Raw genomic sequence first — 71872 nt, forward strand, 5'->3', positions numbered from 1 at the left:
TTGACATGGTGGCACAGTGGTGGGATTAACCTGAAATCATTTTGAGATCCAGTTGAGATTTTTTGAACTAGAAATACAGATTTTAAAAAGGAATTTTTAGGAAGTCCAGAAAGCAGCTTTGAAACTGAAAGCAGCTTGTTTTCTCTCTGCTTTGTGGCCAAGCAGAGACAAAAGGGGATTATCTTGTGAATTGCAGGTTTTCTTGCCTGGAGGCAGGGTACTTAACTCCTGCAGGGAAATTCACAGTCTTCCAACCCAGAGGTTTTTTTTTTTTTTCTTTTCTTCCTAAAAGTAAATAGGGGGTGTGTGCTCTACCCATTTGCCTGGAGACAAAAGTGGCAGGGTTTTTTTTTTTAGGATTTTGATTTTTTTTTTTTTGTTTTGTTTTACAAGGAGCACAGGTTTGAAAAGAAATTTTTTTCTTCTTTGGGCTGGGTAAGCAGGTTTCCAAGTAGTTGGAGGTTTTTTGCTTTAATTTGGGCCCAGAGCAGAGACAAGGGAATTGTCTTTTTCTGTAGGCTGACAATCACTATCAGAGAATAGGTATTCTATTCCAGCACAGCAAAATTTTACAGCCAAGTTTTGTTTGTTTATTTCTAAACCTCGGGTGTAAAGTTAGTTAAAAACAGAGAGGTTAGAATGGCCAAATCCTCAGCTCGACTACAGCTGGAATTAGCCAAATTTCAGGCTGAGGAAAAACAAAGGGAACATGAAAGACAGATAGAACTCATGCAGCTGAAGAAGGAACAAGAAAGGGAGGCAGAACAACACCAAGAGGCTGCCCACAAGAGGGAAATGGAGGCAAGGAAGCATGTGGAGGAGGAGAGGGAAAAAGAGAGGAAGCATGTGGAGGAGGAGAAGGAAAAAGAGAGGAAGCATGTGGAGGAGGAGAGGGAAAAAGAGAGGAAGCATGTGGAGGAGATGGAGAGGATAAAGGCCCAGCAGAATATACCAACAAACCCTAGCAATCCTTCTCCAGGTACCACTTCCCATCCCAGAAAGTTCCCCACCTACAAGGCAGGTGATGATACTGAGGCCTTCTTAGAAAACTTCGAAAGGGCCTGCCTTGGGTACAACATCTCTACTGACCAATACATGGTAGAGCTGAGGCCGCAGCTCAGTGGACCCTTAGCTGAGGTGGCAGCTGAAATGCCTAAAGAACACATGAACAAGTATGAACTGTTTAAATCCAAGGCGAGAGTCAGAATGGGGATAACACCCGAGCAGTCTCGTCGGAGGTTCAGAGCCCTAAGGTGGAAACCAGACATGTCATTTACCCGACATGCCTACCACATTGTAAAACATTGGGATGCCTGGATATCCGGAGCAAGTGTTGAATCTCCAGTAAATTTGCCCTTCCTAATGCAAATGGAACAATTCTTAGAGGGTGTTCCTGAGGAAATAGAAAGATACATCCTAGATGGGAAACCCAAAACTGTAATTGAGGCAGGAGAGATTGGAGCCAGATGGGTGGAGGTGGCAGAGAAGAAGAAAACTGGTCGCAGTTGGAGCGGAGACCAGAAGGGACCACCCCAGACCACACCCTATTACCGGGGGCCGCCCAAAGCCCCACCTACCTCCCAAAGAACCCTCCAGACCCCTTATCGTCCCACCACCCCGTTCTCCAGCAACCCTCCTCGCCCCGGTGACCCGTCAGCTGGACGATGTTTTAAATGTAACGAGCTGGGGCATGTAAAGGCCAACTGCCCCAAGAACCCCAACAGATTACAGTTCATTGCACCGGAATCACACCAGAGGTCCACAGGCCCAGATACCTCCCAGATACCCTTGGAGCGGAGGGAAACTGTGAGTGTGGGTGGGAAGAAGGTCGCCGCGTGGAGGGACACCGGAGCACAAGTGTCAGCTATCCATGCTTCCTTAGTGGACCCCAATTTAATCAACCCAGAGATCCAAGTGACGATTCAACCCTTCAAGTCCAACTCTTTCAATTTGCCTACAGCCAAGTTGCCTGTCCAGTACAAGGGCTGGTCAGGAATGTGGACTTTTGCAGTCTATGATGATTATCCCATCCCCATGCTGTTGGGGGAAGACTTGGCCAATCATGTGAAGCAGGCCAAGAGGGTGGGAATGGTCACCCGCAACCAGGCTAAACAAGCCGTGAGGCCTAGCTCTGTTCCGGAAACTTCTATCAGGACCCAGTCAGAGGTGATGGACCTGGACCCCAGGCCAATGTCTGCAACAGCAGTAGTGGATCCAGTCCCAGAGACCCAGACGGAACCAGTCCCAGAACCGGAACCAGCCAAACAACCAACACCAGACCCCGTGTCAGCACTGAATCCAGTACTTGCAACCTCAACACCAGAGGGCCCCACCGAACCTGAACTGGCAGCAGCCGATAACCCTACACAAGAGGCTCAGCCGGAGCCTGAATCCCAACATAGTGCACCAGCGGAGAGCGGTTCACAGTCAACAGAAACAGCTCCATCCCCTATATCGCTTCCAGAGGGACCAAGCCTAGGTCCACAATCCCATGAGGAACTGATGTCTCCAGCATCAAGGGAACAGTTCCAGACCGAACAGGAAGCAGATGAAAGCCTCCAGAGAGCTTGGACGGCGGCACGGAGCAACCCACCGCCTCTCAGCTCTTCTAATCGATCCAGAGAATTAAAGGTTTGTCAGTTTACAGCCCAGGGAGGAGACGACGCTGAGTGGCCTGAAGGTGTCTACTACGAAGGGAAATGTGCTGGTGGTGTGGAAGAGGTGAACCTCTCCAGGACCCTTGGGCGTATGCAGCGACAGCAGATCCAGGAGCTGTGCACTAGCTACGCGCCAACGTTCTCAGCCACCCCAGGACTGACTGAACGGGCATACCACTCCATTGACACAGGTAATGCTCACCCAATTAGGGTCCAACCTTACCGGGTGTCTCCTCAAGCTAAAACTGCTATAGAACGGGAGATCCAGGATATGTTACAGATGGGTGTAATCCGCCCCTCTGAAAGTGCATGGGCATCTCCAGTGGTTCTAGTTCCCAAACCAGATGGGGAAATACGTTTTTGCGTGGACTACCGTAAGCTAAATGCTGTAACTCGCCCAGACAACTATCCAATGCCACGCACTGATGAACTATTAGAGAAACTGGGACGGGCCCAGTTCATCTCTACCTTGGACTTAACCAAGGGGTACTGGCAGGTACCGCTAGATGAATCTGCCAAGGAAAGGTCAGCCTTCATCACACATCTCGGGCTGTATGAATTTAATGTACTCCCTTTCGGGCTGCGAAATGCACCCGCCACTTTCCAAAGACTTGTAGATGGTCTCCTAGCGGGATTAGGAGAATATGCAGTCGCCTACCTTGACGATGTGGCCATATTTTCGGATTCCTGGGCAGACCACCTGGAACATCTACAAAAAGTCCTTGAGCGCATAAGGGAGGCAGGACTAACTGTTAAGGCTAAGAAGTGTCAAATAGGCCTAAACAGAGTGACTTACCTTGGACACCAGGTGGGTCAAGGAACTATCAGCCCCCTACAGGCCAAAGTGGATGCTATCCAAAAGTGGCCTGTCCCAAAGTCAAAGAAACAGGTTCAATCCTTCTTAGGCTTGGCCGGTTATTACAGACGATTTGTACCGCACTACAGCCAAATCGCTGCCCCACTGACAGACCTAACCAAAAAGAAACAGCCAAATGCTGTTCAGTGGACCGGAAAGTGTCAGAAGGCCTTTAACAAGCTTAAAGCGACACTCATGTCTGACCCTGTACTAAGGGCCCCAGACTTTGACAAACCGTTCCTAGTAACCACAGATGCATCCGAGCGTGGTGTGGGAGCAGTTTTAATGCAGAAAGGACCTGATCAAGAATTCCACCCTGTAGTGTTTCTCAGCGAAAAACTGTCTGAGAGGGAAAGCAACTGGTCAGTCACTGAAAAAGAATGTTATGCCATTGTCTACGCTCTGGAAAAGCTACGCCCATATGTTTGGGGACGGCGTTTCCACCTGCAAACCAACCATGCTGCACTAAAGTGGCTTCACACCGTCAAAGAAACTAACAAAAAACTTCTTCGGTGGAGTTTAGCTCTCCAAGATTTTGATTTCGACATCGAACACATCTCAGGAGCTTCTAACAAAGTGGCTGATGCACTCTCCCGTGAAGGTTTCCCAGAATCAACTGGTTAAAATCGTCCTTGAGATGTGGAAAATATTGTTAGTCTTTATGTACTTGGTAATATATTTAGAGATGCATGTGCCTTATTAACTCTGTTTTCCTAGAGCTCCAGGAAGAAATCCCAGCCAGTGTTTCACCCTAGCTGAGATTTGGGGGGCGTGTCATAAATATAAAGGGAAGGGTAAACCCCTTTGAAATCCCTCCTGGCCAGGGGAAAGCTCCTCTCACCTGTAAAGGGTTAAGAAGCTAAAGGTAACCTCGCTGGCACCTGACCAAAATGACCAATGAGGAGACAAGATACTTTCAAAAGCTGGGAGGAGGGAGAGAAACAAAGGGTTTCTGTGTCTGTCTGTAGTAGTCTTGGCCAGGGACAGAACAGGAATGGAGTCTTAGAACTTTTAGTAAGTAATCTAGCTAGGTATGTGTTAGATTATGATTTCTTTAAATGGCTGAGAAAAGAATTGTGCTGAATAGAATAACTATTTCTGTCTGTGTATCTTTTTTGTAACTTAAGGTTTTGCCTAGAGGGGTTCTCTATGTTTTTGAATCTAATTACCCTGTAAGATATCTACCATCCTGATTTTACAGGGGGGATTTCTTTATTTCTATTTACTTCTATTTTTTATTAAAAGTCTTCTTGTAAAACACTGAATGCTTTTTCATTGTTCTCAGATCCAAGGGTTTGGGTCTGTGGTCACCTATGCAAATTGGTGAGGCTTTTTATCCAACATTTCCCAGGAAAGGGGGAGTGCAAGTGTTGGGAGGATTGTTCATTGTTCTTAAGATCCAAGGGTCTGGGTCTGTAGTCACCTAGGCAAATTGGTGAGGCTTTTTACCAAACCTTGTCCAGGAAGTGGGGTGCAAGGTTTTGGGAAGTATTTTGGGGGGAAGGACGCGTCCAAACAGCTCTTCCCCAGTAACCAGTATTAGTTTGGTGGTGGTAGCGGACATTCCAAGGATAACGGGGGTAATATTTTGTACCTTGGGGAAGTTTTGACCTAAGCTGGTAAAGATAAGCTTAGGAGGTTTTTCATGCAGGTCCCCACATCTGTACCCTAGAGTTCAGAGTGGGGGGAGGAACCTTGACAGGGCTTCTCCCTGAAATCCTCTCCTTTTTCTCCTTAAGCAACTTAACCTCCCAGCTGGCATGCACAATCCCTGTTAATGCTGAGCCAGCCAGCCTGCATCATGGTTCCTCAGTCAGCCCCCATACTCCCTGAGATTTTCAGTCCAAAGAATCCAGCTTCTTGTTTGCACAGCTCATCTGGGCTGACACCAGCCTCCTTTGAGGCAGGAAATGTGCTAGCTGTGAGAGGTGTGTATCAATCCTAACTAGCTGCATGCCTCTCTGGTGTCACCGAGATTCAAGTGTGAGCTGGATTTCACTGTGCAAAGCTCCATTGTCCTTCTGTAAGGAGGAATGGGAGTCCAAAGGGAGAAGGACTTACCAGGGAAACAAACCTACTGACACTGTTCTAAAATAAATGGGGGGGGGGGCATTATAACCCAGATTGCAGCCAGTTCTTGTGCACAGGAAGCAAAGAGCCCTCCCCTCCTGTATGCCAATTGCATTTGTTATGTCTGTTGACAGCTTCGCCGCCTGCCCCTTTGGGAGAGGCTGTGTCCCCAGCCTGTGACAGCACCATATGCTGAGAAGAGATGGCCCAGAGGCTGTGCCACCCAAGAACTCAGGGAAGCCTCTTGCCTTCTCCTTCCCACTCAGGACTGTGCCTTACTAGCCCGATCTGGCCCTATGCCTCTTTTTTTTTAACATTGTGTGTAGGATTTGTTGTTGTCATTTACTTTTTTTAAAATGCTCCCGATTAAATATACAGCAGCACCCTGCAGGAAGGGCCTGGATGCAACAGTCGCATTATTGCCTATCTGCGGTGCTTTGATCTTCCCTGAATAAAGCGATTGTCTGTTTTTTCCAACATCTGCCCGAGCTGCATGAAACTAGCCCCTTTTCACCGTGTCTCCTGGGGGCGGGGATGCAGCTGTAGTTTGTTGCAGGGGCGAGGAAGCAGCTAAGTGGGGTAGCAACGAGGCCTCTGTAGCCCAAGAAGGGGGACGAGGAGGCATTTTTCCTAACAGACTTTAAATCTAACATTCAAACCATCCTGAAAGAATGAGTTCTCTTCCAGCCTTTGTAAACCAAATATCAGGGGGGCGTTTTTGAAGCCCCACCATGATCCAAAGAATCCTACGTGGTTTCAGTCCTGCCCTTTTGCATTTCCCTTGTTTCAAGTCTACCTCCCCTCTAGCTGGGAGCTTCTATGTCTTAATAAGTTCACTCTCCTGGGTTTTCCTTCAGTATTCCCCATGAGAGACCACTCATTGCAATGGGGCTGCCCGCAAAAATAGAAATAAAATAGACATCATCGCCCGTGTTTTCGTTTGATAAATTTCTCCCTCTCCCCGTTGTCCTCAGATACAGCTTGGCAAAGCTGCCGTGGGTATTTACCAGCCCAGACTGCCCGTTTACACCCCTTTGGGGGATGACTGTTGATAATGACATAAACAGAAGATATTTTTACTTTATTTTAGATGCTTTCTCTGCAGGCCAGTGGAGGCTGGTTGCAACCCGCAGGCAGGCTCACACTTGAATCAAACAGGCAAAACTGATACCCAAGGTGAACCAAGTTACAGCAGCTATAAGTATTGTACCGTATCTGACTCAAAAGAGAGTAGACAAAGCTTAGCCAGAGGAGGTCTGGGCATGAGACAGTACAGGCTGTACCAATGTGTACATTTTCATTCCACAGTGGAACAAAACCAAAACCTTTTGAATGTTTTCCCAGAACGGAATTGTGTGAAATGTTCATTTTCTGCTTGGGAAGATCAGAGTTCTGGTTCTGATTTCTCTCTCTTTCTCTGGACAGAAGTGACGAGAGGGCCCTGAACCTAAAAGACCTCTTGACAAAAGCTTTGTTGAACTTGACACATCTCAGTGAAATGTTCCGGCTTTGAAACGTGTATTTTGACTTCATGGAATTTCACTGACAATAGATTCAGAGACTTTAAAGTCAGAAGGGACCATCATGATCATTTACTCTGACTTCCTGCACTTTGCAGGCCACAGATTCTCACCTACCTACTCCTGTAATTGACCCATAACCTCTGGAGATCCATAATGTTCTGACCAGCTCAAATAATAACATTATTATTAATTATTATTTTATTTTATTTATTAATAATAGTTTGCATTATATAGAGATTTCTGTTCAAGTACATCAAGGTGATTTTCACACATTAATAATTTCACACAACACTCGAGCGAGATAGGATAAATACTACGACCTCATTTAATAGTGACAGGTTCAGGCTGCAAAACTTGGATCTGCTTTTCAGAGACCTCAGAATTCAGGGGTATTTGGCTCCAGGGATCTGTTTCGAGCCCATCTCTATTTGTAGACTTTCTATTCTTGTCTTTTTTCTTTCCGAAGAATTTGGGGACTTTTTAGTTGTAAAAGTTTCTTCTTCCTGCCAAGTTCAAATCCTAATTGTGAGAAGAGTGGGAGTTTGTGCTGTGTATTTTTCTTTTGTTAACCTGCAATTGAGTGAATGTTTCTATGCTCATATATTTGTCTGTAAAGGTAAGCCACAAAAGCTACCCTGCATATCCGGTCACCCTCAGCTCCCACTGAATTCATTGTTCTAGGAAGGCAGATAAAAATATAAGAACGGCAATACTGGGTCAGACCAAAGGTCCATCTAGCCCAGTGTCCTGTTTTCCAACAGTGGCCAATGCCAGGTGCCCTAGAGGGAACAAACAAAACAGGTAATCAGCAAGTGATCCATCCCCCTGTCATCCATTCCCAGCTTCTGGCAAACAGAGGCTAAGGACACCATCCCTGCCCATCCTGGCTAATAGCCATTGATGGACCTATCCTCCATAAACTTATGTACTTTTTTGAACCCTATTATAGTCTTGGCCTTCACAACACAAGGAGTTCCACAGGTTGACTGTGCATTATATGAAAAAATACTTCCTTTTGTTAGTTTTAAACCTGCTGCCTATTAATTTCATTTGGTGACCCCTAGTTCTTGTATTATGAGAAGGAGTAAATAACCCTTCCTTATTTACTTTCTCCACACCAGTCATGATTTTATAGGCCTCTATCATATCCCCCCTTAGTTGTCTCTTTTCCAAGCTGAAAAGTCCCAGGCTTATTAATCTCTCCTCATTCAGAAGCCATTCCATACCTCTAATCATTTTTGCGGCCCTTTTCTGAATCTTTTCCAATTCCAGTACATGTATATCTTTTTTGAGATGGGGCGACCACATCTGCACGCAGTGCTCAAGATGTGGGCTGTACCATGGATTTATATGGGGGCAATATGATATTTTCTGTCGTATTATCTATCCCTTTCTTAGTGATGCCCAACATTCTGTTTGCTTTTTTGACTGCCGCTGCACACTGAGTGGATGACTCCGAGAACTATCCACAATGTCTCCAAGATCTCTTTCTTGAGTGGTAACAGCTAATTTAGATCCTATTGGTTTATATGTATAGTTGGGATTATGTCTTCCAATGTGTATTACTTTGCATTTATCAACATTGAATTTCATCTACCATTTTGTTGCCCACTCACGTACTTTTGTGAGATCCCTTTGTAGCTCTTCGCAGCCTGCTTGGCACTTAACTATCCTTAATTATCTCAAGCAAATGCCATTCAAACCAGAATCAATTCCATTATCTCTAATATTATCTCCAGACTGTCCTTTCCATTTATGTATAGAATGCCTTGTCATTCCTTTTTCGAAAGTTTATGATGAGATTTCTTATTCCTCCCTTTTTTCCATGTCATTTGTCAAAATATCACCTGCTGAAAGAGCAAAGACGCAATTACATCATCTGTAACTTTTTCCTGTTGAATGAATATAGGCTTTTTAACTTCTGGAGGTGTGGGAGTGAGGTGATTGTGTTCGACACAGTAAGGGGAGGACATGATGACTTAAATGTTTTGCTTTCCAACAGCATAGTAACCAAAAGCAACTAGATACACTTTCACTGTTTGCCCCATAGCATGAAAGATAAGGGCATGTTAATTAGAGAGTTCCATGATATCTTTTATATTTGCCTGTCCTCCCTCAGCAATAGATTACAGCTGTAATATAAGACCCTGGGCCTTGCAAACTCTTATGCACATACTTAACTTCGCTCGTGTGCACAGAACGACTCACATGCACAAGAGTTAGCTGGATCTTGGTCTAAAATTGCAACAGAACTGTACTGAATACAGGGGCAAAGGAGAAAGAGAGAAAGGTACTGCGCTGACAGATGCTGGCAGCAGCTCTGTGTTCAGCTTGGAATTTCCTTCATGTACTTTGGAACTGCCTGGAATTGTCTCGATATAGGTCGCTCATTCTGCATCACAGCAAAAACCGAGTCACTAGATTATCAGTACTGTGTTCTCTGGAATATTGCACTGTAGATTATTTGAGTTCGGAGGAATGCGACTGAGATAACTGAGTGTTCATTCAACGTTGGCTGCGGGCTGCTTGATCACAGCCTATTTCTGCCACTCTTGCTGACATTGGGTAGCACCAGAGGGCCTGATCCAAAGCCCAATGAATCTTGCCCAAGGATAGAAACCATCATGCCTGAGGACAGAAAAATCCTGGCTCTGCTGCATTCACAGAATGAGTTCAACACAGGCCGGGAATCTTGAGGTTCTAGACCAAGCCACCATTAAACAGCAATGGCACATGGATGCTGTTTGCATTCTTAAAGTGAAAAGAAAATGGCTGAGCATTTGCAGTGACTTTATATTGTAAAAGCAAATACTTTGCTACCGGCTAGTCCCAACCGCCACTAGCAGCTCCTGGTAGTTTTTTGCATATTTCACTTGTAAGCAGATTATTTTGAAGAGATGTCACGTCCAGTCCGCCAGCATGATATGATTCTTTGGGGTTTTCTGGTGATACACTTTAATTTTACAAGACTCAGTTATTGCATTAGCTCCGACCTGTGCAGCAGGGAGCCCAGCCCTCTCTAATCACAGGCTTAGAATGAATTTCTTCATGCAAGTTTCATGGGGCTCTACCTGTGTGTTTTGATGATTCCCAAGCTGGGCATTTCTCCCCATGTGTAAGCTTTGGTTTTATACATACTGCAGATAATAATCATCAATGTTTCATTCATCATAAATGTTTAATATTTATAAATGATTGATGTCCAGGTTTCCAAGCAAATAGGTAGGACAGTGCTAATGAAGAATACATTTGCATGCATGTCTAACCTGCATTTGGAATATATGGGTTCAGTTTTGCTGTAGAGATGCACACCAATCATGCCATCATTAACGGGAGTTACACATGTTGTGACCTATAGCATGCATTACTTGAATTACAGGTCAAAATGTGGTTGTGGGTATAGGAATCCCAGACATGATGTGTTTCATTCCTTTGAAGGGGACGAGCTTATTCTGGATTCCTTTTAAGGTTACTTTTCTAGTGCTTTTATGATGCAGCATGTTGCTGGATTGCTTGTTGCTTCAGTGACCACTGAAATCTCACTCATCTATATTAATGCTCATTCTTTAAAATTGTCCTGGTTGGATAGTCTTGGGACTCAAAAGCAAAGTAGGACGCTTAATGCTTCATGTATTTAATCAAGACTCTTCTAGCTCAGAGGGATTTCATTAACAATGCTGCTGTCGGATCCCTGGATGCATGACTTGTGCTGAGCCCGCTTGTCTTGTGTATGGCTCTGCAATACTATGGTATGTTCACATAGATTAGCCAATATGCACTTTACCAATAGATGTCACTGTTGCTCTACACAGATGGGACTAAAACAAATGTATCAGTCACTCAGTTGGCTCAGATTTCAGAGTAGCAGCCGTGTTAGTCTGTATCCGTAAAAAGAAAAGGAGTACTTGTGGCACCTTGGAGACTACAAATTTATTAGAGCATAAGCTTTCGTGAGCAAGTGAGCCGTAGCTCACGAAAGCTCATGCTCTAATAAATTTGTTAGTCTCTAAGGTGCCACAAGTACTCCTTTTCTTTTTTCAGTTGTCTCAGAAATTGTTCTGAGTTTGAAATCACATGCAACCTGAAAAAACAAAACTCTACATTATAATGGGTAAAATTCAGCCCTTTGTAGAGGCCCAGCCCAGATCTCAGCACCACTCCTGTTGTCCAAAGGCCTTGACCCTGCAAAGACTTGGGCACGTGCTTAACTTTAAGCACATGGATCCTTTCTTGAGCCCTTGGGCTTCACATTTTCAAGCTTTTTGCCAGAAACATGAAGGCTAGAAACTTCATATTTTTTCAGATAAAAGCTCAGACTCTCATGAGGTCACATGACTCCAGGAGCTGGGGCTTTAAGGAAAAATACCAAATATCATAAGAATCACAATAAAATTGCAAGAATTGGTTATACGGTGTTTCATGGGACTTCTCCTGCATCTTGGAAGGGGGTTAGACTAGATGACCCCTGTGGTCTCTTCTAGCCCTATGATTGTATGATTCTACTCATGTGATTAAAGTTAAGCACATATATGTCTGCAGGATCGGGCCTTATTGTGATACAGAAGATTAAAATACGTTTTAAAGTAAGTAGAATTTGTTGCAAGTTATCTGCTTTTTCAGGCACACAGAGTCAAGAGCAGTAGCCAGGACTCCTGGGTTCCCACCCTGACTGATTGTGTATACTTGGGCAAGTTACTTGTGGCTTAGTGTTCCTGCCTGCAAAATTCTAACTTGTGTGACATGGTTTTGTGCAAAATTATGAATGTTTGTAAAGTGCCATGAGCCCCTTGCCTGAAAATTAATTATCGGTATTGGTACCCATAATGAGAATCCGAGTCTCTTCATCAGCTCATGGTAAGTGAAGCAAGATAGAGACAATCCTCTCATGTCGGGCTATCAGTTCAAACCTCAAAGGGAAGTTATGAGGCACACACACATATATTTTAAATAAAACAAAGCAGATGGTGGTGCGGACAGGTGCTATTCTCCTTAACCTTGTCACACAGCTGTATCTGCCCTGTGTTTGTCTTACATACCCTGCTAAGACTGATGGCTCCATGTGCATCACACGGAGGGAGGTTTTAGCAGTGCTAACCACAAGAGGCATGATCCAATCACCCCTGAGGTCTATGGAAAGACCCAGGGGAAGCAGTACATTCTACGCCACCAGGCCAGGTTAATAGAGAAAACGGTTGAAATCCGTTCAGTCATTTTTAGTTACTACTACTGCCTGTAAAGTATGTTAATGCACAGTAAACCTCCCCAGTGGGCTATCTGACTTTTACAATGTGTGATAGCGATGGCAAAAAAAACCCACTGCGATAAATGAGATCCTCCAGGGAAAGGATACTCTAGCATGGAAGGATGGGTAAATAATTGATTGGCAACCCTAATGTGCGGGTATTTGGCATTATTTCAAAGCTTATTCTAGCATTTCACTCTGCGAATGCATTGGTGGGTCCTGGCTAGATAGCAGCTTGTGTCTGAACTGAACCACAGTATGGGCTAAGTTCTGTCCTCAGGGGCAAGGGTGAGTTCAATGCACCTCTGTGGAATGACAGCGTCTGGATTGTATCATTAGTCTGTCAGCAGCTCATTCGCAGACTTACCGACAACTGAAAACAGTAGCAAGGTGCCATGTAAAGGCCGCTTCCTGGGATGTCTTCTAGGTTTACGGTGTTTGGTAACGTAAGGCCAGGCAGCATGACTTACTCTGCAAATGTCATGAGACATTTAGTAAGCTACAGCCAAGGGCACATGAAGGTTTGCTTGCATATTGTATTGAGAGCCACCTTGGTTCACCTTGCATCCAGTCGTCTCACAGGTTTATACATATTTGCAGGTTGAGGGGTTGAGAAAAAACAGATTTCTTGCCAGTTTCTCGGAAGCGAGACAAATAGAATTTTGAGAAAAAGAAAAGGCAAGCCGGGAGAGAGACACCTCCTTCCAGGGTAACACCCATGCTGCACAGTGCATTTCTACTGCGGCCACACCAGTGACTGCTCTGGAGACCATGGCACAGTGTTTATATGCTCCACGTGCTTTCTTGGTGGGAGCTTAGGTAATGGGTCTACGCCAGACCCAGGATCTGAACACCTCTGAACTTTGGGGGACTTCAGATGTGGTGGCTTGGGCCCATCTCTTGTAGTATCCTGCTGGAATCCTCCCTTTCTGGGCACCACTTGTGCTCACGGAAGAAATGGTAATAGGAGAGCTTGGGTCTTTTCACTCATCTCCTTGTGCCCTTCCAAAACCAATAACTATTACTTAACCATGTCACCCTCCCCACTCCAGAAATGTAAACCTCCAAAACCCCAAATTTGATCATCCCTAAACAAAGGGAGAAGGAGTTGGATTCCAATCCTAGACCCTGATACTAATGTTGCAGCTGACCTTCCTTTTCTATGAGGGGCTGATCCGATATCCCTGAATTTTGAGGTTTCAAAATCTGGAGTAGGATTTTGCTGTATGGGCCTATCTCTAAGGAAAGGTAAAAATTAAATGCAGAAAAACATGCATGTGTGCGCGCACGCAAACACACAGACCCGCTTAAAAAAATTAGGTCAGTAAAATGAAACAGCCTTGTATTTGCTTGTTGATTGATTTAATAGTTATATCGCAATCTGTAACAGCCTGTCCCCTAATCTGAAATGAGCAGTAGTGAGAAATGGACACACTATATAAAACCATTACCATTGTGAAACCTGTCCTAAATAGAGATGCCTCACTTTATAACGACACCTGTCATGACCATGAAGTTGTTGATAGTGAAATTGCCATATATCTAATGACAAAAACCTGTTTAAATCAACAGCTTTTAAAGAGGTCTCCCCCTCCCGCTCTGGTTTTCTCCTTATTGTTAAGTTTGTTTTTGTAGGGTTGCCCATGAAAACTGAACTGGAGGCATTGATTTATTTCTGCTTTTAAAAAGTGACTGAATTTGTTTTTAAACAAACAAATGAAAAAACCCCACATGCACACAATTATATGAACTTTGTAAATCAATTTAGGGAAACAAACTTAGTTTGTGTATTCTGCCCAGTTTGAAGGCTCATCTAAACAGATACAGTTTTACTGCCACAAGTTTCTCCCTTTAGAAGTTATTATTGTACTTGAGTGCAAAATGCAAGTGAAGACTGAGACACAGATTCTGCACCCTTTATTCAAAATAACACCTTACTCGGCAATGGGTTGATTGGCATGACTTCCTGGTAGGGTTAGATTGTTCCAGCCTTACTCACACTGGCAAGCACTTACAGAAGTAGTTCCGTAGCTGTGAGTTCGGATGGGACAATCTGGCTTTGAGGGATCAGGTTGAATTCACAGTGTACAAAATGTAATCAAAACAGGCCTGACTAAGAGTTAGTCAAATCCCATTTATCCTGAAAGACTAAATGTTATTCACCCAAATCTTTTAACGCAACCACTAAGCACTTAGAATTTTTGGTAGGCATGAGTCAAACTCATTACAAATTGCAAACTAATTAAATCCCAGTCAAATACCCCAACTTCTTCCTAGCCTGAACAGAACTGTGTTGATTTCTTTGTTTTGATCTTTTTGCACTTACGTAATAGTACCTTCCAGGCTGATGATCTCAGAGCACTTCATAAACATTATTCACCCACCCCCACACGCACAGCCATGAAGTAGGCCAAGATCCTACGCCATTTTACAAATGCTCAGGTAAAACAAAAATATGCAAAACAGGCAGATGCCATGGAAGCAGCATATGGTTTACCTATTGCGCTCATGAACGAGCCTGTATTCACTCTAATATAAAAGTGGTCCCTGGCATAGATGACAGTCCTCATGTGTAACGTGTGTAAATATATAGGGTACTCTCCCTGTATATGGAATATATACCTTACTGCTTCTTTCCACAAGGGAGAGGCACAGAAGGGCCACACCCACCCCTAAATTGAATAAGGTCACTCACTTAGTAGAGGCAGTGAGTGATGGTGACTTTTGTCAGTACATAGGCAAAGCTGATGCACAAAGGTGAACTCAGAGCCATTCACAGCAGCACAGAAAGATCATGCAGATGTCTGATTCGAGCAAGGGAAACAAAGTCCACCCTGTGGAGTTGCCACAGGTCAAAGGCAGAGCTGGGAATGTAATCCAGTCACCCTACATTCCAGTGTTCTGCTCCAACCAGTAGACACCACTCCCTCTATACAGCCTAATTCCTATTTCTGCCAATAGCGCATGGACCAGAATCGTCTTAGTGTTTGGGCAACATGCTGTATTTAAATAGCAGTTATAGTATGGCAAGAAGCACGGTACAGTGTGGCGCCAATGGCTGCCGTGTCTCTGACCGGCTGCTCAGGAGCTTGCAGGCATTTTGGTGAGCCATTACATTCCAGACTTGCACGGAGGTTGTGGGGAAGACGCTACCCATCGCGGAGTGGACCGGTGGCCATTTGTGACCGGACGTCGGCGAACGGCAAAAGCAGAAACAGGTGGCATCTCATAAGAAACAGTGTAGACACTGTTCATCACTCCTGCCTCTTGGTGGGTCCATTTTTTCATTAGTTGCTCAAAAAGGCCATAGTTGGTGGGTGGTTCTGGAAAAAACAATGATGAAATGTCACAGTAATAGAAACAAATTCATGGCCACTAGGGTTTCCATAACTCAGGGCACATGGGGCTAATTCAGAACTTCATGACAACAGCGAGGACAGAATTCAGACCTTCTTCTTCCACAACCAGAAACCTTTACTCCTTGAGTGGAAGGAGAAGCACTGCTAGCTGTTGACAGTGAAGGAGCTATGACACACAGACGAGCAGTTCCGAGTCCATCCAGTCGAGCGCAATGGTATATAGGTACACCCTCTGGTGCATAGAAAAATTACTGGAATTACATTTAACATTTAAATCCATAGTTCACAATATTTCTGGGTAACTGAACCAATTTACTAGAATATGGGTAAAATTTTATAAAGCACCTGAATGACTTAGGAGCCAAAGTGACTTAGACACTTAACGATACTTAGGCTTCTAAGGCCCAAATCCTTAAAGGTATTTAGCCACCTAATTCCCATTCCTACATCAAAATGGGACTCACGTTCCCAAGTCATTTAGGGACTTTTGAAAATTTTGCCCTGAAACCACAAGTGTATTAGGCAGGTGCCCATTCAACCATAAGCACTTAAACTCAGAATGAAGCTTGGGGTACTTCAACCCACAAATTCAGATGTTCCTAACCGGCTCTAACCACTAGACAGGACATTAATGACTTTGTGCTTACGCAATGGGAAATGAACAGAGAGTCTTCCCTGTCTGTTCATAACACTTAGCACTCAGTCTGAGGCACTTTTAATCTTTAAAGAATTTTACAAACATAGGCCAAATTCTTCTAGCAGTTACACCAGTGTTATTTTCACTGGGAGTTGCACTGTTTTACATGGGAGAAAAGTTTGGTCCATTAACTAAACTTCACTACTCTCCTCTGTGGTGGATAAGTATTAATTATTATTATTTTATTTATATTTTACAGATGGGCAAGCTAAGGCACAGAGTGGGTAAGTGATTGGCCTAAGGGATACAGCAAGCCATTTGGAGATGAAAGGTTAGAATTTAGTGAGGCCTCTGACTCCTAAGGCTTGAATGCTGACCACTAGACCAGACTGCACCTCTGCCTGTGAGTGACTACCAGGATAACACTAAAAAGTACCGAAAATGGGGAAATCTGATTTCTCCGGGAGCCAGGCTAGCTTTTGTCCATTCCATCTACGGAGCGGAGGCAACACAGGATTATAGCCATGTCTGTTGTAATGATCATCGTATTGAGTTACTAAATTTCGGTTGTTCGGTTCTTCATGATGCATAAACAGATGCTGCTTTGGCAGGCCCTGTAAAGAGAGGTCCACGAAACCATATTGCTTGTATGGGCAGAGCATTTAAAAGGTGCTGGAGACTGTTAGGTCAGATTGCGCCCCAGGTGATCTGGCAAATATGGGTCAGAACCCAATCCCAACAGACCCCTGCTTTTGCACTTGCAAAACAGGTACATACATAGTTAGCAGCTTTGCACACACACACACATTCAGGCATTTGCAGGTGCAGTGGGGTATGCAATTGAAAAACTGATCCTCACGTGTTACCAAAGTATTTTGGGGCATGAACACACACATACATGTATCTGGAGGAAATAATCAAGGTGTCTGGGGATGGGGGCATTTTGAAGGAAGAGACATTGTAGGGGGTGGGGAGAACCCTAACATTCTGGAGGATCTGGGCCTCATTTAGTGCAACATCCTTTCCTGTTACATGGGGGTGCACTGGTGAGAAGAGGGCATAAGGAGCCTCTTCCATGTGCACATCTGTGATCCAGCAGTGCAGGATCCGCTCCAGGCACTCTGCTGGGGGATGCCCTCCCACAGGAAACGCGTCCTATTCCCCCTGCACACATGTTGGGGTTAACAACAGGAACTGCGGGGAGCTGCAAGAAGCATTGTGGGATTTGTATTCTCCCTCTTCTGCAAGCCGTCCTGCCCTGAAGCAGCATGCAGGATGGCTCTGGGGGCCCTAACTTGGCCACTATCACTCTGTACCTTCCCCTGGACACGCACACACACACACTTGGGCAGGATTTTAATCGTAAATTTAATACATGCCTGTTTTGAATGCTGACATTTACAATCTTAAATCTGAGGTCTTGTCTACATGGCCACTTAGTGCACAGCAAGCCAGCGTGTAAATCTACAGTCCTCTAGCCTGTGGTTTCAAACAGCAGCAGATCAAAGCATACTACCGAACTTTTAGCACATGGTAGCAGGGGCCATGTGACCATTCAGCTCACAGTAGGCTGGTGCACTGTAGATTCACACTCCAGCTTGTCGAGTACTAAACCTCTGTATAGTCAAGTCCTGAGGCCCCCTTTTTTTTTTTTTTAACTTACATCAAGTTTCTTCATAATTGTTCTCCTCACTGTTCGATCTGTTCTGTGGTCAGGGAAGCAAATAAAGTCAGTCCCATAGATGCTGTTGCTGGGTTTCCCAATGTCTTTTATAAACTAAAAGAGATCCAAAAGGAGACACTCGCTATGTAGCAATTATTCACACTGAAACAACTGCTCGTTGGGAGAGATTTTCAAAGGCCCAAAGTGCAGTTAGGTGTCTTTTCTACAGGGACCACTCACTGTCAGCCAACTCACTTTACTTACAGTACTATAGGTAAAAACCGGTTGTCACGAAGTGTGGGGAAGTCCGGGCCCTGCACCCCTCTTCTTGGGATTCACCGTGACTCTCAGCCAGCCAGTAAAACGGAAGGTTTATTGGACAATAGCAACACAGTCTAAAACAGAGCTTATGGGTACAACCAGGACCCCTCAGTCAAGTCCTTCTGGGGGGCAGGGAGCTTAGAACCCAGCCTTGGGGTTCCCTGTGTTCGACCACCCAGCCCAAAACTGAAACTCTCTCCAGCCCCTCCTCCTTTGGGCTTTGTCCCTTTCCCGGCCCAGGAGGTCACCTGATTCCTTTCTTCTCCAACCCTTTAGCTCTCACCTTGCAGGGGGGGAAGGGCCAGGCCATCAGTTGCCAGGAAACAGGGTGTCGGCCATTCTCTGTGTCAAGACCCCTGCACACACCTGCCCTCTAGGGCTCTGCAACGATCATACACCCTTATCCCACCACCTAGATACTTAAGAACTGCCTAGGGGAAACTGAGACACCCCCACAATATTCAGAGAAAACATTAAGAACAGTCCCGCTTCGTCACAACTGTGCTGCTTTATTCAACTATCTACAAACAGAGTGGGAGGAAACACACACTAGCTAAACAGGAAGGGAGGGATAGAACATGGCTCCGACCTGTAGTACTCTGGTAACCCATTTAATCCCTTAATGACCACTTTACTAGAGCGTCAAACTCCCACTGAGTTGTGTGACTCGCATGTGGCTTTGAAAATGTCTCCCTTTGCCCTTCTGAAGATCAATGGAACAACTGAATTAAAATGAACAGGTCTGGCAGATTTACCCAGGGGCTCTCATGACAAAGGATCCTAAAGCCCCGATGCTAATGACTTCCTGTCCACACTTGGGAGGCACTTCTTGCTTGCAGGGTCTTCTACCCTGAAGACCTTGGCTCAGATGTTGCAATCAACCAGTAAAAACAGTCATTGTAAAAATCCTGGGATGGTTCTTATGTGTGGACATTACAAGCTCACCAATGCCTTGGTGCCACACCTTTTCACCTAGTGCAGGCTTAGCTACTGGAAGGAAATGATCAACTTTCATTTTGATCCTCAGTACATCTACCACCCAGTGCAGGATTGTTCCCTACAGTATATCTTCTGGGATTTTGTCCAGTCTAGTTTTAAAAATCCCAAGTAGTGAGACCTCTTCCACTTCCCTGAGGAGATTATTTCATGGTTTAAAACATCTCACTTTCAGGAAGTGTTTCCTGATCTGCAACCTACATTTTCCCTTTTTCATTTCCTCCTATTTTATACCGCCAGGCAACACCCTAAATAATTCCTCTCCCTGTATAATGTCTATACCCATCAAAGATCTCTTCCCATTGTGATCCTGTCAGATCTCATAAGATAAGTGGTGTCCGGCTGAGTGAGACTTTGGCTGCAATTCCAGGAAATAGTGGGGGGCTGCCGGAAGGAGTTTGAGTGATTTTAAAAGGAGACAGTTCTCTCTGAATCAATACTGAGCCAGTATTAAGATCAGTGTGGTGTAATGGGTCGCTGTGCTGCTGGTCTTGTTGTTCTTTGCCTGACATGTAAAACCAACATCCAGAACAACTGTGGTCATTCCAGTCCCCCTGGCACTTTTTATAAAGAGATCAGGGTGCTACTTGGAGCAGTTTGTGGAGGGAGAAGAGTAATCAGGTCTTTGTTGAACAGTGTTGGTGTGTGCTATTAAACAGCTGCTGTGTTCCCACACTGAGGTGGCTGCAGTTTAGTGGTGGGTATATATTATTTTTATGTATGACAGTGGTGTGTAGGGACCCCAGCCAAGATTAGGATCCCATTTTTCTGTGCCCTCTACAAACAGGGTAAAGACAGTCCTTGTCTCACAGAGCTTACAATGTAGGCTATATCTCTATATACAATTTGTTCCATTTGTAAATTACTTTGAGATACTTTGATATAAAAAGTGTCACTTAAATATAAGATAATTTCTACAGACCATATGTGTGGAAAGAGGCTGACTAGGAAGAACATAAACAATTGCTAGTATCCCAAAGTAAAAGGATCTAAAGTTTAAAAAAAAAAAAAGGTCTTTGGCACTCAGTAAAACTTAAACATGTTTATTTAAAATAGGGCATTGCTTCACCCCCCAGGAAGAACACGTCTGATGTGTCATTATGAACTAAGCTGGTTTCCTGATCAAAGAAGAGAGATTGCAGGGGTTGGCTGCCTCGCTGTGAGAACAAAGCTGTGCTAAAGCAGAATTCAATAAAAATAACGAATGACCATTACAATGACCGCATTGCACTTGACAGATTTTAGTAGCTGGTTACAAAGTATACATGCTAGTACAGGGTTGTCTGCACCCACCACTGAAATACAGCTGCCCCTGACTGGGATGCCTTTCTACAGCACCCAATAACAGTGCAGGAGAAAGAGAGAAAGAATCTCCTATCCACCTGAAAGCACTGGGGAATCGGAGGTAGACAGAACTTAATTACACAACTGGAAGTGAACCGGAAAACTGGAGTGAACGTACCTGGTCTTGGGAGAAGTGCCATGGAATCTTTAATGGCCCAAAGTTGTCAAGACCATTGCTCTATGTGTTGTCTGTAAGAACCTCTCCATCTACACCACATCCCTGGGCATCCGTCATGCTTGGGCATTGCTTTAGTAGTGGCTCAGTGGGAAAAACTACCTCCTGACTAGAATGAATGGAAGCAGGCCAGTGAACTTTGTGGTCAAGGCACCCAGTGTTCTGCCTTTGTTCCTCTTTTGAAACGGGCCTGGATCCAAACTTCCCTAAAGTTTGGTGGTTGCTCATCTCCAGAGCATCAGGGCTGACCCTCTCCATTCCCATTCTCCTTTTTCTTTTATCCCTTCTTACCTTTTTCCTCTCTTCCAACCAGTTTCCAATGAGCACTTTCGCGGAGTACTTTGGTTTGATGTTCCAGCTGGGAGATTCCTTCACATCCCTCTGAGATGTAAGCATGCTTCTTAGACTCAGCAGCACCCTTTCCCATCCACTCCTGCAGAATCAATGGTTCCTCTGCCCTTCCCCTTCTGGGATGTGAATGGTGGTTCTGTGTTCATGCAGCAGAGATCAGGCAGAACAGAATCTATGCTTCCCTCTGCCTGTGTGCAGGGCGAGATGGTTAATGTGTGGAACTCCCCTGCCTTGGAATTGCCATTGTTTGCTGCCTCCATGGTGATCGTCAATGGATGCAAACACTCTCTAGGCAACAGCAGATCCTACTGCTAAGAGAGAGAGGCTCCTGCCGCATTGAAGATAAATGGATTTTTGTTTCTGACTTCAATTGGAGCAGGACTGGATCTTTACACTCCGCATAAGGTAATTTAAAAAAAAAGTAGTCCAACAGTGCTGTACATTACAAAGACGGAGTAGGAAGGACATATTTACTGGACATAATTACTGGAATTGAAATTTGGACAGAGCAATGGGACTAGCTTTAAGGAACACTTGTAGAATTTAGTAGGGATACAGCCAATAGGATTACAACAGAAATTAATCAGGTGTTTGTAGAAATTACTCTAGAAACCCCCCCTCCCCAAAAAATCAAAAATATTATCCTTTCTACAGAGTTTTTGTAACCATCTTATAAAATTCAATAGCAGGGATATAATTAACTAGATTTGATAGGATGGTTCCTAAAAAGGTTGTGATTTCCTACTAGATTCTATAGAACTTTTCCATAAGGAGGAACATCTTTTACTCATGGAAGTGAAAGAGAAAACAGTGCAGGCAAAGCATCAAGTATGTTTCACTATAAGAGAAGATTTTAGTTCCCTAATAGAACATGAGATTAAACTGATACAACACTGTATCTTATTGAAAAGTGGTGGAGTATTGTTAAATGGAAGAGCAGAAACATCTCTGATGTTTCTGTAGAGGGATGTAGCAAGGATGTTTACTTCATGGCACCATGACTTTGGTGGGCTCATTAGACGGACAACAATGATCTTTTTTCAGGTTTCATTCTATTTACAGGTGTGGCATACTAGGCAAAATAAAAAGAGGTATTCACAAAATGTTTGGCTAATCTTTGTGTAATGCAATATAAGTAATATTCTGGACTGAGATGAAAAATATTCCATGATCCATAATGAACCCTTAAATTTGCAGAAGACGAAAGACCAAGGGTTTCACTACTGCAACTGGATGTAAGTTGGATGCTGGTACCGCTCTCCAAAAGTACTGCAGTGCACGGACTTTACATCATAATGTTGTGATGTAGGTGGTGTGTACTTTTACTTACACACACGCAGACACACACACACCATCTCTCTCCATGGAAGGATTAACAGTCAGGCCTTCATTGAATCAAATGTGCCAAACCAGAAAATCAATTACAAATAGTATTCTTTAATCTTTACTGATATTTATAAAGACAATAGCTTGCAGCATGATGCAAAGAAATCATTTCAAATATGTAGGTGTGTAATCAACATTCCAACCAGTAACAGAAGGGACTTCACACAAGCTCGTGAACTTCATCACCAATGGAAACCATGTCATGGCAGCCCATCATGTGATAGAAGATACTGTTCCTATAGGTCTCTTCTCAGATGTTGGGGCATATATGAAGACCAGAGGAAATATACGACCCAATCTTTGAGAAGATTGTTTTTTATAAGCTTCTGAGAAAGTTTACAATGTTGTCCAGTCCCTTTTTTCCAGCTGGAAATGACAACCTGCCATTATCAAACAGGCTTATGATTCCATGGAATCCATTGTCAATGTGGTACCAGGTCACTGGCACACCACTGTCCTCTAATCGCTTCTTGTATAACAGGGCATCATCCCTAAGCACGTCATACTCACAGGTCAAGATGAATGACTCAGGGAGCTGGCGAACAACAGCATCTTCAGCGAGAAGTGGGGAAAAAGCTGGCTCACAAAATTTTTTAAGTGCCTCATAAACTTCATTTGAGCATTCGATGGGCACCCTTGGTTTGTATCCTCTGACCTTAAATTCCTTAAGGATATTGTCTGCACTTAGCCATTTTCTAAACTTCAATTTTACGTCTACAGGCATATGGGAACCCTCCAGGACATCTTCCAAAAATGATGCATCCCCCTTGAGGTACTGCAGAACATAAAAAGCCATGCGTTCCCTGAACAAGATGGGGACTCCACAGTTTTGCTGATATGATGGCAAATCGAAGTCTATTGCCTGGAGGCATGGATAGATCAAAATCTGAGCATGCACCTTTGGAAGGTCTGGTCTACTCACTAGTGTTTGGCAAACAGCAGCAGCAAGATTGCCCCCAGCACTGTCCCCACTAATGATAATACGGGCAGGATCCACTCCATAGTCTTCTGCAGTCTTCATAAAGCGGGTGGTAGCAGTGAGACAGTCCTCATACTGTGCTGGGTACGTGTGCTCTGGTGCCAGACGATACCTATTATATCAAAGAATTGGTGATTTATAAAAATGGAAAAAAATCATTATTTGTTGGAAGTTTATTTGCTACAAACTCCTCCACTTTCAGCCCTCCTGTTATTTTGCAGCCATGGACATCAATATTACCTCATAAACGTGCACCCGCTCTCCAAACGATCATTCCTATATTTGCAGATCACAGATAAATTATAACTAGCAGGGCCAAATGCTGAGGATTGTCTTCCGGTTAAGGCATTAGAATGAAACTCAGGAGAGCTGTGCCACAGACTCCCTGAGGGACCTTGGCTTAGTCATTTAATCTCTTTTTTTATCCTCTGTTTCCCATCCGTACAATGGGGATTAATAATACTTGTTTTGTCCGTGTTATCTATTTAGATTGTGAGATCTTTGGGTTAGGGACAGTCTCTTGCTGTGTTTATATTGTGATCAGCATCATGTGACCCCAGTTTTGGTTGATGCCTATAATCCTAATACCTAGCTCTTATAAGTGCTACTGTTCTCCAACAACATTTTTACTCTTGGTGCTATGGACATACAAATATTTCTTATTTCTTATTGAGGGCAAAATTCCCCATTTACCTCAGGGCCTCAATGGGAGTCTGCGGACTAAGATGAAGATTTGGCTCAATATCTGACAGCTTTATGTTAATTGCTGGGTGCAAGACAGATTTGTTTTTTATTAAAATGATCTGATAACTTCTTTCCAGTGTTTCTCCCCCAGCAGATGACAAAATGTGCTCATATACAACAATCTTATTCTGGGTCTGTTCTGTCTAGCTCAGCACAAAAGCAGCGAAAAGCGGCAAAATCATAGTCAACTTGCGCATCTTGCCGAGCCACCTGGATTCTTGAAAATATAGTCCTCCGAGAAGGGAGGCACTCTAGAAGCAGTGCAGCTGATGGCTATCAAAATGCAGAGCAATTAGTTCCTATAGAATAGAAGTGGACCAGGCTGACTTACTCAACAGACATGACCACCGATTCACTTTCTCTGGCGATATAGCGGCACACAGTTTCATAGGCATCTGGAAAACAAATGTTTTCACTGGTGTTTGGCTTGCGCTCTAAGGAGTAGCAATTCTATACCCTGTTAGCTCTGTGACGCATTTAAGAAAAATGACAATTCTCTCCTTTCCCCCATCTAATCCCTGCTCTTCCCCACCCTGTACACACCACCCCAGCTTCATTTCTCACTGTCCCCTTTGCTCATCATGGTATCGCACCTGTTTCCAAGCTGCCCCACTCTCTGGAACAGACATGTAATGTTCAACAAGTCCTCTCTTCTTGCAGCCAACACCTACCTGACAGAGTATGTGTGTATTTGTTGGTGAAGAGTCAAATCTCAAATGTTCTCCCAAATCTCAGGCCCAAACCAACTTCCCTTTGATGTTTGTAAAAATAGGGTGACTTTTTATCTTTAATTATCCATCATATTTTTTCTGTTAAATATCTTACTAATGCTTCCAAACATCCAGCCTCCTCCATGGAAGTAGAGGACTCCTCTCCTTCGGCCAGCAGAAGGCACTCTAGGCTGGTAAATCCTCACTGGCACCTTCCCAAACTGCAGGTCCTTCATGAAGAGCTTTGGGTCCTCCCCTAATTTCTTTCCCCGTCGCATATAGCGGGTGAAGCCAAGTTGACTGCACAGACCCAGCTTCTCCAAAATCTTCCCCTGTTTAGAGTGAAAGAGACCAGGGATTAGCATAAAGAAACTCCATTCTCCTCAATAGGCATAAGCTGTGCTCTCTTTGGAGAAACTAAGGCAGGATCAAAAGTCTGGAGCTCATACAGAAAAAAAACAACGAATACAGAGTTCCAGGCACGAGCACAATCCGAATAAATAAACTAATAATAACAGCAGCAGCACACAGAGAAATGAAGCACAGACAATGTCTATGCAGCCGTCTTCACACACTGTGTTATCATTGGTCCTCTGCCCTTTATTGGAGAGTTTGGTCTCCATAGGTTATTCAGTCCTTAATTCTTCTGCTAAGAGTTCCACCTAGGGTGCAGACAGGTAACAACTGTAGTGGTGGTTTTCTTGATATGGACGCTCATCCACAAGGACTGAGAGAAGAGGTCATCAACCAGATTTCAGGCTACAATGATTTTTCATGATACCAGCAATTAGAAGCAAAGGATTCTACCATGTACCCCATTACCAATCACCTGGTCCACCCTTAAAAAAAAAAAGCAGGGTGAAAACCAAACTGGTCTACAGAGTAGTTTGACATCCAGATAGTAGATAAAAAATAAGGAATGGATTCTAGTCTCTGTAACCAGTGTAGGAAATTAATCTTCCCAATGTAACAACCCTCACTGCACACTCACTCACTTCTTACAGGCTGTAAAAGAGATGGTCTATCCCCTATCCAAATCTATAGCCATGCTGAAATCACTTTAGAAATCTGACACAACTGACTGGCCATACTGATCTGCACGCCACACATTGACTAGATATTACTGACAGACATCTGTCTGGCTTTTTCCTCCCTGTGGTTCAGTTTCTATTTGATAACAGCAATAAAGTAACGCTCAGTTACTGTGACAGACTGTACCCCGATGTTCACCACTTTTATAAGACCATGATATATTTTGTACAAAATATGCCTCGTGGGGTATCATTTGAAAACTCATAATCTGCTGAACCTTATTGTCCTGGTAAAATATGTGAATCAACATTGTATGAAAAGTTAAGATTCTATTTTATAACATTGCTGTAACATGCTCCAAGTTTAGAACAGCAGGCACAAACCAGTTCTTCAGAAACAAAAGACAAACCAACATCTGGTATCAACAAAATCAAGTGGAATATCAGCTGGCTAAGCAGCCATTCTTTGGCAGGAAGAAGGGTGTGTGTGAGAATTTTACATATTGACAATGGAACAACTGCGGGTTCCTGTGTAAACAGACTGGGTGTCACCTGAACCCCAGCTGGAGATAATCCTCAAAGAGGGGAGAATGGCATAAGAAGAGAAAACACACACAACACAGATTACCTCTCCTCCATTTCTCTCTGCTCACGGCAGTAACAATGCCTGAAGAAACACTGAAGTGGGGGAGGAGTCCTTGTCTGGAGGCTTCCAGCCAGTAAAGACTACAGAGCATACGTTGAGAAAAACCTTTTCTTTGACTCCATTTAGCTTACTAACTTAGGTATTAGTTTGTGGCTTATCTTTTTATTTTCTTTGTAATCTATTCTGACTTGTATGTGTCATTACTAGTAATTACTTAAAATCTATCTTTCTGTAGTTAATAAACTTGTTTTATTGTTTTAGCTAAAGCAGTGTGGTGGGACTGAAGTGTTTGGGAACCTCCACTTGAGATAACAGGACTGGTGCATATAATTTTCCATTGATGAAATGACTGGACTTTCTATGAGCTTGTATTGTCCGGGAGGAGGGGGAGCTTGGCAATGAAAGATGCACATTTCTGGGGGACAAGGCTGGGGCTGAGGATTTGCTGATGTCACCTCAAAATACAAGCGAGGCTTTAAGAGGAACTAAGATGAGGGGAGAGTGGTGGTTTGGTGAATGTTTGGAAAGGGCATTACTGGCATCAAAGAGACCTGGAGATGTGTGGGTGAGAAGCAGATAAAGTAGGTGTCCAATTTTGGATGCCAGGTTGTGGATAAATAGCAAAAAGTCCAGAGAGAGCAATAAAAATAATGTTAGGTTTAGAAACTCTGACCTATGAGGAAAGGTTTAAAAAAGGGGGCATATTTAATCTTGAGAAAAGACTGAAGGAGGGCCTGATACCAGTCTTCAGATATGTTAAGGGCTGTTATAAAGAGGATGGTGATCAATTATTCTCCAAATCTACTAAATAAAAAATTTTAAAAAAAAGCATTGTGGGTTGCCCCAAAACAAAAAAGTTTTGTTTTTTTAAAAAATTGTCTGTTTTGGGTCCAACAAAATATTTTGTTGCAGTGTTGAGTTTTCTTTAATCCTGTTATCAAAAAAGACAAATTTCGGCAAATTTTGATGCAAAAGTCATTTTGAAATGAAAATATCAAGACAGTTTGTTTTGAAAATGTTGAAATGTAGCATTTTGACTTTTTCAGTTTAATTTATTTGGCCAAAACTATTCTGCAAATTTGTCACAGATTCGTGAATGTGATTCAAAACTGCATTATTCAGCAAATAACATTCATCTGAAAAATTTTGACTAGCTCTAGTTATGGGTAGAGTGATGGTATGAATGAAAAAATTAAAAGAGATCAGACAGGAGATGTATTGATGGAAATAATTGAAAGCAAGGAAAAAACGCCTTGAATTTGCTACATAAAGGGATGAGGAATTAGTAGATCCCTAATCCCTCATGTCCCCTCTCCACACAACTGGCCAGCTAATAGAGGGGGCAGAGCCATGGCTCTGGTTCCTGCCTGTCCCCTTCAGTGTGTCAAATGCCCTTGGGAGAATAGCGCTGGAAGTGACCCTGCACTCCCCAGAGTGCTGGGGGTGCAATTCTGCCTGGCCCTGCGGCAGGCTCTGCATGTGGTCTGGAGCAAGGAAAGGGTCCTCACCATGTAGTGTTGCCAAATGTCGCGATTTTTCTCACGACTCTCACAACACACGGTGTTTTGCTCAGAGCCCCTGCTCCCGAGATTCTGTGATTTCATGAGAATCTCAGCCTCTATTCAAAAACAAAGTTCCTAGCCCTCGTGGTTGCAGAGAGAATTGTAAACATGACCCAAGTGCAGCCTAAAGGCTCTGGGACCCGGGGGATGGAACAAAAGCAGCCCATCATTTATCGTCTTTTTTAAAAAAAAAAGAAAAAACTCATGATTTTTAGGGCCTGATTCATGATTTTTGAGTCTTTTGGGGCTGGCAACACTGCACCCCACGAGGTGGTACCACCTTACGAGCCAAGCAGAATCTGACTGTACACGCGCTACAAAGGTAAAGAGTCTGACAGAGACTTAGAGAAACTGCTTCCTAAGTACAGCCGAAAAGCATAAAAGTAGCATCTTTCTTTCACCGCAAGTAAAGGCATCTGGCAGGGTTCCTATTCCCGGCATTTGCATTATGCTTAGAGTGACATTTACAGGCTCACCTAAGCACCCCACCTTAGTGTCAGACAAGGTAAACTCACCAGAACCGCTGTGCCAATCAAAATACTGTGAACGATTCGGAGCTTTACAGGTTGGTCCACTCCAAGAGGGATTTCTGAGTTGGAGAAATCAAAATAAATTGTCCCCACAACTAACAATATGAAAGCAGCAATGAAAACTGCCAATATTAACACCAGCAGCGCATAAGCAAACTCCATTTCATGTAGTGAGGCCGACGACGCCAGGAATCTGACTTTCACTTGACTCCTCCGTTCTCTTTGATTTGTTATTTCCTGTTTCTGGAGCGCCTCTGCATGTAATCAGGCTGCACTAGGACGAATTTTTCCCCTTCTCAGCTACAGGTCGTGCAAAGGACTCTCGGTTAGTGAGCAAATGCTGCAGAGTCATCAAGGTCTGGAACTGTAATAAGTCAGTGAGCCTGACAGCTGTGCATATGCCAGCAGCTCTGCCAATGAGGTGTTAGTCACTCCAAAACACTGTATAACTGCCAGCTATTCATACACTGAGACTGCATTTGATCTTGCATTGACAGTGGGAAGGAGAAAGGGTGTGGACCGTGGTAATCTATGTCTATAGTTGAGTCTCATGTCTCCATGATGGGATATGAGACTGTTCGTAGGTGATATTTATCTAGGACTGCGTAAAGATCCTGAAGTTCAAGTTTGTGATATGCAGATACATTTACCAGCAGAGAGAGAAAAGGCTGTACTGTACATTGCTTGTGATCTGCATCCATAATTTATTCATCTCAAAGTGCATTGGGATTATGCCATTATTTTTTTTCACAATGGGGCCTTTAGAAAGGCATTAGCTAAACAACAAGCCACTGTTACCAAAAAAAGAGCGAAGGCAATCCCATTTTAAAGTTTGAGTTCAGATAAGCATCCCAAATTTTAGACATGCGGCAGATAATAGGAACTCTGAACATTTTGGAGGTGCTTATACCATGCCCGTATCTGCGGTCCCTCGCAGCCATGCAATCCAGTGTTCCCAGCTTTCATGATTTTTACCACAAGCATCTCATTATTGGGATTGGGGGGAGTTCTTAAAGGCCCCGCTGTGGGAATGAAGGAATAACATCAGTATCTCAACTTCCATTTTAAAAAAAAGTAAATTTCTAACCCTTGTAGTTGCAGAGAGAAACTTGAAAATGTGACCCAAGTGTCCCCCAAGGGCTCAGAAACCAGAAAGCAAAGGAAATGTACCTGACATTTCTTTTTGTAACATTTCATGATTTGTAATGACTTTTTGAAGGCCTGATTCATCATTTTTGGCATGGGGTTGGCCACTCTGCTTATCCCTGCACTTTCCCCAAATATTCACCAGGAAGGATAATCTTGCCACAAGTAATAAGATGTTTGTTGGAAACGGGGTGCAATCAGATGCAAAGATGAGGGAGCAGTCTGTTTGATTCCCCACTCAGAGCCCAAAACACAGAGCTGTTGAAAGGAACCCACATGAATTCCAAAGGCTATTGCATTGTTTTACATTACTGGTGTTTGGAAATTGGTTGCGAAGGGCCAGCAATCGTAGTTTATATTTTCTAATGTCATGTGGTTAATCTGTTAACGTACTACAACCCCTTTGCACTGGATGAAGTAGGGGCAGTATAAGGCCCTCTCGGTGGGAAACCTTGGTTCAATTCCCCATTATGCCTGATGATGGAGAAAGAATTTGAACAAGAACCTCTCCCGTCTCCGGTGAGTGCTCTGGGATATTCTAAGGGTTGGATCCAGTGGTTAGGATTCTCACTTGGGAGGTCAGAGACTACCATTCAAATCCCTTCTTCCCCAACAGGTAGAGGAGATAATTGAACTAGGATCTCCCATATCCCAGGAGAGCATCATAATAATGGTAACTTTTCAGATTTAGACCCTGATTTTGCAAGTTCCCACTGAAGTCAAGGGGGCCTTGTGCATAGAACAACTTGCGCCATCGAGGCCTTAGAAGTTTTCAGCTCACAGACCTTCTTCTTTCCTTTTGTTCATATGCTTTCATAATGTTATGAAGTTACTACAAATAATGATCTTCTACATGGCACCACTTACTAGTTCCTATGGAAATGTTATCATAGCCAGCGTTCCATACAGACAAAAATATTTTTGATCAAATCAGTCTTTTTTTTTTTTTAACTGCAAAATATTCCGCTTTATTTAACATGCTCACAGTGCAAACACATTTGATTACAAGGTAATTTACTTGCTTTAGTAAAACATTGTCACAGACAATGCTGTAATTTTGGCTTCAGTATATTAAATCTAGTATTAATTTACTGAGCCATAATAGACTGATGTAAGTAACACAAAGCCACACTATTTACAAACTTATTTCAGGCACACAGAAAAGCTCCCTGACATTTTAAGGTAGAAGTGGATACCAAAAAAAGTTCCAGTTTAAGAGTCTAATTAGGCCTTCAACCAGAACCAAGGTAGGGAAGAGAAAAGGGTGCATAGCAGAAGGAATAAGTGAAACGTTCTGAACTTCCAGAGAGAAAATCCTTTATTCAGCAATCATTGAATACTGTATCACAGCACATATAACTGCAATGGTTATAAGAGAGAGAAAGAAAAGCAGCCACCTTCCCTAAAAGAACCTCTCTTAGTGACTGATTCATGCCTGCTGAGAGATGCAACACTGGCGGCTTACTGTCTTACAGGAATTATTGCTCTTTTTTGATGCAAGAGGCTAGGCAAAGTAGCCCTTGGGATGTTCCAGCGAGGAGCAGAAACTGATGATGGAGTCTGGTATTTTATTTAATGCCATCTTGTGTATTTACAAGGAATGCACAAAGGCTTGCTTCTGCAAATGCAGGGGGAACCGAAATCAAAATGAGTGCTTTCTTTTCAGCCCGCACCCTGACCCAGGCTCTCTCTCTAGGGTCTGGGCCACGCTGTGCTTACAGGCTTCTACTCAGATTTTTTCCAGCTATCTCTGTCAGCCAGTTCCTCAAAGGTGCCTATCTCCCACGGAAGTCATTGGGAATTACAAGCCTAAATACCTTTGAGGATCTGGGCCGGTGTGTGTATCTTCTCTCACAGATACACCCAGCCCCACCTGGTTACAATACACACTGGAACCCTCCCCTTTGCCCTCTGGTCAATTTTAACCAATGCAATTTTAACTCAACCCATAACAAGGTTTAACCCAGCTCATAACAAAAACCCTTTCCCAGCATCCCTTTCTGGCAGCTGTCCCTTTAAATTTGGCAGAGACAAGCCGCCATAGCCCTAAAATGGCTTCATTTCCCTTTTTTCCAGCTGGTAAATATTGTTCGTTCCTATTATGTTTTAATCTGGTTTTCCTGTTTGTTTGGGTTCTTTTCCCCGTAAAGATAGATTTAATGCTTGTAAACAGATACCTAAATATGCACCCAGGACCTGCTCCAGGCTCTGATCGGTGTGCATATGAGTTGGTGCTAGCCGTACAGCTGAGAGATTGCATGTGAAAACAGAATGTGGCCCTATAATCTGATTTAATAATTACAGGTGTTAATATACTAGTAAAACCTCTATGCAAAAGAACCAGTGCATAGCTTTACTCTAGTATTTATCTGAAATAAGGTAGCTTTCAGATAAATGTACCTTTTGCAGTGTCCATCATGTCATCTGAAGAAAAAGGTAGTTTTATTATGTTGTCTACTTTTAATGTGATAGTTTTCAGGCTAAAACCTGCTATGCTGACCTTACCGGAGTATAACCCTGCTGCACTTGCATTGTAAGAGTCACGGTAAAAATGTTTTTCCTGGGTGTTTGGTTCAAAGGTTACATGCTGGCTGTGCTGGCCAGGCAGATGGCCAAATGTGTTGCTGGTCAGTTGTTCTGAACAGTAGCAGATGTGAGAATGGGAAACCCAAATGCCTGCTAAGCAAACATCAGCTGAAAATACTCCGTCATATTCAGATACCAAACGTAGCTGATGTTTGTTTTACTCGAGGCATTAATTTTGTGACTCTTCCATTCCTAGGAGAGGGAGAAAGAGGGCCCTTTGTGGCTCTCTTCCCACTCCCCAGGGGCAGGGGGAGTAAAGAGAGAGAAGTGACCCGGGGACTTTTTGATGCCAACTTGCAGAGTCTCCAGGATAGGATTTTCTAAGGATCACATGGGTCAGATATATGCAATAATAATTCATTAAAAGGTGGTACATGAGGTATCTACCAAGAACCAGTAGCCCACTGGTTAATATAATCACTGTGACATGTATGTTCAGACAATATTTAAGGAGTTATGTATCTATCCTGAAAATGTTGTTCTTAAGGCAGGAGGTGACATTCTCAGACAGTTTCTTTTCAGGCAGGGGGTAACAGATGCTTATTTCCCATCTGGTCATTGTGTATTGTGTGCCTCATAATGTATGCCTATTTGCATACTGAGACAGATGCTGATTAAGAGATTGTGAAATCTCTGAGAGAGGAGTATACAAGAAAAAAACAACCAGCAAGGGATGTCTTGCATATTGATAGTACAATGGATTGTTCTGATATATCTGGGGGTACAAACAGACATTCCGAATCTTTCACCCAGGAGGTGAAGCTGGCAGTATGACTTGTCTAATGAGCGTAAGATCGTAGCCAAGCCTGGGTCGAAAAGGCTGGAAGGACTTTGGGTGAGCATTACGCTGTAAGACATGAAATTGTCTCGTAAGTGAATCTAGGTTCTAGAATGTATGTTATGATTTGATTTTCTGTGTCACCATCTGTTTCCAATACTTCTACCTGCTCTGACTTGAATCTCTCTGCTTTGTTAAATTCACTTTTACTTGTTTGCAGTATAAGCATATCTAAGAGCTGTGAAGCAGAACAATGATCTGAGGTGAAACTGACTCGCTGGGGTGTCCTGCTTCTTTGGAAGCAGTGAATCTGTGAATACGGTGAGTTTCAGTGGACCAGGGCTGGGCACTCCAGGCAGATGCGTAGAGGACTTGGGGGTTGGAGTGTGCCTATCGCTGATCTGTAGAGAGAGAAAACAGGGCCTGCATAGGCCTAGAGGGGAATGTTTATGTTGCCTGTAGCCCATGGCTAGGTTGCCAGGTGTCCGTTTTTCGACTGGAACGCCCAGTCGAAAAAGGGACCCTGGCAGCTCTGGTCAGCGGTGCTGCAGGGCTAAGGAAGGCTAGTCACTACCTGTCTTGGCACCACATTGCACCCCAGAAGTGGCCAGCAGGTCTGGCTCCTAGGCAGGGGGTCAACCTCCTGCACCCCAACACCTGTCTCAACCCGCAGCCCCCTCCTGCACTCCGAATCCCTCATCCCCAGCTCCACCCCGGAGCCCACACCCACAGCTGGAGGTCTCACCACCTCCTGCACCCCAACTCCCTATCCCAGCCCAGAGCTCCCTCCCGCACCCTGAACGCCTCATTTTTGACCCCACCCAGCAGCCCGCACCCCCAGTTAGTGCCCTCACCCCCTCCCGCACCCAGCCCTCTGCCCTAGCTCAGTGAAAGTGAGTGAGAGTGGGGGAATGTAGTGAACGGGGGCTGAGACTCAGGGAAGGAGGAAGGGCCTTGGGGAAGAGGCGAGGCTAGGGTGTTCAGTTTGTGTGATTAGAAAGTTGGCAACCCTACCCATGGAGTCAGAGAGCTAACCCTGGCAGGCACAGACAAGGCTTCTGTACACGAAGAGTAGGTGATAGGGAGGCACCTCACAGCCCTGGGTACCTCCACAAAAGCCTCTTGTGGGACCTCTTGGAGTAAAATTAGAATCCTTCAGAACCTTCCTGCAGAGAGTTTGGCTATTGTTCATTTCATAAGTACCTGAGGGTCACAAAGTCCACAAAGTCACAAAGACCCCAGTGGGTCCCCCCTACAAGGAGATGAGCGAGATTTTCAGACTATGGTTGGGTGTGCTCTTCTATGTATTTTTGTAATGCTGAGGTTGCTTTACTGCATGTTTCTACATGCATTTTTGCATTGATAAGCCCTGTTTATTGCATAATTCTATGTACCCTCCTAATAATAATGCTATAGACTTTTGCAGCCTTAAGGCTGGGATTTTATGAGTTCTGCACTTTTGAGGCTAACCTTCTGTACGTGTCTTTTGCCATGTTGAGGACTAGAATTTACATGTTCTTATATGTATTTTTGTAAATCTGAAATTGCAGTAAAACAATCTCCTACATATACGTAATATTCACCATTAAACATTCACCTATATGATAGGTGTGATACAGAAACCCCTAGCCAAAGGTCCCCTGTTCGTCACAAACAGCTCTTATCTCAAACCTGGCAAACTCACTATACCAAACACATATCTTGCAGGGTATTTATACATACAGTGTAACATGTAAGGTATCTACAGAAAGCTCATAACTTAACAAGACTCATAATCTTTGTGAAACATGTGTACAGCCAATATTTAAAGAATAACATAACTAAGTTGAAAATCTGCTTTAAGGTCTTGAATGTACAAATTTGTCACTAAAGGGTAATATGTCTCAGTGATGGCCCATTCAAGGAGGAGGGAGTGGTCACCCCTCCCCAATTAGCCAGTGATGTAATGTAAAGCTCAGTTGTCTAGCCTTGCTCCATTCCAAGACTATCAATGAAAAAACAGCAGGGATAACTGCAAACAATCAAAACTACTTGGAGGTAAAAAGGGAACATTTCAAGAGGCAGGAGATTGCCCTGTGTATGAATAAAGACAAAAGACTGTTGGTATCATATAGAATGGGGAGAGGCACTCTAGATTAATTCACTGAGGAAACATCTTGTGGAGTGGTGATGTCTCCATGAAAGCTTGGATCCTGGTTCCTGTAAAGCCAGCCAGCTCTGCAACAGCTTGACTTTGGAGGAAAAACCTAGTTGATTAGACAGGTAAGGCAACTCTTAGAATGTGAACTAGGGCCTACGCTTGTTATCATTTTGTTTTGTATTGTAATTATTTGTTTCCACCACACGCTCTTGTTCCAAGTTGAATCTCTATTATTTCTTATGTAAGCAGAGTCAGGATGAGCTCCACCCTGACATCTGGTGGTGAGGTGTGGCAAGTTGTGGAAAAGAACTTCAGGGGCTGATCTCATTTGCATAGGCACACCCACCCCGCCTAGAATGAGGCCATAGCTGCCCAAATGGTCATTTTGGCTGCTGTGGGATCCCCAGTGTCTCTCTTAGTGGGGCAGGAAGAATAAATTGTTATTACCCTGATTATGGGAATCAAGGACAGTGGAACTGTACTTGGCCTTTTGTTATGATGGAGGGACTCGCCATCAACTAAGTAGCACTCGCTAGGCAAGGGACATGGGTTCCAAAACTCTGTGAATTGAAAGAGGCAGGTATTAGTGCCTGGTGGTGTGGGTCAGGTCCCTTTGTGAGGGCCTGAAACATCAATTGTACCTGTGTCTTTCTCCGCTGTGGAATGTCAGAGCTAATTTTAGGTCTATTAAGAGTCTAGCTACCAGTACTGTGCTGAATTCACTTTGGCCTTATGGTGCACCAGCACTAAGGCTCCCACTACTACAAGCTGAAATCACTAATGAGCTAAAATTACTAAGAGCTGAAATCACTGAGGTCTGTGTCAAGTAGTGGGGAGCCTGAAGATCTAGAGTGCAGTGGAGCCGTTCGTGGATGGGCTGGTGGAGCAGTTCATGGGACAGTGGGAGCTGCTTGTGTAACGTGGAGCAGAGCCATTTGTGGGACGGCTGGTGGAGCGGAGCCGTTCGTGGGACGGCGAGCAGAGCAGAGCGGCTTGTGGAGTGGATCAGAGTGAAGCCCTATGGAGCTGTGGGGCAGTCAGCTCCAGGTCACGTAAGGAGCCCCTTACCTCTTCCCTCCCACACGTACATTTTTACCCAGACTGGGGAGTAACACTCTGCAGAAGAACTTTTGAACTCTGGGGATGGACTCTTGCGGTTGTTGGACTTTTTGGACTTTGGGTGATTTTTGGGATTGCTGGACTCAAGAACCCGAGGGAAAGGACGTGGCCCAATTTGCTGGGGTGGGTCTTTGCTCATGGTTTGGTTGATGAACCCTAGTTGTGGTGTTTTCCCAATTTAATGCTGATGTCGTTTACCTCATGTTATTAAAGATTCTCTGCTACACCGAGACTCTGTGCTTGCAAGAGGGGAACTATTGCCTCTTTGAGGCGCCCAGGGGTGTGTGTAAGGTTTTCCCAGGTCACTTGGTGGGGGCTCGAGCCAGTTTTGCATTTGCTTTGATGAGAGGGAACCCCTGTGTACTGAACCCAGCCCTTGCTGCTATCAACTCGGCCTGGCAGAAGGGTTACACTTAAATAAATCTATGTTTGTTTCATTAAATGTTCCTCATAAGTTCCTCATAAGGAGCAGTGGTTTAAGGTAAAACTAGTAAACTGGGGTACACTGCTCCTTTCGGGCAGAGGATCTGGGACTTCTGTGCGTAGCCAGTGTCAGGGGCTGGATATCACAGGGGAATGATTCAAGGAGACTCGGAGACAGAGGTACACCTACTGTGAACCTGCAAGGCAAAGACAAGGCTGGCATAGCCCAAAGGGGAGTGCTTGAGTGGCTGAAAGGCTGATGGTGTTAGGGAGCTGACACCCAGTCACCAAGGGTAAGGCTACCTCTCACTAGGGGCAGGGAGTAACAAGGTGATTCACAGCCCTGGGTACCCCAAGAACCATCCCAATAGGTATAACACAGCAGTGGCAGAATGACCAAAAAGTGGCTCCTATTCAAAGAGTATTTATTTATGGTACTGCTTTGCATTGTATATTTCTTTTTCTACTGTACTCATGAAAGCATTCTTTAATTATTAAAACTACGAATTATTTAAAAGGACAAAAGAAATTATTACTCCAGTCTGGGAGTCAAAACTGAACGAAAGAAACTTGTACAATACTCTGTATTCTTATAGAATGTGAACTCAATAAGCCTTAAAAGTAGGCCTGTTTATTTTTCCCCTTCCCTCCCAACTAAAACACGAGAGCAGAATCAAAACCACAAACCCCGTGAGCTGTAGCTCACGAAAGCTCATGCTCAAATAAATTGGTTAGTCTCTAAGGTGCCACAAGTACTCCTTTTCTTTTTGCGAATACAGACTAACACGGCTGTTACTCTGAATCCTGTCATAGTAATCTTTGATCCAGACTTCAGGAAACTTGGTATCAATATAGACTTTAAAATATATACAAACATTTTTAAACAGTTTTCATAAGCTTTTTAGAAAGTTTACAATGTCATCCATTGCTTTTTTACCAGAGCGAAATGATAGAATCCCAAAATCAAATAGGCTTATCACTCCATGGAAGCCATCTTTAACGTGGTACCAAGTCACAGGGACACCACTGTCTTCTAACCGTTTCTTGTAGAGCAGTCCATCATCCCGAAGCACATCGTATTCACACGTTAAAATATAAGACAGGGGGAGCTGGCTGACAATGGACTCTTCAGCCAGAAGAGGTGAAAAAGTTGTCTCAAAAGCCACTTTAGCCGCCTCATAGACTTCATCTGAGTATGAAGTGGGCAAATGTGGTTTGTAGCCTCTGGCCTTAAACTCCTCAGGGATATTGTCTGGATTTACCCATCTCCCACACTTCTGTTTCACGTCCAGAGGAACATGAGTCCCCTCCATGACATTTTCCAATACTGAGAAGTCCTTCTCCAGATACTTCAGACAACAGCCGATAACGTGCTCTCGGTACAGGAGGGGCACTGCACAGTTTTGCTGATATGAAGGCAAATAAAAATCAATTGCCTGAAGGCCTGGATAAATCAAAATCTGAGCAAGTGGCTTTGGAAAATTCGGTCTGCTCACTAATGCTTGGCAAACAACAGCAGCAAGAGTGCCTCCAACGCTGTCCCCACTAATAATAACACAGGCAGAATCCACCCCATAGTCTTCTGCCGTCCTCATAAAGTGTACGCTGGCAGTGAGACAGTCCCTAAATTGAGATGGATACTTGTGTTCAGGAGCCAAACGATACCTACAACATTGGAGACATTGATTACTGGAGAGGAAGCAGGGCTGGGCATTGGGAGGGATAGTTCTATTCTTAGGCCTGTCACTCACCATGGACCAAGCTTCTTCATCTAACTGTGCCTCTGTTTCCCTCATGCGCTTTGATTGCTCTGTCTGTTCAGAGTGCAGGTTGAAATTTTTCAGACACAACTTTTCTTTTTGCCTAAAAATGCAGATTAAGTTTGTCCGAAACATTTTGCAAATTTGTATTGAATTCGGCAAATCGTTTCAGGGGGCGAAAATAATCAAAAATTTTTTGTTTCGATGTTTTTTTAAAAAAAAGTTCTGATTTTTCAATTCAAAATTATTTTTGTTTGAATTTTAAGTGAATTTTATTTTTTAAAAGGTGGGCTTTTTTTAAATAAAAAACCCCAAAACATTTGGTTTTGGGTCAAATGAAACATTTTGTTCAAACCAAAATGACATTTTCGAGTGGGGGGGTTGTGATTCACCAGAAAAATTTTGTTTTTGGTGAAAACAAACCAATTTTTTAAATCATTTAGTTCACCTACTGAACTGAAAAATCGGTTACTCACACAGCTCATCTATTTAGATTGGAGGCTCTAAAAAGCAGGGACTGCTCCTCATTGTGGAATCGAATGCATCTACCATAATGGAGTGCAGATCTCAGCTAGGTCCTCGAGGCACAGCTGTAATAACATAAGTCATAATAATTGAAAATTTTCTTTCAAAATTCTTCATTCTTGGTGATGGGATTTTCTTACAGAAAGAGGATCCTTTTTAGCTTCCCCTAATATTCTGTTTAGGTTTTTTAAAATTTTTTACTTGCTACCCATCAACAAGGAAAGACAACAATTGGGAGAGGAGGTTCAAACCAACTAATTTCTATTTACAGTCAATTGTTTTTCTTCTGCTCTTCCATCCCTCTACCATTCCTCTCCCAGGGTCCATGTACTGGAAAAATTTTAATATCCTGAACTGGAAGGAGTTGGGGATACCCTTCATAGTGAGTTTAATTTTGAGTGGAGCTTCGTTCTTCACTCTAAGCTGTATGGATGTGCTCTTCAAAATGGCTATTGGCGTCTAAGAAGTACCCTTGCTTTGTCATTCTTTTGCATTTTTCTTCATTGAGCTGTACACGGTTACTATTAAGTGTGCTATTTAGTAATAATAATAATTACTACTATTATGCCAAAAAATAAATAAGGCCTCTGTGGGCAGGAAGCATTTTCTTTATATAAAGTTGCAATCTTATTGCAACTGTTCAAATTTCAATAGACAGTCTTCCCGCAGGAATGGGCTCCACTTAATAGCAGAAAACAATCAGAACTAAAACATGATCAGCTCTCTTTATGAGAGACAGACTGCTTCAGAGAAAGGACCAATCAAACAAGGATCCAACATTAACCGTGAATATAGTAAATATTTTAAAAATACATGGGGCCAAGATTTTAAAGGGGCCTTGATCTGCCTCTTGATAACCACAGCCTCCTAATTAATGTTTAAGTTACGAGTGGCATGAAAGAAAGTCACCACTGTGGGAGTGAAGGAGACAGGAAGTATTTCTAAAAGGTGGAGCACAGCAAGTAGGAGGCAACAAGTAGAGATGTTCCCTGACATTAATCTGGGGTGCTGAAAATGCCAAGTATCTGCCTCCCAATGTGAGAAACTTCAGAGAGGGACATATGAGGAGAAAGCGGTAGACACTTCTCTTAACTCTGCTGCAATAGACTGGACAAGGAGAGTTTTTTGACAGAAAAGGCAAATAAAGAACAAATAGTTCACTAATAATAAAATAGGGGGAGTCGTTCCTAAACAGGAAGCAATTATGTTAGCAGTTATGATACAAGAGAAAGAGGCATTTCAGAGGGGCGTGCACCTTTTGTGTATTGTAAATAGGAAAATGATGCATGCTCTCTCTTAATTTAATGGTATACGTAATACAAGAACATATCCCAAACAAAGTAACCCTGAGGAAGAGGCTCCTATTGCAAGATCTGCTTTCCACAGGCTTGAAGCACATGCTCTCCCAAAAAGGGTAGAGGACATTAGACATGTGTTCAAATGCCCTCTTGTTCGTTCTACGGCATAACCTTGTGTGACCTTCTCAATAACATTTGCATACCACAGGTAAACTATTTCTTGGGTCTGCAAAAAACATAGTAAATATTGGATTAAATGCAAAGGAAAAAATTCTGTTTTCATGGCAGGAACCAGGGTTGGGGGTAGCGGGATGACTAGTTTGTATCACAGGGCAGGCCCGGCATCATCGCAGCATGGAGGAAAATGGGGTACAGTGCAGAATGTGAATGCTGGACAAACAGTTCTCCAATAAAGGCATATTCCTGAAAGTCCAACATGCAAGTTCTAAACTCTCTGTCACAGTTCCAGGTAACTGCACTTGTATCCCCCTTCCATGGTCCACTCCAGAACTGCCCAGTCAGGTCTCTAGTTGTCATCTGTCCCTGGGCAAGGACCTGTGTCCTACTCCCTTCTGACCAGGGGTTCTAAGGGTCCACAGCCCCCTGACATACACTGTGATCTTCCCAGCAAGCCAGTCTACCTGATGGCCAGCCCCGGGTGGCTTTTTCTCCAGCATCTATGACCAGTGTATCAATATTCTGAATATACCAGCAATTACGAGTTACCACACAGCTCTTTCTCAGCAGAGAACATTTATTCTTAAGGTAAAAGCATCACAAAGAAAACCTATAATAAACCATAAACAGATTTAGACACTAAATGTACCCAAAATCATCCATTGGTTTTACCGGGCCGTGGTAGGCCAATAAGGCCTGGGACCCTACTAAGACCAAAGATCCTGTCTGTTTGCTGAATCAAGAGGAAGACCCTGTATTAGTTCAAGCTCAGCTTTTTATACCAAAAGCTGTTTCTTTGTCTCTTGGTCTCTGGAAAATCCAGTTTCAACCAGAACTTTCAAACCAACCCAGAGGGTGGTGGTACCTCTTTGGAGTTGTTTACCATCTCAGCGAGTTGCCTCAATCACCCCTGTGACAGACTGACAATTTCCTGCAATATCCTGAATATACTTTATTGAATTAGGTTGGACCTTTGTGAATTAGGTTTATCATCTTTGGGGTCCATTGAATTAAAAATGCAATTGAGTGTGTGATATTGTGGAATTGTAGGTAGTGTGATGGGGCAAGGCCAGACGGCTATAGTAAAGTAGTGAGGAACAGGTATGTTAGCCTCAGGCTAAACAAATCCCTGGTACCATGGTAACCAAATGGCAGTTGCTCCAGGTTAATCAAGACACCTGTGACCAATTAAGATCCTTCTAGAAGGCAGTGGCTATAGCTAGGTTGATTGGGACACCTGAAGCCAATCAAGGACTGGCTGGAACTAGTTAAAAGCCTCCCAGTCACTCAGTGAGGGTGTGGGTGTCAGGAGCTGAAGGAGGAAGCTACACTGTTGGAAGAACTAAGTAGTACACACCATATCAGGCACAAGGAAGGAGGCCCTGAGGCAATGGTGAAGTGAAGCCTGAGGACGTGGGGGGCTGTTGTGGGGAAGTAGCCCAGGGATTTGTACGCATCTTGTTTCTAAAAGAGCAGTTACCATAGCTGATACTATTAGGGTCCCTGGGCTGGAGCCCGGAGCAGAGGGCTGACCCAGGCTCCCCCCCTTTGCCCTCTGATTAATCACTGAGACTGGGAGACAACAGAGACTGTGCAAGGGAGGATAGCTTCTCCTCACCTCCCTTGCTGGCTTATGATGAAAATGGCTCAGTCGGCTGTGACCCTTGCCTCTAGAGAGAGAAGGCCTACATAGAGGGTCACAGCGAGCCTCTGAGGCTAGCGAAATCCGCCAAGAAACGTGGGACCCACGGAGACAAGGACAGAGCTTTGTCATAGTATGTAACTTCTCTAGGAGACTGACTAATGCAATCCCTGAAAGATATTAAGAACTTCAAAGGGCTTTTTGGAGCAATGCAGGTGAAGTGGGTTTCCTAGAAAGTACCTGGGGGAATTCAAATGATCCACTTCAAAACCACTCTTTTGAAGTTCGCCCTGGTGAGGAAAACCCATTGTTTACTAATTACCTGCTCCTAGAAACTCCAGATCAAAGATCCTGACTTGTAAAAAGGGTGGAATAAAATGTGAGGAGTGTGCTAGTTGTGAGCTGATGCTGTTATGAAGTTGTGACCAAACAAGAGACTCCCCTTTGTGGGGTTTTGAAGGACTGCTCCTGCTGGAGCCTATGTTAGAACTGGGTGGATGTCTAGTAAGCTTGTTAGTATGTAAGTAGGTTTTTATTGTTTTTAGTATGTTTTTTCTGTAGTGTATTTACCAATAAAATAGACTAGCATAAAAAGAGCTGTGTAATATCTATAACGATGGGCAGTCACACTGTGAATCGTCTCGGAAGAGAAAGCAAGCAGGTGTGCTTGGGCAGCCAGTCTGTGCTGGAAATACCACAGTGAAGGCAGGCAGCTGGGAAGCCTGGAAATACCCCAGTCAGGAGGGAGGGAGAGGCAGGTCTCCACTCCCAAATGGCAATGGCTGCAGACCTGGAAGCCTGAGAATGGGTGCTTTCGCTGGACCATTAAGGGGAAATCTGGGTGCAGTTGATCTGATGTATGAAAACCCCCAATGCTCTAGTTCCTGGAAGAGCTATGGTAACCCTCCCACAGGAAGCAGAACACGATAATACATAAACATTGAATACAACGGTCCCCAAAGATACTGCACAGGGTTGTCGTACCCACTCCTTGTACATAATCTCCATTTGCACTGGGTTAACTCACCCAACAGACACCACCACTGATTCGCTTTCTCTGGCAAAATAGCGGCACACTCTGTCATAGGAATCTGAAAACAAATGTTTCCAATGGCACTGAATTAGTGTCGTACATTAAGATGAGTCCCAGCGGAACATTTTGTTTCTTAATCCAGACCTGGATCCAAAGTTTTCCATCCTAAATAGCGTGGGGTGAATCTGTAGTTTTGGTTTGGGCCTATTTCTAGTCTTCTTGGGTTTATTTGTTTTTGCCAGTCAAATAGTTGTATTTGTTAGCTCATGAACTGCATTTTCACTTGTTTGCGGCACTGTTAAAGTGCAACGCTTTTCACCTTTCCCTTCACGTGCATATTTCTAAGAAGCTCAGGCATGGATTTTTCAGACCACCACTGCAACCAAATAACACATACTACCTACTACTGATTTAACGGTAGGCACGGGTAGGTTCTCTATACGCTGGGGAAGATTTCAAAAAGTTTTCTACTGTTCAGCTCCACCAGCATTGGGAGCCCTAATCCAGAGGGGCCATCAACATTTTTGACACCATATCACATAACACTGCTCTGAGGCAGTCCGATCAGTACTGTTGTATATTCTGTAACACAGCTAATGTGCTTGTGTTAAATCTGCCTTGTACTTGTCTCACCTTTTTATTGTTCCGTGAAGGCAGTGGGGTTGAAAGGGAGAAACTGAGGGCAGAAATTGGTCTCTTGATCCTTTCTATAGCAATAAATGGATAGTGATGGCTAAATTGTCTTGAAAAGGACCCTAAATTTGCACCCACGATATTAAACCTGCAACTGAAAGTGTGCCCAAAATTGGAGACTGGCTTGAAGACCCTTCAAAAATCTGTTTGAGTGGGGCAAAATTTCCAGACATGTAGTTTATTTGCCAAAAAATGCAGTTTTGTTCGACCTGAAACTATTTACTAATATGACAGAAATTCACCAGATAGTTTTGGCCAAAATTCTTTTCGGGGGAGAGCTAGGTTTACAACATGAGGAACAGCCGTGCTGCTGCCCATTTTATAACCTTTAGCTTAGTGGTTAGGGCATTCATCTGGATGTGGGAGATGAAGGTTTGAATCACTGCTCTGGAGCAGCAATTTGAAACTAGGTCTTTACCGTCTCAGCTGACTGCCCTAACCACTAGGCTATGAGCTGTTCTAGGGTGGGGCACTCTGTCTCTCCTGTTGCAGCTGTTCCAGTTTATACAGATAATTATTCATTGGCACAAGGACTTTACCTTGGCTGTTCCCCCTGCTACATCCCCCTTAGCCCCAGGCTATCGAGTCATTCTCACTCTTGCTCTCTGGCCCAGTGACTATTCAAGTATTTTATACAAAGTGGAACAGCTATACCAAGAGAGATAGAAATAGACCAGCCCCAGAATAGCCTATAGCCTGGGGGTTGAGGCACTTATTTAAGAGAAGAGAGATGTGACTTCAAATCCCTGTTCTAAGGTAGAGATCTGAGCCTGGGTCCGCCACATCTCAGGTGAGCATCCTACCCACTGGGCTGAAAATTATAAAATGGATGTCAACAAAGTCCACCAACAACGTTTTCCACTCTGTTTGACCCAAACCGATGGCTTTAATTTATTTATTTAATTTATTTGCAGAGCTGCCTGTGAACTGAAAAAATCAGTTATTCATCCAGCTCTACCCTGGAGTATTTTCAGTTTTCTAGAAAACAAGAGGCTAGTTTCCTTGTGGCAAAGATAGCATTGTTAGCCCTCAATGCAATCTGTGACAATCCACTTCCTAGAGAATGTTTCTTCCAATCTTAGTGGAAAAGCTTTGGGTGGCCTATGACAGGCAATCTTTTCTATCTAGTGTAAACTCTCCACTCACCCCCAAAAAACAAAACCCTCCATGTGACATTTTAACATCACATGGACACCCAAAATACAGGCACCAATTAACATTACAGACCTCAATCCTCCCCTCAGAGTTCAAAGGCGTTGCACAAATTTAAATAAAAACAGGGCGTTAGCCATCAGGCTTCAGAAGGTTGGATTTGAAAGCTGTTTTTACCAACAGCAACCAGTGTACATTCATTTAGATGCTAATATGGAAGCCACAACTTCATTTGGATACAATAAGACCTGATCCAAAACTTCTCCTGAAATGGGAAACAGACCTGAAACCTTTTTTGAGGTTCTAAACAGTTCAGATGAGTTATTTGTTTTAAATACCATTCGTGGTTTTTTCCCCCCTTTAATGACTTACTAATGCTTCCAAACATCCAGCCTCCTCCATGCAAGTAGATGATGCCTCTCCTTCGGCGAACAGAAGGCGCTCTAGGCTGGTAAACCCTCACTGGCACCTCCTCAAACTGCAGGTCCTTTATGAAGAGTTTGGGGTCCTCCTGCAGGCTTTTTCCATCTTGTGTGTAGCGGATGAAGTTGATCTCAGAGCAGAAACCCAGACGCTCAAAAATCTTACCCTGTTTGGAACAAGGAAGGCCAGAAATTAGTTAAGATGGCCCAGAGCTGGCCACTGTGCAGATAGGAGGAGGCAGCGCTGGTGCCCTCCTTATAGCTTTTAGTCCAGTGGTTAGGGCACCTACCTGTATTCAGTTCCTCCCTCCATTTAATGTGGAGAAGGGATTTGAATTTGCATTCCCTACAGTGCACAAAAGTACCCTAGTTACTGGGCTATGGGGCATTCTGGTGTGGGTCTTTCTGTCTCCCTTGATAACGCTGCTGAACTGTGTATAAATAATTAAATATTCATTGGAACAGGGACTTGAATTTGGGTCTCCCATACCACAGATGAATGAGTGGCTAACCACCTCTACAGAGTCAGCCTCTCTCTTTCCCTCACCCAGTGGCTATTCACTATCATTCATAGCCATACTCCACAGACATTCATAATGTGTGAGACCCAAGTTCAGATTTCTTCTCCACATCAGACAGCAGGAGGAATTGAATGCTGGTGAGCATCCCAACCACAGGGCTACACGGAGGACACCGTCACCTGCTGCTGGTTGTATGAATGGCAGCTAAAGCCAGGGGGAATTAGCCAGAACTATTTGGTGAATTTGTGTCAAATCTGGGAATACTTTTGGTTTACCCATACCTGCCTCTTTTTTTTTTTTTGGTGAATATACTATTCGTGTGGAAATTTTCCCCCAGCTCTGACGGTAAAAGTTGCCATGTTGATAGGCCTGGAGATGGAATCCTCTGTTTTTCCTCAGAATAAATGCCTCATTGATAGTGGCTGTGCCAGTTACCCCTACATCTCCCAGTCTTTATGCCTCAAACAAGAGGGTGCTTTAGCCCTCATGGCCTAATAAGTCCTTTACCAAGAATGCTAACAAAGTTCCAGTCCATGCCAATAGTGGTCATTGGTCCACTAGAAAGTGAACTAAGATTACCAACTCCTTCAACATAGATAACCAAATAGCTTTCAGATTATTGTGAGTTGTGGTTGCCATGACAGGTTAATTTGAACAGTTGACCTAGGTAAAAGGCTCTGTATTCCATCACCAATCCCCATAAGCTATCTAATCCCCATTGTTAAAAAGTTGTACTGTAAAACTACCTGTCAGACAGATAACTTTGGTAATGCAGTTGTGCCTCAGATACAGGAAATTGATTATCATTTCTGTAACCAAGAAATAAAATAATCATCTCCTCATTACACAAGCACTAGAATTGTGTGATGTGCTCAACTTGGATCTCAAAAGTTGTCAAAATTAGTCTTTGTCCATTCACAGCCATTTGCCAACTTTTAAAAGTCATTGGACTTGTAGACAACAAGAAAATTAATAGCTGTAAGTGAGCCGGGGGGCAAAAAGTTGATACCTTTCCACCTTATGGAACAATCAAAACACACCAACTTATCTGCAAACATTTGAGACTGCTATTAGCTTGTGAATTTCACTCCCATACATAGTTCTGAACATATGCAAATCTGCATGAACATGCAAGGGCACATCACACCTAAACCTGGCACTGTGGGCTCACAACAATCCAACTAAGCTATGGAAAAGGCAACATCTTTTTGAACACGAAGGCATGCTAGCCCATACAAACCAGTTTTTAAAAAAAGTTAAACCATTTTAGTTTTGCAAGCAGTTTTTATTGAGTTATGTTGCACGGAAATATTTCACACAGTGAGATTTATCTATTTGGTGGAAAGCAGGGTGTTGCTTCTAAATGGTATGCATTGCATGAATCTCCTTGCAGATATCAGAATTTGTGAACACTCTACCCTAAGTATTTCCACAAGGATGGAGCAGCAAGGAAAGGAAACCTCTGTGTCAGGCCAGCTGCTGTTCTACAGGTGTCTGTTGCAGCCTTGAGGACAGTAGCTGCTGTTGCCCTAAGATACCTCTTCACTGAAGGGCAGGGGTAGTAGAGGATGTACATAACAGCAGATTTCCAGGCCCCTCAGTACTAGACTTGATCTCAGCTGGTCCCTGGACAGTGGAATTCAGAGTTGAATTCTCTGCCACACTGACTTATGCATCAAATTCTGCTGGCAAGAGCATATCCAGGAGAAGGATGGAATTTGCTCCATAACTCAAAGTCAGCTTTTCTTCTTATCTTAAATACTTGTCCCATCTCTCCTAGGTTCTGGCTCAGAAGAGCGCACCACATTTAAACATTTACTTTTAAAACGTTCCCCCTGCTTCCCCTCCAACCCTCCCATGTCAATCAAAAACCAAAATGTAAACACAGTTTCAAGCCAGGAAAACTCACCAGAAAACATACAATAACCATCAGGCAATGAAGGATGCGAAGCTTTCCAGGTTGCTCGACTCCAGGAGGGATTTCTGAATTGGAGAGATCATAATAAATTGCCCATGCTGCCACCAGAGTAAAAGAAACAATCAATATTTCTGCTGCAATTGTGAACAAGAAGTAAACAAGCTCCATGTCTCTTGACTGGGGGTGATGTAGCCAGAGAACTGACTTTGACTTGATGTTCCTTCCAGTTTCTGAAGTGTCTTGGATATATAACTAGGTTATTTACATCCACTAAAGAGTGTGGGGTGTACTCCCAAGCTGAAACAACACTGGAGAATGTTTTGTAGCACCCAATATTTCATCACAGCACTGTTGACACTGTAAATGATTTCATAACAATTTGGGCAAGTGTTGCAGATAAATACTAGTTAGAAGATCACATTGATCATTGTGCAAAGATAAGATGGTATGTGTCTGCACTGTAACTGGCTGGATTCACACGTTTAATGTAGGCTTTCTCTTGCACAGCAGTATAAAATTCTGCTAGCAGCTATTCTGGCAAGTGTGCCCATCCTGACATCCCACACAAGTGATGTGAAGATTTATTCATGGAGAGATAGAGCCAGCCAAAGTACAGCAGCTAACCCTAAACTGTACATGTACAAAGTTAACAATGTTACAGGTAGTCAGCAGGACAGTTCTGTATCTACAGTGTGTTCATTCCGAGGAACATGGGACTTATGCGTTTAATTTTTGATGCTGCTGGTAATTTTAAACCTTCTAAAATTAGGCATCTCACTATTTCCAGAGGGCCAAGGGAGGGGGAGGAAGTGACAATGTCTTGAATCTTTTAGAAATTTGATTCAGACAAGTATCCAAAAGTTCGGATGCTTTTCTCTGTATATTTGGTGGTATTCGGCCTGGGCTAATCCACAGCCTCATTCCTTTACCCCTCAACAGGCACCAGAAGGGTCAGCCTAAAATACAGCAGGAATTTAAAATACCTATTTTAGCAATGAAGGGAGCAATCTGTTTAGTTCATCAATAGTGGTTCTGCATTTAGACTGGGGGATGAACTCCAAACTACGTTAAATGGGCCAGATTGTCAGCTGGTGTAAATTGGTATCTCTTCATTGAATTCAAATGGAGCTACATCCATTTGTACCACATTGGTTTAGCCCTTGGTGTTTGGAAGCAATTCTGATGGCAGGGAAGAATTCTTACTTCATGTCTTGCCACCCTTCCCAATTTCATTCTGATTTGATGTTCTGCCAGCATTTGAAAGTGACTATGTGCTATTCTTCTCCTTCTCGCAGTACATTGGTTCCACCTTTTCCAAAACCCTCATCAGCCTTTGCAACGCCTCCCATTTGGCTTCCCTCAGTTCCCAGCTCTTTGAATTGCAGCATATACAGAATGCTGCCTTCAGCCTCCTAACATGCCCAGAAAACTTCACCCACATCAGTCCCACTTTCAAGCAATTTCCATGGCTCCTTCCCATCAGGACCCAATTTAATTTTTTTCTTTTAATTCCCAAAGCCCTCTATGGTCTTGCTGTGGCCTGTCTCGTGGCTTTGGTCACTCTCTCTTCCTCCTTTGCACTCCCTATTTTTTTCTAGTGGTCTCCATCCTGTATCTCTATCTGTACCACTGTAGGTACAAGAGCCTTCATTTCTGTGGCTCCTGACATCTTGACCAGCCTTCCTGCATTTCTTTGCCTCAATAACTCTCTCTCTCTCTCATTTGGAAACTCAGCTGAAAAAATATAGTTTCCTTCTTAGCAACATTTCTTTATTTCCCCTGTGCCCTGATATGATTTAGCTCTGTAACTGCACCGTTTATGGAAACGCTAAAGTATTTTGGGACCCACATTCTGTAAAATACCAGGCAGTTCATTTCCAGAGGTGCTGAGCACTCAGGCTCTAACTGAAGGCAGTAGGAACTTAGCATCTCCAAAATGAGGCCCAGTATAAAACTGGCATGAATTATTCCGTTTAAAAAAGTCATTTTAAAAACAAACTATGACATGAATGTATCGTGCCCCATTCTGTAGGCAGAGTTCAACTAGAAAGATTCCAAGTAGAGCTACTGGGGGAGGGAGAATTTCCCCTTTAGTGACAATTTTGATGAAAACGTGTGGGGGGGGATCCTTTTTGTTTAATTTTTCATTGGAAATTTAATTTTTTTGTTTGAAAACCAGAAACTTCCGTTTTCGGATGGAGACTGACCATTTTTGAGGAAAGCCATCACTCTGCGGGAAACGTTGTGAGCAAAAATCCAATTTTCATCAAAAATAAATTTAGACGGAAATGTTTTACCAGATTGAATTTATTCTGCAGCTCCTGTTTGTTTTACTTGGTTCCTCGGTGACACCTGGTGGCTAATTATATACCTAACAAGCTTTTTTCTTTTCCAGTTTCCTGAGGCCTAGGTGATACATCTCAAGGGTTTAAAACTGAACACACAGGATTCCTCTACAGTGCCTTGTATAAGTAGCAACATTGGAAGTTGAGATTTCCTTGGTCAGGTCTATAAAATATCTTTAATTCTTCCAGTCACAGCCACCTTAGGCGTTGCTTGTAACAGTAACTACTGTACAATCTTTCCAAAGGAAAGGTCGTTTTCTAGCTGACACCAAGAGTCCCTTGTTTAGTCCATTATCTTGTTACTTTTTCAGAGCTATTTCTTCATTTTTTGTTTCTATTGGTGTATCTTAGTGTAAAATTTTGAATAATTTTTTACCTTCTTATCCTATTTACCTAGCTGTTGAGATCCACTTTATTTGAACTAATAATAATATAAAAAGGAAGAAAGGAGTATAACGTGATTGCTTTTGAAGCATGTCACCAAATATCACAGAGAGATCTAAGGATCCTTTGTGTAGAAAGAGCTAATTTAACTTGCTTAATATGACAAGTGATCTCTTTCTCGCAAACATATAAATACTTGAAGATTGGGTTTTCTCTCTCATTCAGACTTCCTTCCGTATTTCAGCATTGATATCGAGTTTTAACCCTGAATCGTTTTGTTTTACTGCCTGTTCGGGTAAGTAGACTTTGAAGTGAATTAAATACTGGGAGACAAATTTTTTAGCAGATTTAGATTCCACAGAGTGGGGCGGGGGTGGGGGGCTCACACGAACTGGAGAGAAAGGAATTATAACGTCCCCAACCATGTGGCTCCCCACCCCAAGGTTAGGGTTCCTATGGTTAGAGTAGTTGGACCTAGGCTCAGGGTTCCAATGGGTAGGGCTGCCCACCTTAGGGTACACAATGTTGCTGCTTTGGCTCCTCAAAGCCTCAAGTAGTCTCTGCTACTTGTACTGCAAATCTGTGGCGGAACTGTTGCTGCTGGGGCCATGTAACTATAGAACCCATTAAAGGTCCAACCTACACAACTGATTGGAATTACCTTGTGACAGGAGCAGAGAATAAACATGCTGTACATGGACTTTTGGATACGGTGATATTTGCAACGCAAGCCATCCCTTCTTCAAGAGATGCCTTTGTTACAGTAGCAGAATCCAGCTAAATAATGACATGTCCGTGTACACCTGCAGTGAGCTCCATCCTCATGAGCTATGCAGGCAATCCACAGTAATAAATCTATTCACAGGGCCTAGTTCTGTATGTGGTTACAAAGTGAGTCCTTGCCATTCTCTGGAGGAGTCCTCTGCCAGCACTGAAGTAGCAGCTACCCTGGTTCACAGCTGGTGCCACCTACTCTCTCTCCACAAAGCCACTGGGAGAAAGTGATTGTAATATTTTTGGAACAACTACCAATTTCAGTCCTCGTTTAAATTCTCTCACCAGGCTGGATAATGCTACCTCGCAATGCAACGCATGATAAAGAATTTCCTGTCCACAACAGTAAAGTGTACCTGATATATAGAAGTTGAACATTGTTGATAAATATTTATATAGTGCTGTGCATGTTCATGGTGTTATACAAAGATCTATTATGGGGCAGCTATGATCTAATGGGCTGATCATGGGGCTGGGAGCCAGGACAAGTAGGCTGTATTATTTGTCCCCTCCATTAGTTGCCGTCTTTGTGCCTGCATCTGCAAAAATAATAATTATGGTTGCCCACTTTGGCTGAAGTGCTTTGAGATCTACAGGTTAAAACTATGGATATAATTATAGACAATCCTTTGACGTGAATATTTTATAATCTGATCAAATCAAAACAGACAACAAAAAGCAATGGCCAACATCTCCTGTGAGGGAGGCAGTGGGGAATTTTAATGTTTAGAAGAGGGATTGCTGAAAGACATGGGTTTGAAAGAAGGAGAAAAGAGGGTGATTTGTAGGTGAGAAAAAAGGGCATTATTCCAGCAGCAAAGAGGATTGGGACAGCATGATGGAAGGGGAAAAGTCTGTTATGGGAGAAGCAGGAAGAGGTCAGGTTTGCAAAAGAACAATGGGAACAGGGATGGGGAATGACAATGGAGATAGGTCTGAGAACAATGACCCTGATTCTGGAGCTCAACTAAGCTCTATTCAGTTCAGGACCTGGGAAGAGCAAAAATAGCTTTTTGCCATATTTATGCCCCCTATTACTGGCCAGGAGCCAGTTCAACCATTAATACAAGTTAGAATAGCCTCAGGACTGTTCTGACTTGCACAGGCAGGCAGTGTCCCTCCAGGGGCTATTATACCATTCAGGCATCATTGGCACACAGAAGCATTATGATCAATGGGGATAGAAAGACATCTGTGACTTTAAAAAAAACCAAAACCCTAGTTTCCTGTATATCCCAATATTCTGAGGTTATGTTCATGGTGAACAATTGCTTAGTTCATTAGTTGTCAAGAGGGTTGCAAAAATACTCAGCAGGCTACCTATAAAGGGATGTTCTTTACCTCTTTGTATCTGCTTAGATAGTACAAAGAAAGAGAGACTGATTTGTGTGATGACGTCCTTTTAACAGCAGGTGTGGAATGTTGCCATCCAAAGGTTCTGGAAGGTGGCCTGGCAGGTTGAATGAGGCAGCTAGGTGTCACGAGACTTGACGCAAGGCTGTTTGGAGGAACGTTTTCAATTGGGATCGGTGGGAGGGTCAGTTTGAAATGGGTCCATTTGACCTGAGGTTGGTAAACGGGTCAGTTTTGGTAGCTGGAATAGAGCAGTTGAGAGTGATGTTGAATGGTGTGAAGGTGGAAGCCAGGAAGAAGTTGAAGCCAAGTGGCTCTTATCTAATCTCCGTCAGCTTAGAGCATCTCCACTGAATTCAAGCGTAACCAAGACTAGACTCTGACTGGCCCAGCGTAGTCACCCTCCATCTTGAGGATGAATGAGACAGAACAATGGGGGAAGGTAAGGATGGCAAAGTGTGAGAAAGAGAGAGCAAAAGAAGAAACTAGTCAGGAAGAGAATGTAGAAAAGGAGCCTGTGAAATCCATCGGGGAGAGGCAAGTGAACTCCTAGTTATCCTCCCTTATCACAATGATGCTCTGAGGAGGCTTTGTATCACCATACGGCCCATCTGGTGTGTTGCTTTAGAAACAAAACCACTTTTCTTTTTCCTTCATGGACAAAGCGATTCTCTGATGGTTTTTAGTTCTGGGACAAAATTGGGGGAGGAGGGAATAAAAGGCAGTGATACTCGCTGAAGCTCTTCCCAAAAACTGAGATCTATTCTGTTCTGTACAGATTCTTATACTGCCCTCATTACATAGGACCTGAGCACCTTCCAGCTGTGTGTTAAGCAACATGAGTGACATCTGTCACGCTGCATACATGGGTCATGGGTCAGATCAGCAGTGACTACAGGGCTCTGGGAGCTAGGGGGAAAAAAGTAAGGGATGCGGGTTGTGTTTTTTGTCCATCCTCCTGGTTGGGAGAAAGGGCCCAGGCAGGGACACATGCATCCTGAAGATGAACTCACAGCTGCACTGATGGTGTTGATGGGCGGACTTTGGCTTCCTCGACCATGGGATGCAGTTCCAGGAAGAAGGTGTGCTGGGAAGAGATGGGGTCCAATTGACCAAGAAGGGGGAAAAGCATCTTCACACACTAACTTGCCAACCTAGCGAGGAGGGTTTTAAACTAGGTTCAAAGGAAGCAGGTGACAAAAGCCGGCAGGTAAGTATAAAAACAGGCAACCTTTCAGAAGCTTATGTTGGGGGGGCAGAGATAAGGAAATCACATTAGGATCATAGGAGCAATAAGAGGGAAATCTGTGGGGGAGGTAAAAAGGGAGGTGGTGTTGCATTATACATCAAGAGACTCTCCTATCCTTATGTTTCCCCAAACATCCTTCATGTTGACAAGGGGCAAAAGACAAGAAAATGCCCCTCTTTTCCCCTCTCCTTGTCGCTCTGCTGCCTGGAGGGGCTGGAGAGTTGTCCCTGTTGCTTCTCTCAGGACCCTGACCTGTTGTACAAAGACCTATGAGTTGCTGGAGGTCAGCTCGGGTGGAATGAATATTTCTGTTCCCCGCCCCCCCGCCCTTGTCTTAGGCATCTTTTTATTGCGTGTTTTCAGTGGTGATACTGGCTTTACTGTGTGCTGTTATAATTTCTATCTGAGGGTCACAATTATGCAGGTGGAAACTGGAAAGTGTAAAATACTGCATATTTTAAAGAACTCAAATCTAAAACCTAAACAAAAAGTGCCTACTTTATTTGCATAAAGTATTTTGCACTTGCTATTGGAAATACAGGACCTGCAGCATTTAAAAAAGAATATTTTTCACAATTTTTTAATAAAGTTCACAGTATTATCCAGTATCTTTTTTGCAGAGGGAAATGAAAAAATTCCAAAACCAAAAAAAGCTAATACTCCATGGAAACCATCCTCATTATGGTACCAGCTGACTCGAACACCATTATCCTCTAATCGTTTCTTGTACAACAGTCCATCATCCCTAAGCACATCAAATTCACAGGTCAAAATATAAGACTCAGGAAGCTGGCAAACAATAGCATCTTCTGCTAAAAGTGGGGAAAACATTACCTCTAACATTTGTTTAGTCACTTCATGAACGTCATGCTTATATTTATATGAAGGCAGTTTCTGTGGTTTATAGCCTCTGATCTTAAATTCCTCAGGAATATTGTCTGCACTTATCCATTTCTTATATTTCAGTTTCATATCCTCAGGAACATGGGAACTCTTCAGGACATCTTCCACTACTGATGTGTCTTTATTGAGATAACGTAAGCAAAAGTAGGCAATGCGATCCTGGAACAAGAAGGGGACTGAGCGGTTCTGCTGATATGAAGGCAAATAAAAGTCCAGCCCCTGGAGGCCTGGATAGATCAAGACCTGAGCACGTATTTTTGGGAGGTCTGTCCTGCTCACCAGTATTTGGCAAATAGCAGTAGCGAAATTACCTCCACAGCTGTCCCCACAAATGATGATGCGGGCAGGATCCACCTGATAATCTTCCACATGCCTCATAAAGTGTATGGTGGCATTGAGGCAATCCCAGTACTGGCTTGGATACAGATATTCAGGAGCCAACCGATAACTAAATATCAAAGAAATTATGATTTTTTAAAAAGTAATTACAAAAATTTCGTTTCCATTTTTTATGTCTAATTGGTGTGGCATCTTCTCTTTAAAATGCCCTTCTAAATTTGCACATTTATAAAACCTATGTATTTTAATTAGTTCAATAAAAATGTCCAAAATTTAAAATAATTTTATTTGTTACTCTAGCATGATTTGCCTAAAAATACATGCCTAAAATGAACAAAACCCTCAAACCAGAAATATAGGGCACAACCTAAAATAGTAAGGACTGTCCCATTTTCAGATCTCAGCATGTACCACAGAAGCATTCCAATTGTAAACTGCCACATTGGGGGAAAAACCTATATAAAAACACTGGGTTGCGCTCACTTACCCAACAGACACAACCACTGAATCGGTTTCTCTGGCAAGATAACGACACACTCTTTCAAAGGCATCTGAAAACAAAAATTTTCAAGAGTGACATATCTGAGTTCTAATACATGTGAATGGAAGACTATCAAGGGGAAAACTTAAACTCAGTAATGAACCAAATATCAGCAGACCTCAGAGACCAATCTGTGCGACAGCCTTATGTACGATCATAAGTTTTGAAAGAAGGCTATAAAAAGTTGCTAACCCTGAATAAGGAAGTGGCAAGGAAGAAGAAGATATTTGAGTTCTCATATATTCCATATGCTTTAGAAATAAGACTGAAACTTGTGAAGAATGGCGTAAAATCTAAGTACCAAATCCTGCTCTGTGTAGTCATGAGTAGTCTTTTGTGACAAATTCTTGCCCAGTGTAACTCTGTTGATCATAGAATCATGGGGTTAGAAGATCATCTAGTCTAACCCCCTGCCAAGATGCAGGATTTGTTGTGTCTAAACCATCCAAGACAGGTGGCTATCCAGCCTCCTTTTGAAAACCTCCAGTGAAGAAGCTGTCACACCCTCTGGAGGCAGTCTGTTCCATTGTCTTACTGTTCTTACAGCTGGGAAGTTTTGATGTCATAACAGTGCATCGCCCTTGGAATACGTTAGACATCTGTTATTATGTATATCCCTTAATAAGGTGTGGAGCACACATGCTGTCGAAACCACTGCAACCCTGAGTTCATTTCTCCACAAAATAAAACCTTTCCATCAGTTAGTGAATCAGGGCTGACTTCAATATGGAAAAGGCTTTCAAATCCCCAAAACCTCAAGAAGGGCCAAATCCATATCACCTTACTCTTGCATGTATTCCAAATTCATCACCAAAGTATCTTTAGAGGTCTGGGGACTTTTACAGATTCTAGAGGTGTATTCTACAGTCAATATATGCCTAAAAGATGTGTTACTATAAAAGGAAACAATAAGCACAGAGGTATTTCTCTTGGTCTATAACAGAAGTAGTATTGTAATGGAACAAAATGTTAATTCATGCTTTAAAACACACTCAAAATCAGCCTTGACTTGTGTTTGACCTACATCCAGAAACCAGCGGCTTCTTACTGTACCCTAGATACTTGTGAGCACTTAAACTGCTCTTTGCCACGTATTTTAGAGTCCAGCTTTGAGAGTTTTTAGAGTTGGAGAGAGTCATGTGGAGGCTAAAGTCGGGCACTCTGCTTTTAGTTGGTATTACCTGGGGAAACTGTTCAGGAAGGCAGGTTTCAGAGCTAGTAGCTTGGGTGCAAGTCAGCTGAGCAGTTGCTGCTGTCACCCTCACCAGCTCTGTGCAGAGAAGGATTCTGATGCTGTCACCACTTGAAACTGGCAGGGCTGCTGACACTGAGGAGTGATAAAGTGGGGTACAAAAAGACCACACCGGTGGCCTACATCATAGCTTCTGTAACCTCCTATACCACTGAATGGATATTGGAAACCTGCAATTTTCGAGCAAGGACGTAGAAGATTGCCCAGAGGCACTTCTGACATTTTTGGAGCTATCCAAATAACTCCTTTTTTTGTGTGGTTTGTTTGTTTTGTTTTGTTTTTTGTTTGGATAGACCAAAAAAATTTAAAAAATTATTTCAGGTCAATGAAAAGCAAAAAAAAAAAAAAAAATCCAGTTTTTCTCTAAGCTTCAAACCAGACACAAACCTTTTCTGAGATTCCAAAAATGTGTGGTTTTTTGCCTTTTGTTTTTTTTTAAATTATCAATCATAATTTTAATCTTGATATTTCTTACTAATGCTTCCCAGGGTGCCAGCCCCTCCATGAAAGTAAAGGACTCCCCTCCTTTGGCCAACAGATGGTGCTTTTGCCTGGTAAACCCTCATTGGCACCTCAGCAAACTTCAGATCTCTGATGAGGAGTTTTGAATCTCTCCATGGTGGTATTCCATCCAGCATAAACCGGAGTAAGCTTATGTCACTGCAGATCCCCAGCTTCTCCAAAATCCTTCCCTGTTAAAATGAAAGTGATCCGAAATTGATTACTGCAAAGAGGCCCAAATCTTTCAAACTACACAAAATGCGTGGACTGTAGCTTGCTGGGATGGATTGAATTTCAGGAAACAGAGGTGGCACTTTAGTGCCGAGTATGGTTACAAACCAAGAAATGATCAAACTGTTTTTAAGTAAATTGAGTGGTGCTGAAAGTTGCCAGGTTGGCACTGATGGAGACCTAAGTCATCTCTATCCCTGGAACAGGAGCAACGGGGATATGGTGCAGTGCAGAGTTCCCTATACAGAAAAGGGTCGTCTTTTGCTGTTGTTCGCAGTTGTGATCATTCATTTTTACGGAGCCAAATAATCACAAAAACGGTTGATCTTAAAAATATTGGGAGAAAAGGAAAAATAATTTCTGATTTGGAAACAGGGGCTAGACAGGGAGGCGTCTAAAGGCATGTCTCCACCGCAAAAACTGTGCACAGGCTAGCTTATTCAAGCTAGCTTGAATCCAGCTAGCATGGGTCACTATAGTGATGAAGATAGCACAATGTAGGCTTCAACTTAGGTAGGACTTAATATCACATTCCAAAACCTTCAGTATATTCAAATACCTGCCATGCTTTTAAAGCAACTTGTCAAATAGATATTTCCTCCCAAGAGTGAAATTTTCCTTTAAAAACAAACCCCCCCAAACCAACCAAACAAAAAAACTTTACCTTGCTCGATGTCCAGGGTGGCAAATACTTAACCTTTGGCCCAGCTTTTTCTTTCATAAAAAAGGAATAACTTTTAGATGTAATGTCTATGAGCTATAAAGTTCAATGTCAAAAGAGCTTTATGGCATTTGTTAGAAGAAAGGGGATGCATTGGTCACTCCTAGCCCTGGAAGATTCACATTTCAAGACTGACAGAAAAATTATTTTTGGTCATTTTGAAGATGTTTCATGTTTTTAGTTTTAATTTTAATGTTTCTCTTCCTCAGATCCATGCACAATCATAGTAACTAAGGCCCATAGCTTTGCAAGTGGAAGGATACAATCAATAATCCCAATGCAATGTTTTAAATTCCCTAAAATTATCCTAGATGATTATTGTGTGTGCGTGTGTGTGGGCCATGTGTACTATATCAAGAACACATGTAGATGTGGCAGGTTTGGTGTGGTATAAACGTTTTATTGATACTCATTTGTGATTACCTACATAACTTTATTCTTCTCCTTGCCACTTCTGATTAAGCAACCATCCGAAACTCAGAGTAATATAACCTGTTGCACATCTTTCTGTATTCTATTCATGTGTGTGCATGCATAATACATGCAATGTAAAAAATGTGGGTATAGTGTATATGCAAGGCAAGCTGCATTTGTCTGATCTGTAGCTAAAGAGTCCATCTATTCATTTCTGGGGTTGTTGCTTCAGATAGGTTTCGCTGTAGTAAAATGCCTGTGAATTGTCAAGGCACAATCTGTCCCAGTGAATGCACAAATGCAGGTATGTGCATTGAACTAGAGCTGGATGGGATTTTTTTCAGTGAGATTTTCCTGTCAAAAAGTTGATTGGTCAAAACCTGAAAGTGTTTGTGGGAAAGGGTCAGTTTTGAGGAATTTCTCAACTCAAAAATAGTTGAAGAAAACGTTTCAAAATTATCAAAACAAAAAACTTTGGTTTCCCAGTTTGAAATAACTTTTCCTTTTTTCTCTGACATATTTGACTAGGAAATGGGTTATGGAAGCAGATGTATTAGAATTCTGTCAGGCTTGCTATTATGTGGGTATCTATCTATGGACAATTCAATAAGTATAATATAGATTTTTATTTTGTTTGAAGCAATGTTTTAAAAATTATGAAGTGTCTGGAGTCTGAGAGGCACAGAAAAAAATCTAAATAAATAAACTCTAAAATCAGCCTCTAGTCTTTACCTTTAAGAATTAATTTAATCTGCAATAGTTCATATTCCAGATGTCTGAAGACTGTTTAAGAATTTTTTTTTACAGATCTTTCAACTCCCGTCCCATTGTCAAAAATAAAAGTTGAATCCCCACTTTGAAGACAAGTCAACTTACCAGAACAGCAGTCAGAAGTAATAGCGAGTGATAAAACCGAAGCTTTAGTGGCTGGTCAATTCCAGGAGGCAGTTCTGATTTGAAGAGATCATAACAAATTGCCCAAATGAACAATACCGGTAGCAAAAAGGGAGAAATCCAAATCACTCCTATTAATGTCAAAGGAGCACAAACAAACCCCATTGAACTTGAATGAGGATGATGTACTCAGAGAAGTGATTCTGATTTGATTCTTCCAGTACTATTTCTGAAGAGTCCTTACAGAGGACTAAGCAATACAGGGCATCCTTTTGACACACAGCACAAAATACATAATCAGATTAAGATTGCAATATCAGTAATTCTCTCCACCCTCCTCCCATGAATCATGATGATGGCTCCACCCACACACAAATACATATCAACAGAAGAAACTAGCATCTCAAACTCAGGTGTAATTTTATTCATGATTTCTTATTAAATACAAGAGAAATGAACATTCCAAATGCACCTAAAACTCTGTTTATTCTGTATGTGCTTTCATTATGACTCAGTTCTGGATGGACTTCTTGGTGGGACTGCAGAACTAACCCTTGGACATTCCAAAAGCCCAAAGTCTCTCTGATTTTTGTATTCTTCAGGAGACGGCCCAGCAGGGCTACTGCACTTCAGAAAAATGTTTAGGCAGACAGTTGTGCCATACATATTGCAGAAGAACGCAGGACACAAAGATGTTCCTATGCTGCCAATTCCACTGAAAAATTAGCAAATGTTCGATTTAGGGTCTAGGTTTTCCAGAACAGAAAGTTTGGAGTGTGAGAATTTCTTCTCGCAAATTTCTACTGGGAACTTCACATGAACTGGATTTTTGGTAATCAGAACTTGCCCATCTTCCTTTTAGGGCCGGATGTGCTCAATCTGTGTTCTTCTTTCTAGTGTGTGTATGCACAGCCCAACCACCCATCAGTGCATTACACCTTTCACTGGCTTTCCTCAACAATACAGGAGAGTGATCTAGCCTTTAACACCAGTTTTCAAGGTATGCCTCTAGGAACAATCCCATCAACTATAAGCTACTTGTCTTCACTTTCATGGCCCTTCAAAGCCTATTCCCACCCTACCTACATCATCTCTCGTCCACTCAACCGATCAGCCAGCGATGCCAGCCTCTATTGTCCACTTGTTAAATTTTCAAATAAGCACCTTCATGCTTTCTCCCATGCTGCCCCTCATGCTTAGGAGAAGCTCCCTGAAACTATCCACAGAGCTGCCTCACTATCCTCCTTCAAAACCTTCCTTAAAATTCTTATTTTCCATGCTGCCTACAAAAAAACCCCCATAATAATGGTTAGGCTGCTGGTGTGCTGAATCATGCTGACCAATATTGTCTCATTGTTTCCTTGTACTCCCCCATGTGTCAATAGTCATCTCTTGTTTTATACTTAGATTATTAGATCTTTGGGGCAGGGACCATCTTTTTGTTCTGTGTTTGTCCAGGGCCTAGTGCCCTGGGGTTCTAGTCCATGATTAGGGTTTCACGCTGGTACAGTAATACAAACAATAATGATCATACAACCCACCCCCTTCCCCGCTGGTGCTAATGGAGAAGCAAAATGTCTGCCGTGAGGTAGTCCAAGATCTGTTATTAAAAGGAAAAAGGTGCCCCAGAAATCGCATGTCTGTAAAATTGCCATGGCCGGATCTATCTGCATACAGTGCTTTTCAGAGCAAAGAAAGATTCCCAAAGACAAGTCTTCAAGTCTTTCATGTCTTTCATGATTTCAAGATCTACTTCCGCTGAGGAAATGAGTGCGCCCTCTTCTACCAGTGGGCTAGCACCCTGGAGAGATTCTCCCAAACTTCTGATGCTTCTCACAACAGGGTTCTGAAACCTTCTTCAGGAAACATCCAGCCCAAGAGGCATGCATCCAAACTAATTCCTCAGTGGAGGCATCTATGTTTTTAAGAGAGCCTCTAACCAAAGTGAAAAGCAATCCCATTAAACGTATTTGTGACTGTCATATGTTTTACTGCTGTGACCTCCATGCCCCAGGTCGCAATGCCACTCACTCAGCATTGGCCCTGGCACCATCACGATGGGGGGCACCAGGGCTACTCCTCAGTGAGTAACGGGGCAGCTGGTGCTGCTGCTCCTTGCTGCTGCCGGGGACTGGCTGCTGCATCAGTACCTGAACTAGACCAGTCAGGGACCATGAGCTAATGCTGGGTGGCCCCCCACAAATTGGGCCCTAAGCATGTGCCTACGATGACTCTGGATTTGTGCTGGAAATGGCCCAACTTGATTATCATACACATTGTAAGGAGAGTGATCACTTTAGATAAGCTATTACCAGCAGGAGAGTGGGGTGGGGGGAGAGAAAACCTTTCGTAGTGGTTTGTGTGTATAAAAAGATCTTCTGTACTTTCCACAGTACGCATCCGATGAAGTGAGCTGTAGCTCACGAAAGCTTATGCTCAAATAAATTGGTTAGTCTCTAAGGTGCCACAAGTACTCCTTTTCTTTTTGCGAATACAGACTAACACGGCTGCTACTCTGAAATCTGTCTTACTCTGGCTTTGGTCAAGACATTGAGGATTCGCCAAAGAAAAAAGGGAAAAGATTGTCAGTTTAAGACTCTTGGGGGGGGGAGAAGGGGCTCAGCACAAGCATGATTTTCTACAAAAAAAACAAGGCAAAGGGCTAACATTTGCTTTTTGTGAGTACTGCAGAGCTGATTTTTCTGTTAGTCATGGCGGATACAATGATATTTCAAGACGTATTGCTAAGGAGAAACAAGCGAGCTGGGCCAAGGCTGCAATGCAGTCAAAATGTTTGGTAGCTTGTTCTCCATCTGCTGCGTCAAAAATGAGTGACCGTGTAACCAAAAGTGAAGTGTTATTTATAGGATTACTTTTGGAGCATACCATTCCTCCTGCTCTCAATGATCATGTGAGACCTTTCTTCAAGAAAATGTTCCCAGACTCCAAAATTGCTCAGCACTATGTGTGTGCTTCCAGAAAAATGACCCATATTATACCAGGGTCTATCTCACCAAAAGCACATGAAAATGTACCAAGTGTGATTGAAGGCCATAAACAATATTTTGACACAGGATGCTAGTGTGAACAAGTCTGAGAAGTATGTTCCAATCTTGGTTGTGTCTGAACACCCGGAAACTGGCCTTACAGTTACTGTGGTTTTAGATATGGTTTCTTGCACATCAGATACATCTCAGGAATTGTTTGATGTAACGAACATTGGGCTGTCAAAACACAATGTTGACTGGAGTAAATGTGTTACGATAATGCAGCAAACATTCACAAGAGTGTATTGTCTCAAATTAAAGCCAAGCAAACAACAAACCAGAAACTGTAGGTAGTGGGCTGTCTCTCCTACCTCATGCACTGTATTGAACTCATTACAGATGAATGTTGAGGATTTGATCAACATTTACTACCACTTTCAGAGAAGTGTCAAAAGAGAGGCATCGCTGAATGAATCCATTGAATTTTGTGATACTAGTGTGAAGACAAGTGTGTCGTATGTGAAAATGCACTTGCCGAGAGATCTATTGACTGTACCTTGGCTACTTGGGATGGGCCACACTCCTTCTTTAAAAAGAAAAGGAGGACTTGTGGCACCTTAGAGACTAACCAATTTATTTGAGCATAAGCTTTCGTGAGCTACAGCTCACTTCATCGGATGCATACTGTGGAAAGTGTAGAAGATCTTTTTATATACACCCAAAGCATGAAAAAATACCTCCTCCCACCCCACCCTCCTGCTGGTAATAGCTTATCTAAAGTGATCACTCTCCTTACACGGCTGTTACTCTGAAACTCCTTCTTTATCAGGACCTTTGATGAAAAAGAGCAAAGAGGCGCTCCTGGAACATGGGAAATAAGAATACCAATGAGATCCAAGAATCCTTTAATGAAGGTGTTGTGGTTTTTTTTTCATGCAGTGCTGCCCATGTTTTACATGTTCAACTGACTCCTCCAAATGGAAGCACCAGTGAGTCACCTTTTGTACTGAGTAATGATGACTCTATACAAAGATATTTGTCTGAGATTTATGAAACCCTTTGTTAGGATTGCTGCAAGTGAGAATGTTATGAAAATCAATTACAAGGATTCTCCTGTGCAGTCACCGGCATCTGAAGTGTTGGTGCATTTTGAGACATGTGCAAGAATGAAAAGCATCATCAATACAAGACATCCATATAAGACATTCGTAGTTTAATTTTTCTGCAAAGCACTGGGTTATGTGAGAAAAGGCAATGCCTTTACAAGATCTTGTACTTGAGAGCTGGGCTTTTGTTAATCCAACCAGTTGTGTACCAGCATCTCCTGATGTGATCAGGGCACAACAAATGGATCCTCTGATTTACAGATTTAGAGATTATCAAATCTGTGATGCATTTTCTGAATATGACAGCACTATGAGAACTGATGAATTTTGGTATCATGTATCTCAAATGAATGACCCAATAAATGGCCAGGTAAGATTCCGTGTGTCACAATTCAGGGCAACTGTACCTGTATTCCCCTTCCTGATGTAAGCAGTGTCAGGATGAGGTCCACCCTGACATCTGGTGGTGAGGTGTGGCAAGTTGTGGAAAAGAACTTCAGGGGCTGATCTCATTTGCATAGGCACACCCACCATGCCTAGAATGAGACCATAGCTGCCCAAATGGTCACTTTGGCTGCTGTGGGATCCCCAGTGTCTCTGTTATTGGGGCAGGAAGAATAAATTGTTATTACCCTGATTATGGGAACTGTGCTTGGAACTGTACGTGGCCTTTTGTTATGCTGGAGGGACTCACCATCAACTAAGTAGCACTCGCTAGGCAAGGGTCATGGGTTCCAAAACTGTGTGAATAGAGAGAGGCTGGGGACAAGTATTAATACTTGGTGGCATGGGACCCTTGGTGAGGGCCTTACATGCTAATTGCACTTCCTCCTCTCTCCACTGTGGAATATCAGAGCTAATTTTGATTTCATTAGAAGTCTAGTTATAGGCTGCTGAGCTCATTTTGGGCTGACAGTGCACCAGCACTGGGGCTCCCCTACTATAAGCTGAATTCACCTAAGAGCTGAAATCACTGAGTGTTGTGTTAAGTAGTGGGGAAGCCTGAAGATATATTGTGGAGCAGTTTGCGGGACGGCTGGTGAAGCAGTTCGACGCGGAGCAGTGTGTGGATGGCAGGAGCTGCTTGTGGGCCGTGGAGCTGAGCGAAGGAGTTCGTGGGGCGGCTGGTGGAGCGGAGCGCAGCTGAGTGAAGGAGTTCGTGGGGCGGCTGGCAGAGCGGAGTGCAGCTGAGCGAAGGAGTTTGTGGGGCGGCTGGCGGAGCGGAGCGGTCAGCTTCAGATCACGTAAGGTGCCTCTTACCCCCGTCCCATTTCCACCCAGGTTGGGAGATAAAGCTCCGCAGATAAACTTTCGAACTCTGGGGCTGCCCTGACCAGGGACAGAGACTTTTGGGGCATTGGACTTTTGGGACTTTGGGTGATTTGGGGTTGCTGGACTCAAGAACCAAAGGGAAAAGGGCATGCCCCAATTTGCCTGGGGTGGGTTTTTTTTTTTTGCTCATGGGTTGTGTTATAAATCCTGTTGGTGGTGTTTCCCCAACATAATGCCACATTGTTTCTCTCTGTTATTAAAAGGCTTTTGCTACACTCAGACTATGTGCTTGCGAGAGGGGAAGTATTGCCTCTTGGAGGCGCCCAGCGGGGGTGGTATATATTTGTCCCAGGTCACTGGGTGGGGGCTCGAGCCGGTTTGCATTGTGTTATTGGAATGGAACCCCTAGATATTGAACCCGGCCCTTGTTGCTGCCCACTCTGATGGGCAGAAGGGTTACACTAGAGCTTGGCTTGTTTAGCCTAACCAAATGAAGGCTGGGGGGAGATACAATTTCTCTCTGTAAATACATCAGAGGGATAAATACCAGGGAGAGAGAGGAGTTTCTTAAGTTGAGCCAACGTGGACTCGAGAACAAATGATAGACAGTTTATATCCAACAAATTTAGGTTTGAAATTAGGTGAAGGTTTCTAACCATCAGAGGAGTGAAGTTGTGGAACAGCCTTCCAAGGGGAGCAGTGGGGGCAAAAAACCTAACTGGCTTCAAGACTGAGCTTGATACGTTTATGGAGAGGATGGGATGATGAGACTGCCTATGATGGCATGTAGCGGATCTGCGACTGCTAGCAGCAAATATCTCCAGTGCCCGGTGATGGGACGCTAGATGGGGAGAGCTCTGAGTTATTACAGAGAATTCTTTCCCAGGTGACTAGTTGCTGTCTCTTGCTGACGTGCTCAGGGTCTAACTGATCACCATATTTGGGATCAGGAAGGAATTTTCCCCTGGTCAGATTGGCAGAAGCCCTGAGGGTTTTTCACCTTCCTCTGTACCATGGGGCATGGATCACTTGCAAGTTTAAACTAGTGTCAGTGGTGGATTCTCTGTAACTTGAAGTCTTTAAACTACAGTTTGAGGACTTCAGTAACTCAGCCAGAGGTGAGGAATCTATTACAGGAGTGGGTGGGTGAGGTTCAGTGGCCTGCAATGTGCAGGAGGTCAGACTAGATGATCATGATGGTCTCTTCCGACCTTAAAGTCTGTGAGACAGTGTCCATGTAGATTCTCCATATTTTCACATCAGCGGCCTCAGTTTATGCCAGAGGCTAGATGTCTCCATACATTCCTTCATTTCTGACTAGGTCTGCTGTGGAAGTGATTAGTGGCCAATTATTATACGGTCATCTATTCAAAAGGAAGTAAACAGATCACTAATACATTTCATGTAGATGTCCAATGAGCTTTCAGTTAGAAAGATTTGATTATTCTTAATGTCTGGCTGGATTTCAGCCCGTAATCTAGAGACGAAAACCTCTGCTTTCCTTTTACTTGTCTTTTTGAGCCATCTAGTCTATTCTTTAAACAAGTTTTGTTTTAAATCTACCATAGCTGAAGCACTAATAACTGAATAATCTAGTTATTCTTCTGGTATAAGGAATCAATCCCAGTCTTTGTGTCCAGCGCAGAAAATTAAAGCTTTCTCTGGAATAAGCCTCACTGAACACGCACCTACTTCATGCAGACAGCAGTAGCAATTGTCTGTCCACACGCTAAATTCATAATGATTCTGCACTCACTTAAGAAAATACGATACAATACTTTCTGATTGCCACTGATTCGATGCTCCTAGTGTCAGTAATATCCACTATACCACAGAGCTAGCTTTTTTCTTTCTCGTTTTGTAAATAAGTTTCCAGTTTTTGTAACCTCAGAAAGCGACTCTCTGAGAATTCTGGTTTCATTCTCTTAGCCTTCCTAAAATGTGTCAGAATAATTGAGACGTGCGGTGTCTGCCCAGCCTTATAGGGATGCTGTGTGTTTTAATAAATGTATGTAAAATACTTTGAGACATTCAGATAGAGAGCCCTATAGCAATGCAAAATATTAAACCAAAAGGGCCAGATTCCTACTAAGAACTGCCCCTTTGCATCAGTCAAGAGTCTGGTCACAGATCCTGACAAAGAATTCCTTGGGTTCCCCCATCCTCTCAGGCGTGGGAGGGATGGAGGAGTGATATCCAAGGGGAAGACGGGAAAGAAGGGGTCCTATATCTATCATCCACTGGCATAGGGTCCACTAGAGACAAAACAGCTATTGACCAATTTATTATATCAATATTAGGAATAAAATGGGTGTGAATACAAGGGGGAGAGTCAAGGCTGGAGTTTGTGAATTTTAACTCTCAATGTTCAATATTCAGAAATCTGTAAAACTCATAAGTACAACAAAGTTGGTTTTATAACTTTAACATAATGAATGAAGCTTTTTTTCCTGTGACTTTCCAATGTGTTCTCTCACGAGGCGGGAATGGCTACTATTTGCAAGGACTTCATCAGCTAATTTGTAATAAAGAAAATCTCTTCTTAAAATCCCCCCACCACTGCTTCCCCCTTGACATAGAGCAACTTTATATGTGGAAGATCCCTTTATGTAGAAATCTGCCCTTCAAGCAGAAAATATTCCTATTTATGCTTTGAAACTGTGAAAAGCTACATTATTGTTATAAGGGCTGATGGTCGTTGCTGTTAAAGAAGGATTGTATCTGTGGAGCTGGAAACTCTGAGTTTACCTCTGAGGGATGGGCCTGCTGACTTCTAAGGGTCAGGCTTAAATCCCGAAGTCCTAGTCAGCCCATTAGAACTAAATCATGGATAGACACATCAGAATTATGTGGCACAAAGGCATGAAAGTCAAGTAGGTTTTTACATAAGCACAAGACAGTTGTGGCTTTTTCTTCTTGGGAGGGAAACATCTTTTTTCCTTCTTGTTTTGGGCACAGGTAGGGCCAACTTTACATTTGGAGAGGAGGGTTGGACTCTTCATTCCCTTTCCCAGCAAACATTTACAGCCACTAGCCGGACCACTACCCTGTGCCTTGTGTCTAACACACTGTCCCTCACTGTTAGAGAAGTACAATAGCTTGATGTTTCAGCTAAAATGTTCAGAGGTGAAATAACTGAGTGTCAATCAGGCCCTGATTAACCAATGTGCACTCCAGGCACTTGTCCAAGGCCCCCAATCTCAGGGTGGCCCCTGACCAGGTTTGGGCCTAGGGTTGCCACCTGGCTGGTTTTTTAACTGGCCTAGCCAGTTTTTTTCCTGCGTTGTTGGTTGCAGTGTGCCAGAGTTTCACGTGTTCACTTGCTTTCACGATGGAGTACAGCTCACACAGTTATGGGGATAGCTGCCTGCACAGCACTCAGGTCTCACTCCATGGGCCGGATCTTCAACATGCCAATATGGTGGCTAAGGTTTCGCTGGAAAGAAGCTTCACTTATTCCACTGCCAGGTGTCAGAGCAAGTATTTCTGATGCAAAGACAGAAGAACCACTGTGTCACCTCCACTCTATCACCTGCTGCACCTAATGTGAATCGGGAAAGATCAGTTTCATGGTCCAGCTGACCTGCATCAAAATGACTGAAGGGCGACAAGTATCAATAGATTCATCCCCATGGTCTGTTGCTTAATTATAAAGCAAGTGTTATTTCTCACCTGTGGAGTGAAGGCATCTCCAGGAATTAATCTTGGTTGTAGCTCTGTGGTGGCAAGCTACCAAGCTGTGGGTTTTCTTCCCCAAAGTTTCTGGTGGAGCTTTACAAATCTGTAGAGGCAACAGGCAGCATGCTTTGGCCCCAGCATCACCAACCCCAAATGTTTCATAAGTCAGACCCTACAAGGTCATGCAACTAGCTTAAAAATCAGGAGGTTTTAAAAAAATAAGTTTGCATTTCGAGGGTTGGGGTTCATGTTTTTTAATCTTTGTCTCCACAACCACAAGGGCTGGACCCTGACTTTTTTCTGTTTTGTTTTTGGGGGTTTTTTTCTTCTTTTTAATGAAAGCTAATATTCTCACACAATCACATGACTACTGGAGCTGAGGTTTTAAGAAAAAACATCAGCCGTCATGAGAGGCCCCAGCATTGCCAGCTATCTTACTACAATCATATGCCCCAGAAGACAAACCACTACTGTACATGTTCACTGGAGAGACCTTTTTATTATGTACTACTTATTCTTGTTGATTGTTTGTGTACAGGTTGTGCCTGAAGGCCTCCATCTGTATTGGGGTCTCATTGTGCTAGACGCTGTACAAACAGAAGAGAAGATGGTCCCTATCCCAAAGAGTTTATAGTCGAAAACAAATCGATATAGAGTACGTCTTCACTGCCAAAAAGGTGTGTTCTTAACTCCGATTAGCTAACTTGGGTTAAAGTAACATCAAAGATGCAGCAACATGGCTTTTAACTTGGGTTAACAGCTCAAGTTCAACCCCAGGCTCCCCTATACGTTTTAACTCGAGCTACTAACCTGAGCGAAAAGCCAAGTGGCTGTGTCTTTACTGCTATTTTAACCCAAGTTAAGAACCCACCTTTTCTGCAGTAAAGACGCACCCATAGATTAGGGGCGGCCAACCTGAGCCTGAGAAGGAGCCAGAATTAACCAATGTACATGGCCAAAGAGCCACAGTAATACGTCAGCAGCCCCCCATCCGCTCCCCCCACCCCCCCCAGCACCTCCCGATCAGCCCTCCCCCTCCCTCCCCACACCTCCCGATCAGTTCTTTTGTGGCATGCAGGAAGCTCTGGGGAGGGGAAGGGGAAGGAGTGAGGGCACGGCAGGGTCAGGGAGGGAGTGGGAAGGGGGAAGTGGGGGGCAGGGCCTGGGGCAGAGCCAGGGGGTGAGCAGTGAGCACCCCCCCGGCACATTGGAAAGTTGGCGCCTGTCGCTCCAGCCCCGGAGTTGGTGCCTGTACAAGGAGCCGCATATTAACTTCTGAAGAGCCGCATGGGGCTCCGGAGCCACAGGCTGGCCACCCCTGCGCATCGATAGAAAACAAATAAACAATTTGTCAAAAGTTACAGTCCAATTTCTCCCCCTTTTCCATTTATAATGCCCCCTCACACACACTACACTCTCCTCTGTCCAGCTCCCGCTGTCAGTTAGTCTCCTTCACAGCCCTTAAACACCACAACATGGGACCTCCTTCCATTCTAACTACCTCCCCTCAGAAACCTCTGTCTCACGCTGGTGTATGAATTTTTTAAAATGCCAAAATTGTCCTGCCTGTTTCCATCCCGCACCGAGGGGCTTTAATGCTGCTCCGAGGAGGAAGGAGTCAGGGGTAAGGCACTCACATGGTCTCTCCCTGCCACTTCCAACTTCTACTTTAATTACATCCAAAAAAAAATATTAAAAGAATGTTAACATTGCAAAGCCAAGCACTCAGAAGTTAAGCAATGCCCCCTTCAGTGGATGCATTTTAATAGAGTCTTTAATTACATAATCACCTACTGGTTTTTCCATTTTAAGGCACCATAGGTGTGCTTCCAATAAATGTCACCTAGGAGGAGGGTAGATGCAATGAAACTGCATTAACCCTTACTATATGTGGGTGGGTGCCTGTTGTCCCATGTATAAAATTCACACTCATGCAGACATGAGTATAGATTGCCAACATGCCAAAAACGGCATGTTATTTGAATTCATAGAACTGAGCAGGGAAAGGCTGGAAATACTATGCAGCTAGGACCATGATACAAAAGAACCTTGTGAGACTGGAAACATGGGCAGAAAATAACATGAGATTCAACTTGGAAAAAATGCAGAGTTAGTAGCTCGGAGAAAAATAATCAGAAACAGATGTTCAATGACAAGCTGAAGAAAGCTGGAAAGGAGTAAGAATGAAAAAGACTTCACCAAGACAGCGGGCAGCAAATTAGACAAGAGTGAACAATGTGATGGGGCAGCACAAAAAGTTCAGTGCAATTTTGAGTGAAACAAACAAAACCTCCCATCGTGGAGTAAGGCTGTGACGGTTGCTTTTTCTCCATGCCATTCTAGTGCGTCCTCACTAAAGCCCTCTGGAATCTGACAGCCTGCTCGAGAATCTTCAATACCAGCAAAGTGCTGACGAACTGGAGGGAGTTCAGTGAAGAGCAACAAAACAGGCTGAATGAGGAATGATTAGAACAGCAAACTGAGGAGAGCTTAGTTAAGCCCCAACCAAGGAACCACATGTTAACAGTCTACAAGCATTGAAAGGTGTAAAAAACCAAGAAGACAGAGAAAATATGTAGGGTAGAACAAGGGGGTGTCAATACAAAGAAGTAAATTAGGGTGACTAAGCCAGGAAACACTTCCCGACAAGGAGATCTGTTGGGCCTTTGAAATAGTCACCTGTCTCAGCCTTTGGCAATCCTCATGTTCCTGTGATTTTTCTAGGTACCTCAGAGATACGCCTTGCAATGCTCAGCTTCTCAATGCCTTTGTGAATCCAGGGCCTAGTCCTTTCCTCTGCCAATATGGATGAA

At 43.3% G+C, this 71872-nt stretch overlaps 2 protein-coding genes across 2 annotated transcripts; both read right to left on the bottom strand.

The window, feature by feature from the left end:
• Nucleotides 1-13688: 13688 nt before the first annotated feature.
• Nucleotides 13689-21645, bottom strand: CFAP107 (cilia and flagella associated protein 107). Its single transcript, XM_084651435.1, has 4 exons — nt 21135-21645; nt 18008-18121; nt 16781-16958; nt 13689-15671 (listed from the first exon to the last, which is right to left on the bottom strand). Exons 1-4 carry the CDS (start codon nt 21237-21239, stop codon nt 15460-15462), a joined length of 609 nt encoding a protein of 202 aa, XP_084507561.1. The 5' UTR covers nt 21240-21645; the 3' UTR covers nt 13689-15459.
• Nucleotides 21646-22611: 966 nt separating this feature from the next.
• LOC311532981 (uncharacterized protein) lies at nt 22612-60196 on the bottom strand. Its single transcript, XM_084652004.1, has 12 exons — nt 59999-60196; nt 57731-57947; nt 55950-56013; nt 55435-55571; nt 48107-48180; nt 45627-45843; nt 43404-43467; nt 37868-38639; nt 28768-29046; nt 25129-25345; nt 24635-24698; nt 22612-23671 (listed from the first exon to the last, which is right to left on the bottom strand). The coding sequence occupies exons 1-12, from the start codon at nt 60179-60181 to the stop codon at nt 22897-22899; spliced, it is 3063 nt and encodes a 1020-aa protein (XP_084508130.1). The 5' UTR covers nt 60182-60196; the 3' UTR covers nt 22612-22896.
• Nucleotides 60197-71872: the final 11676 nt, after the last annotated feature.

The sequence above is a fragment of the Lepidochelys olivacea genome (assembly GCF_965140295.1).
Source record: "Lepidochelys olivacea isolate rLepOli2 genome assembly, chromosome: 18".
Lineage (NCBI taxonomy): Eukaryota > Metazoa > Chordata > Testudines > Cheloniidae > Lepidochelys > Lepidochelys olivacea.

Excerpts from the sequence above, each read along its gene's own strand:
- CFAP107 (XM_084651435.1), bottom strand. The coding sequence starts at position 21,239 with ATGCTTACATCTCAGAGGGATGTGAAGGAATCTCCCAGCTGGAACATC. Across the intron at positions 16,959-18,007 it reads CAATTATGAAGAAACTTGAT|GGCCTGCCAAAGCAGCATCT; the intron begins GTAAGTTAAAAA and ends CTCTCTTTACAG. Across the intron at positions 15,672-16,780 it reads ATCAGATTTCCCCATTTTCG|AACCACCCACCAACTATGGC; the intron begins GTACTTTTTAGT and ends TGTTTTTTCCAG.
- LOC311532981 (XM_084652004.1), bottom strand. The coding sequence starts at position 60,181 with ATGGGGTTTGTTTGTGCTCCTTTGACATTAATAGGAGTGATTTGGATT. Across the intron at positions 25,346-28,767 it reads TGATTGGCACAGCGGTTCTG|GGGAAGATTTTGGAGAAGCT; the intron begins GTGAGTTTACCT and ends CACTCTAAACAG. Across the intron at positions 24,699-25,128 it reads CTGGATGTTTGGAAGCATTA|ATGCCTATGAAACTGTGTGC; the intron begins GTAAGATATTTA and ends TTTGTTTTCCAG.